General features: G+C 49.7%; 2 protein-coding genes across 3 annotated transcripts; both read left to right on the top strand.

The window, feature by feature from the left end:
* Positions 1–24,407: 24,407 nt before the first annotated feature.
* Positions 24,408–69,077, top strand: LOC121432656 (guanine nucleotide-binding protein G(I)/G(S)/G(O) subunit gamma-4-like). Of its 2 annotated transcripts, none has more exons than XM_041630770.1 (4): positions 24,408–24,544; positions 42,846–42,953; positions 44,633–44,740; positions 66,369–69,077. In XM_041630770.1, exons 3-4 carry the CDS (start codon positions 44,642–44,644, stop codon positions 66,495–66,497), a joined length of 228 nt encoding a protein of 75 aa, XP_041486704.1. In that variant the 5' UTR covers positions 24,408–24,544; positions 42,846–42,953; positions 44,633–44,641; the 3' UTR covers positions 66,498–69,077. The 2 variants fall into 2 exon arrangements, with proteins under 2 accessions (XP_041486704.1, XP_041486703.1); XM_041630769.1 differs by lacking the exon at positions 24,408–24,544 and adding an exon at positions 24,752–25,114.
* On the top strand, positions 30,263–31,125 carry LOC121432655 (ferritin heavy chain-like). The gene has a single exon (XM_041630768.1). The coding sequence runs from the start codon at positions 30,426–30,428 to the stop codon at positions 30,972–30,974; it is 549 nt and encodes a 182-aa protein (XP_041486702.1). The 5' UTR covers positions 30,263–30,425; the 3' UTR covers positions 30,975–31,125.
* Positions 69,078–71,061: the final 1,984 nt, after the last annotated feature.

Here is a 71,061-nt window from a genome sequence, read left to right as displayed (position 1 = left end):
CACGCAGACCACCCCCCCTCGTGCAGGCCACGCCCCCACACGCAGACCCCGCCCCCACACGAAGAACACGCCCCCTCGCGCAGGCCCTGCCCACTCACGCTTGCCCCTCCACTCATGCAGACCACGCCCCCTAACGCAGGCCCCGCCCCTCACGCAGACCATGCCCCCTCACGCAAACCACGCCCCCTCACGCAGGCCCCGCCCCGTGGGAATCATGGGAGATGTAGTACTTGTGTGGAGCAGCCAGCCAGCAGGTGGAAACTTCGGGGATATATGGCCCCACCCCCTCACGCAGGCCACTCCCCCTCACGCAGACCAAGCACCCTCACATAGGCCACGCCCCCACACGCAGACCACGCCCCCTCACGCAGTCCCCTCCCCTCACGCAGACCAAGTCCCCTCAGGCAGTCTCCGTCCCTAACGCAGACCACGCCCCCTCACGCAGACCATGCCCCCTCACGCAGACCACGCCCCCTCACGCAGGCCCTGCCCACTCATGCAGGCCCTGCCCCCTCACGCAGGCCTCGACCCCTCACGCAGGCCCCTCCCCTCATGCAGACCACTACTTCTCACGCAGTACCCGCCCCTCACGCAGACCACGCCCCCTCACGCAAACAACTCCCCCTCACGCAGGCCCCGCCCCGTGGTAATCATGGGACATGTAGTACTAGTGTGGAGTGGCCAGCCAGCAGGTCGAAACTTCAGGGATATATGGCCCCACCCAATCACGCAGGCCACTCCCCCTCACGCAGACCAAGCACCCTCACGTAGGCCACGCCCCCTCACGCAGACCACGCCCCCTCACGCAGGCCCCGCTCCCACACGCAGGCCACGCCCCCTCAGGCATGCCCGGCCCCAAGGCAGACCACGCTCCTCTCGCACACCAAGCACCCTCACGTAGGCCACGCCCCCACACGCAGACCACGCCCCCTCGCCCAGGCCCTGCCCACTCCCGCCGGCCCCGCCCCCTCATGCAGGCCCCTCTGCTCATGCAGACCACGTCCCCTCACGCAGACCACGCCCCCTCACGAAGACCACGCCCCCTCACGCAGGCCCCGCCCCCTCAAGCAGGCCCCTTCCCTTGGGAATCATGGGAGATATAGTAGTTGTGTGAAGCAGCAGGCTGGCAGGTAGAAACTTCGGGGATATATGGACCCACCCCCTCACGCAGGCCACGCCCCCTCACGCAGACCATGCACCCTCACGCAGGCCACGCCCCCACACGCAGACCACGCCCCCTCGCGCAGGCCCTACACACTCACGCAGGCCCCTCCCCTCAAGCAAACCATGCCCACTCACGCCGGCGCCGCCCCTCACGTAGACCACGCCCCCTCATGCAGGCCACGCCCCCACACACAGTCCACGCCCCCTCATGAAGGCCACGCCCCCACACGCAGACCACCCCCCCTCGTGCAGGCCACGCCCCCACACGCAGCACAGGCACCCTCGCGTAGGCCCTGCCCACTCACGCAGACCCCGCCCCCTCACGCAGGCCCTTCCTCTCATGCAGGCCACTCCCCCTCACGCAGACCACGCCCCCTCACGCAGGCCCCACACCTCACGCAGACCACGCCCCCTCACGCAGGCCCCGCCCCTCACGCAGACCAATCCCCCTCGTGCAGGCCCTGCTCACTCACGCAGGCCCCGCCCCCTCATGCAGGCCCCTGCCCTCACGCAGACCACGCCCCCTCACGCAGGCCCCGCCCCTCACGCAGACCATGCCCCCTCCCTCAGACCACGCCCCGCACGCAGGCACCGCCCCTAACGCAGACCAAGCCCCCTCACGCAGACCACACCCCCTCACGCAGGCCCCGCCCCGGGGGAATCATGTGAGATGTAGTACTTGTGTGGAGTGGCCGCCCGGCAGGCCGAAACTTCGGGGATATATGGCCCCGCCCCCTCACGCAGGACACTCCCCCTCACACAGACCATGCTCCCTCACGCAGACCACGCCCGCACACGCAGACCACGCCCCCTCGCGCAGTCCCTGCCCACTCACGCAAGCCCAGACCCTCATGCAGGCCCCTCCCCTCATGCAGGCCACGAACCCACATGCAGACCACGACCCCTTGCGCAGGCACTGGCCACTCACGCAGGCCCCGCCCCCACACGCAGGACACGCCCCCTCACGCAGGCCCGTCCCCACACCAGACCACGCCCTCTCACGCAGGCCACGCCCCCACACCAGACCACGCCCCCTCACGCAGGCCCCGCCCCCACACGCAGGCCCCACCCCCTCACGCATGCCCCTCCCCTCACGCATACCACGCCCACTCACGCAGGCCCCGCCACTCACGCAGACAACGCCCCCTCAAGCAGGCCACGCCCCCACACGCAGACCACCCCCACTTGTGCAGGCCAGGGCACCACACGCAGACCACGCCCCCACACGCAGACCACGCCCCCTCACGCAGGCCCCGCCCCCACATGCAGGCCACGCCCCCTCACGCAGGCCACGCCCCCACACCAGACCACGCCCCCTAATGCAGGCCTCGCCGCCACACGCAGGCCCCGCCCCCTCACGCATGCCCTGCCACTCACGCAGGCCTCGACCCCTCACGCAGGCCCCTCCCCTCATGCAGACCACTACTTCTCACGCAGTCCCCGCCCCTCACGCAGACCACGCCCCCTCACGCAAACAACTCCCCCTCACGCAGGCCCCGCCCCGTGGTAATCATTTGACATGTAGTAGTAGTGTGGAGTGGCCAGCCAGCTGGTCGAGGGGGCGTGGTATGCATGAGGGGGCGGGGTCTGCGTGTTGGGGCGGGCCCTGCGTGAGTGGCGAGGCCCTGGCCACTCATGCAGGGACCGCCCCAACACGCAGACCACGCCCCCTCATGTAGGCCCCGCCCCTCACGCATACCACGCCCCCACACGCAGACCATGACCCCTCACACAGACCACGCCCCCTCACGCAGGCCCCGCCCCTCACGCAGACCATGCCCCCTCACGCAGGCCACACCCCGGGGGAATCATGGGAGATGTAGTAGTGGTGTGGAGCGGCCGGCCAGCAGGGGGAAACTTGGGGGATATAGGGCCCCGCCCTCTCAGCAGACCACGCCCCCTCACGCAGGCCCCGCCCCTCACGCAGACCACGCACCCTCACGCAGGCCACTCCCCCAGACGCAGACCACGCCCCCTCATGCAGGCCACGCCCCCAAACGCAGACCACCGGCCCTCGTACCGGCCACGCCCCCACACGCAGTCCACGCCCCCTCACGCAGGCCACGCCGCCACACGCAGACCACGCCCCCTCACGCAAACAACTCCCCCTCACGCAGGCCCCGCCCCGTGGTAATCATGGGACATGTAGTACTAGTGTGGAGTGGCCAGCCAGCCGGTCGAAACTTCAGGGATATATGGCCCCACCCAATCACGCAGGCCACTCCCCCTCACGCAGACCAAGCACCCTCACGTAGGCCACGCCCCCTCACGCAGACCACGCCCCCTCACGCAGACCACGCCCCCTCACGCAGGCCCCGCTCCCACACGCAGGCCACGCCCCCTCAGGCAGGCCCGGCCCCAACGCAGACCACGCTCCTCAAGCAGGCCAGGCCCCCACACCAGACCATGCCCCCTAACGCAGGCCACGCCCCCTCACGCAGACCAAGCACACACACGCAGGCCCAGCCCCTCACACAGACACCGTCCCCTCACGCAGGCCACGCCGCCACACCCAGACCACGCCCCCTCTTGCAGGCCATGCTGCCACACGCAGACCACACCCCCTCTTGCATGCCACGCCCCCACACACAGAACACGCCCCCACACGCAGACCACCCCCCCTCGTGCAGGCCACGGCCCCACACGCAGACCACGCCCCCACACGCAGACCACGCCCCCTCACTCAGGCCCCGCCCCCTCACGCAGGCCCCTCCCCGGGGGAATCATTGGAGATGTAGTATTTGTGTGGAGCATCCGGCCGGCAGTCCAAAACTTCGGGGATATATGGCCCCGCCCCCGCACGCAGGCCACACACCCACACGCAGACCACGCCCCCTCACGCAGGCACCGCCCAGGGGGAACCCTGGGAGATGTTGTAGTTGTGTGGAGCGGCCGGCTGGCAGGCCAAAACGTCTGGGATATATGGGCCCGCCCCCTCACGCAGGCCACTCCCCCTCATGCATACCACGCCCCCACACGCAGGCCACGCACCCACACGCAGACCACGCCCACTCGCGCAGGCCCTGGCCACTCACGCAGGCCCGGAACCATCACGCAGACAACGCCCCCTCTCGCAGGCCCCGCCCCTCACGCAGACATGCACTCTCACGCAGACCACGCCGCGTAACGCAGACCACGCCCTCTTACGCAGACCACGCCCCGGGGGAATCATGGGAGATGTAGTAGTTGTGTGGAGAGGCTGGCCAGCAGGGGGAAACTTTGGGGATATAGGGCCCGGCCACCTCAGCAGACCACGCCCCTCACGCAGACCATGCCCCTCACGCAGGCCACTCCCCCACACGCAGACCACGCCCCAACACGCAGACCACGCCACCTCATGCAGGCCCCGCCCCTCACGCATGCCACGCCCCCACACCAGGCCACGCCCCCTCATGCAGGCCACGCCCAGACACGCAGGCCCCGCCCCCTCACACATGCCCCTCCCCTCACGCAGACCACGCCCACTCACACAGGCCCGGCCCCTCACGCAGGCCACGCCCCCACACGCAGACCACGCCCCCTCACGCAGGCCAGGCCCCCACACGCAGACCACCCCCACTCGTGCCGGTCACGCCCCCACACGCAGTCCACGCCCCCTCGCGCAGGCCCTGCCCACTCACACAGGCCTCGCCCCCTCACGCAGGCCCTTCCCCTCACGCAGGCCACTCCCCCTCACGCAGACCACGCCCCCACACGCAGGCCACGCGCCCTCACGCAGGAGCTGCCCATTCACGCAGGCCCCGCCCCCTCACGCAGGCCCCTCCCCTCACGCAGACCACGACTCCTCATGCAGGCCCCACCCCTCACACAGACCACGCCCCCACACGCAGGCCACGCACCCACACGCAGACCACGCCCCCTCGCGCAGGCCCTCGCCACTCACGCAGGGCCCGCCCCAACACGCAGACCCCGCCCCCTCATGCAGGCCCCGCCCCTCACGCATACCACGCCCCCTCGCGCAGGCCCTGGCCACTCATGCAGGGACCGCCCCAACACGCAGACCACGCCCCCTCATGTAGGCCCCGCCCCTCACGCATACCACGCCCCCACACGCAGACCATGACCCCTCACACAGACCACGCCCCCTCACGCAGGCCACGCCCCTCACGCAGACCACGCCCCTCACGCAGGCCACGCCCCGGGGGAATCATGGGAGATGTAGTAGTGGTGTGGAGTGGCCGGCCAGCAGGGGGAAACTTGGGGGATATAGTGCCCCGCCCTCTCAGCAGACCACGCCCCCTCACGCAGGCCCCGCCCCTCACGCAGACCACGCACCCTCACGCAGGCCACTCCCCCAGACGCAGACCACGCCCCCTCATGCAGGCCACGCCCCCAAACGCAGACCACCGGCCCTCGTACCGGCCACGCCCCCACACGCAGTCCACGCCCCCTCACGCAGGCCACGCCGCCACACGCAGACCATGCCAACTCGCGCAGGCCACGCCCACTCACGCAGGCCCCGCCCCCTCACGCTGGACCCTACCCTCACGCAGACCACGCCCACTCACGCAGGCCCCGCCCCTCACGCAGACCACGCCCCCTCAAGCAGACCACTCCCCCTCACGTAGACCACGCCGCCACACGCAGACCACGCCCCCTGATGCAGGCCATGCCCCCACACACAGACCATGGCCTCACGCAGGCCACGCCCCCACACGCAGACCACGGCCACTCACGCTGGACCCTACCCTCACGCAGACCACGCCCCTCACGCAGACCACGCCCCCTCAAGCAGACCACGCAACCTCACGCAGGCCCTGCCCTTCACGCAGACCACGCCCACTCATGCAGACCACGCCCTCTCACGCAGACCACGCCCCCTCACGCTGGACCCTACCCTCACGCAGACCACGGCCACTCACGCAGGCCCCGCCCCTCACGCAGACCGCGCCCCCTCAAGCAGACCACGCCCCCTCACGCAGGCCCTGCCCTTCACGCAGACCACGCCCCCTCATGCAGACCACGCCCTCTCACGCAGGCCCCGCCCCCTCACGCTGGACCCTACCCTCACGCAGACCACGCCCCCTCAAGCAGACCACGGCCTCACGCAGGCCCCTCCCCTCACGCAGAACACGCCCCTCACGCAGGCCCCGCCTTCACGCAGGCCACGCCCCCACATGCAGACCACGCCCCCTCTTGCAGGCCCTGCCCACTCACGCAGGCCCTGCCCCCTCACGCAGGCCCCGGCCCTCACGCAGGTCACGCCCCCACACGCAGACCACGCCCACTCTTGCAGGCCCTGCCCAGTCACACAGGCCCCGCGCCTCACGCAGACCACGCCCCCTCACGCAAGCCACGCCCCCTAACGCAGGCCACGGCCCCACACGCAGACCACGCCACCTCGCACAGGCCCTGCCCCCTCACGCAGGCCCCTCCCCGGGGGAATCATTGGAGATGTAGTAACTGTGTGGAGCAGCCGGTCGGCTGGCCGAAACTTCGTGGATATGTGGCCCCGCCCCATCACGCAGGCCACTCCCTCTCATGCAAACTACGCCTCCTCACGCAGGCCCCTCCCCTCACGCAGACCACGCCCCCTCACGCAGGCCCCGCACCTCACGCAGACCACGCCCCGTCACGCAGGCCCCGCCCCGGGGAGTCATGGGAGATGTAGTAGTTGTGTGGAGCAGCTTGTAGGCAGGCCAAAACTTTGGGGATATATGGCCCCGCCCCCTCACGCATGCCACACCCCCTCACGCAGACCACGCCCCCTCACGCAGGCCCCGCACCCACGCAGACCACGCCCCCTCACGCAGGCCACGCCCCCACACCCAGACCATGCCCCCTCGCACAGGCCCTGCATACTCACGCAGGCCCCTCCCCTCACGCAGACCACGCCCTCACGCAGCCCACGCCCCCTCGTGCAGACCCTGCCCACTCATGCAGGCCCCGCCCCTCACGCTGACCACGCCCCCTCAAGCAGGCTCCTCAAGTCCAGAATAGAAAATGCGAAGGCCCTGAGGTGGAAGGAGGTGGGGCATGCTGGAGGCAGGACAAGGAGGCTGGAGAGGCTGCAGGTAGGAGCAGAGGAGGTACTCGGGTGGGAGGGCAGTCAGCGTCCAATGGTGGAGAGGCTGCAGGTAGGAGCAGAGGAGGTCCTCGGGTGGGAGGGCAGTCAGGATCCAGTGGTGGAGAGGCTGCAGGTAGGAGTACGGGAGGACTTCGGGTGAGAGAAGTTAGGTCCAAGATAGAACACATTCGATAGCTTGAGTCATGCCGCTTACAGGTGATGTGGAGACGCTATTAGCAGAAACATTCAAAGCTCACTGTGACAGTTATGGGTGATTGGAGATTATGCCTAGAAGAAAATTGGGAATAGCTGTGTTCTAGCAAGATGACTTTTTTTTGTGGCTAAGCATGGCATCAGAATAAACCAGTATATTTCCCTGGCCTTGGGGATCATGTTCTTGTTTTGGCAATGCTCAGGTGAGGTTTGAAAGTGTTTTCATGTTCTGTAACTCAATGACCCAGCCCGTTAGCAAGCCAAGGATTAGCCAGTAATTACATTATTCCCTCCACAAACACACACCTTGGATGTTAAGGGTGCAACTGGATGTCAACCCTTCTTTTTCTGATTTGGTACATCCTGCTTTCTTTAGTAGGAGGGGACCTGTGGGTGGGTTTCTCAGCAGATGAATTTAGAATTTAGTCCAAGTCTGCAGCCATGTGCTGCTGACAAACACGGTTTCTATTTGTAGGGCTTCCCTGGAGTAAGCTCCTGTGCTAGTTTTGGACTTTCTTCAGACTCAGTCCATGATACTGTCTTGACTGCAAAGTTCTCTGGCTTCCTTGCATGGACATTTCAAGGGTAAAATCACACGTGGCTCATTTATGGTGAATTATCACTTCTTTCTACTGGGCATGTGTATACATGTAGTATGTGTATATGTATATGTTTGCACATGTATAGGCACATTTGCTCATGGCACATATGTATGTACATGCATGTCAAGGTCCAAAGGTGACATTGAGTATCTTCTGTTATGTTCCTCTTTATTTACTTAGCAGGGCTTCTCACTTTATCTAGAACTCACCAATCCCAGCTACTCTATTTAGTTTGCATGCCCTGGGGATCAGGTCTCTGCCTCTGGAGTGCTGGAATCACAGGTCGCGACCTGCCAGGCTTTTATGTGGGTTTGGGGGATCAGAACTGGGGTCCTCATGCTTTTTTAGTACGGGTTTTAGCCTCTGAATTGTCTCCCAGCTCTGGTCCTCATTATTTTGAGTTACTTTAGGGATTTAACTCTTATTTTTTCTGGATTAGCATTGTCTAATAGAATATAACATGAGCTGCAGAGTAATTGTTTAGTCAGTTTAAAAAGTAAAAACAAGGAAAAACAGTCCTCTCACTTTTGAAATCTAGTCTATCCAAACTATTATAATTACAGAATGTAATCCTGTAACTGTCCTGGAACTAGCTCTTGTAGACCAGGCTGACCTCGAACTCACAGAGATCCGCCTGCCTCTGCCTTCAGAGTGCTGGGATTAAAGGCGTGCGCCACCACCGCCCTTCCGGGCATAGGTGTTTAGAACTGAGACTTCATCTTGATGGATTTATCCTGTGAAGAATATGAAATGATCTTCTTCACTTATTTTGAATAATTTTAGTTGGAAGTCTATTTTGTTAGATTTTAGGATAGCTACACCAACTTGTTTCTTGGTCCATTTGCTTGGAAAATCTTTTCCCAATCCTTTACTCTGAGGTAATGTCTGTCTTGGAGGTTGAGGTGTGTATCTTTTATTATTATCATTATTTTAAAGAAAACAAACTATTTTTTTTTCATAATACATACCAATCTAAGTTCCCACTTTTTTCCCTCTTCCCATTCTCTCCACATACTCTCCTACCCCACCTCAATCCAATCCTCAGAGAGGGTAAGGCACATTGCTTGGGGGAAGGTCACTTATTATATAAAGGCTAAGCAGCAAGGTATCATCCAAAGAGAATAGGTTCCCCAAAAGCCAGTACCTCAAGTAGGGATAAATCCTGGTGTCACTGCCAGTGGGCCCTCAGTCTGCCCCAGCCATGCAACTGTCAACCACATTGAGAGGGACTAGTTTAGTCCTATGCTTGTTCCTTCCTACATCTTTCATCTCCTCTCTTTCTACTGCATAAGTCTGAATCTATGATGCTTAAAGTTTGCCCTATAAATCTGTCCCTGTATCTGTGTATAACTCTGTGTGACTATCCCTGACAAAGGGTTTTGTTCTGTCTTTATTGAACAGCACAGAAGGTATCACATGGGGAAAGAGTGAGAGATACTTTACAGAAATCTTTAGCAGAGTTTTACAAGGGATCAGGTATAGAGTCCAGTTAACCTCAACTGACCCAGATAACAGACAGTATCCCTGCCTTGAGCTCTCCTTGTTAGCTAGCCTCCCCGGGTCTGTGGATTGTAGTGAAGTTATCCTTTCCTTTACAGCTAAATTCACTTATGAGTGAGTCCCTACCATGTTTGTCTTTCTGGGTCTGGGTTACCTCACTCAGGATGATTTTTTTTCCAGTTCTAACCATTTGCCTACAAATTTCATGATGTAATTTTTTTAACAGTTTACTAATACTTCATTGTGTCAATGTACCACATTTTCTTTATCCATTCCTTGGTCATCTGGGTTGTTTCCAGTTTCTGGCTATTACAAATAAAGCTGCTATGAACATAGTTAAGGAAGTGTCCTTGTGGTATGATGGAGCATCCTTAGGGTATATGCCCAAGAGTGATATAGCAGGATCTTGAGGTATATTGATTCCAATTTTCTGAGAAACTGGATATCTATCCATTTTATAAGATTGCTTTCAACCTCTATTTTTCTGCTTTCAGCAAATGATTATTAGAACATTCTTGGAAAAGTGCACAATTTAGGGTTACAGTTATGCATTCATTAGTTTAGGTTATAAAAGTTGATTACATGGGAAATCCACAGCAAGTAAAGTTGATTGTTAAATTATTCTCTTAAAGGCAGGTAAACTGTATGAGTATACAGTAGAATAGCAATTTTAAGTCTTTTTTGGTGTTTTTGAGACAGGGTCTCCCTGTGTAGCTGTGACTGTTCAGGAACTTACTGTATAGAGCAAGCTGTTCTTGAACTTGCCAAGACTTACCTGCCTCTGCTTCCCAAGTGCTGGGATAAAGACATGCACCACTATGTCCTTGATATAGGATTCCCCTCTGTATACTGTGAATATGTTTTATTACCATTGGTTAATAAAGAATCTGCTTTGGCCTATGGCAGGTCAAAATAAAGCTAGGTGGGAAATCCTAACAGAAATACATAGAGAGAGTAGGTGGAGTCAAAGAGATGCCAAAAGACACCAAAGGAGGCAGATGCTGGAACCTTACTGGTAGACCACAACCTCATGGCAACAGAATAATAGAAATGGGTTAATTTAAGAGTTAGTTAATAAGAATCCTGAGCTAATAGGCCAAACAGTGTTGTAATTTAATATAGTTTCTGTGTGATTATTCAGGTCTTGGTGGCCGGGAAACCAAAAAGTAGTCTCCGTTTATATGTCCTGACCCAGTGTTAAGTCTTAGGTGACCTCAAGGTGTATTATTTACTCTGGTTGTGAGGCTCAGCAAAAGTTCTAATCTTGTAGAATGTAAGAAATATTTTCTTAATAATGAATCACCACAGCTTTTGACTCTAATGGCATGAGATTATCCTGCTTATTAGTAGAAACATAGGATTATAGTTCAGAAAAAAGAGTTTATGCTTTCAGTAAAGATCAGAATGCAGTTTTAAAAGTTTAATATGAGTTATATTTAGGGAACATGCAAATTGTAGAGTGAAATAATCTTTTAGCTTGTATACATTCAGTTTTTTAAATTATACTTTTTTTCTCTTTCTGCTCATACGCTTCTTTTCCTTCTTCCCTTATCACCCTCATGTTATTGGAAACAAGGTTTTGCTTTGTTATCCTCGATGGGTTCGAACTCATTCTATAGAACTGTTAATCCTCCTGCCTCAGCTTCCTGGGTACTAAGAGTATAGGTATGTAACATCACATCCAACTTTTCTTTTTAAAGATACTATATAAAAAGCACCATAAATATAATGCACTTACCTAAAATCTAATAAAATATATATAACACTTCTGCTTATAATTCTATAAAACATTATTATAAGAACCTAAAGGATATATAATTAAGTAGAAAATGATTAAATTTTCCTGTGTTCAAAGAATCAGCACTGTAAAGGTACATATTTTCTCCAGATTGACCTATACCTTCCAATATAATCCTAATCAAAATCTCTAGCTTTTCAACTAACTCTGTTATGGAGATTTAGTTCATATATTATAATCTTTATTTGATATGCAAAATCCAGTTGTGGTTAGGACACTCAGAAATATGTGCACCATCACGATAGCCAATTTTAGAATACCCTCATTATCTCAAAAGGAAACCTGTAATCTAGCCATCCTCTTCCACCCTCCTCCTAGCCCTAATCTACCACTAATCTACTTTTTGTGGCTGCTGTTTTTTCCCTATAATCCATGAAATATCCTTTTTTTTTATTGAGAAAAGGAGAAAAAAAAACAAGTTTCCACCTCCTCCCAGCCTCCCATTTCCCTCCCCCTCCTCCCCCACTACGCCCCCTCCTCCCACCCTTCTCCCCCTCCCCCCACTCCTTTCCCCCTCCCTCTCCAGTCCAAAGAGCAGTTAGGGTTTTCTGCCCTGTGGTAAGACCTAGGACCTCCCACCTCCGTCCATATCTAGGAAGGTGAACATCCAAACTGGCTGGGCTCCCACAAAGCCATCACATTACGTAGGATCAAACCCCCGTGCCATTGTCCATTGCATCTCATCAGCCCTCATAGTTCGCCATGTTCAGAGAGTCCAGTTTTATCCCATGCTTTTTCAGTCACAGTCCAGCTGGTCTTGGTGAGCTCTCAATAGATCAGCTCCACTGTCTCAGTGGGTGGGTGCATCCCTCGTGGTCCCGACTTCTTTGCTCATGTTCTCCCTCCTTCTGCTCCTCATTGGGACTTTGGGAGCTCAGTCCAGTGCTCCGGTGTGGGTCTCTGTCTCTATCTCCATCCATCACCAGATGAAGGTTCTATGATGATATGCAAGATATTCGTCAGTATTGCTCAAGGATAGGGTCATTTCAGGTTCCCTATTCTCAACTGCCCAAGGAACTAACTGGGGACCTCAGCTTGGGCACCTGGGAGCCCCTCTAGGGTCAGGTCTCTTGCCAACCCTAAAGTGGTTCCCTTAACTAAGAATTGTGGTTCCGTGCTCCCCTGTCCAACCTTCCTTTATCCCAATCCTCCTGCTTTCCCAAGGCCCGACCTCTTTCCCTTCTAACTTTTCTCTCCCCATCTCCCCTTACCCCCAACCCACCCCACCCCAAGATCCCAATTTTCTCCCCGGCAATTTTGTCTACTTCCCTTAGCCAAGAGGATAACTATATGTTTTTCCTTGGGTTCCCCTTCTTACTTAGCTTCTTTAGATTCACCTATTGTAGACTCCGTGACCCTTATTTATGGCTAGAAACCAATTATGAGTAAGTACATCCCATGTTCATCTTTTTGGGTCTGGGATACCTCACTCAGGATAGTGTTTTCTATTTCCATCCATTTGCATGCAAAATTCGAGAAGTCATTGTTTTTTACCGCTGAGTAGTACTCTAATGTGTAGATATTCCATACTTTCTTCATCCATTATTCCATTGAAGGGCATCTAGGTTGTTTCCAGGTTCTGGCTATTACAAATAATACTGCTATGAACATAGTTGAACAAATGCTTTTGTCATATGATAGGGCATTTCTTGGGTATATTCCCAAGAGTGGTATTGCTGGGTCCAGGGGTAGGTTGATCCCGAATTTCCTAAGAAACCGAAACACTGACTTCCATAGTGGTTGCACAAGATTGCATTCCCACCAGCAATGGATGAGGGTACCCCTTCCTCCACAACCTCTCCAGCAAAGGTTATCGTTGGTGTTTTTGACTTTAGCCATTCTCACAGGTGTAAGATGATATCTCAAAGTTGTTTTGATTTGCATTTCCCTGATTGCTAAGGAAGTTGAGCATGACCTTAAGTGTCTTTTGGCCATTTGAACTTCTTCTGTTGAGAATTCTCTGTTCAGATCAGTGCCCCATTTTTTAATTGGGTTAATTAGCATTTTAAAGTCTAGTTTCTTGAGTTCTCTATATATTTTGGAGATCAGACCTTTGTCTGTTGCGGGGTTGGTGAAGATCTTCTCCCAGTCAGTAGGTTGCCTTTGTGTCTTAGTGACAGTGTCCTTTGCTTTACAGAAGCTTCTCAGTTTTAGGAGGTCCCATTTATTCAATGTTGCTCTTAATGTCTGTGCTTCTGGGGTTATACATAGGAAGCGATCTCCTGTGCCCATCTGTTGTAGGGTATTTCCCACTTTCTCTTCTATCCTTTTCAGTGTGTTCGGGCTGATATTGAGGTCTTTAATCCATTTGGACTTGAGTTTTGTGCACGGTGAAAGATGTGGGTCTATTTTCATTCTTCTACAGGTTGACATCCAGTTGTGCCAGAACCATTTGTTGAAGATGCTTTCTTTCTTCCATTGTATACTTTTAGCTCCTTTATCAAAAATGAGGTGTTCATAGGTTTGTGGGTTAAAATCCGGGTCTTCTATATGATTCCATTGGTCGACTTCTCTGTTTTTATGCCAGTACCACACTGTTTTCATTACTGTAGCTCTGTAATAGAGTTTGAAGTCAGGGATGGTAATGCCTCCAGAAGATCCTTTATTGTATAGGATTGTTTTGGCTATCCTGGGTTTTTTGTTTTTCCATATAAAGTTGATTATTGTCCTCTCCAGATCTGTGAAGAATTTTGATGGGATCTTGATGGGGATTGCATTGAATCTATAAATTGCCTTAGGAAGAATTGCCATTTTTACTATGTTGATCCTCCCAATCCAAGAGCAAGGTAGATCCATCCATTTTTTGGTATCCTCTTCAATTTCTTTCTTCAATGCCTTAAAGTTCTTGTCAAATAGATCTTTCACTTCCTTGGTTAGATTTACCCCAAGATATTTAATGCTGTTTGTGGCTATCGTGAATGGTGAAGCTTCTCTGATTTCCCTCTCTGCTTCCCTATCCTTTGTGTATAAGAGGGTGACTGATTTTTTGGAGTTGATCTTGTATCCTGCCACATTACTAAAGCTGTTTATCAGCTGTAAAAGTTCTTTGGTGGAGTTTTGGGGGTCGCTTAAGTACACTATCATATCATCTGCGAATAACGAAAGTTTAACTTCTTCCTTTCCAATTCGAATCCCCTTGATCTCATTATGTTGTCTTATTGCTATTGCTAGAACTTCAAGTACTATATTGAAGAGGTATGGAGAGAGTGGACATCCTTGTCGTGTTCCTGAGTTAAGCGGGATGGCTTTGAGTTTCTCTCCGTTTAATTTGATGTTAGCTGTCGGCTTGCTGTATATAGCTTTTATTATATTTAGGTATGACCCTTGTATCCCTAATCTCTCCAAGACTTTTATCATAAAGGGATGTTGAATTTTGTCGAATGCTTTTTCAGCATCTAATGAGATGATCATATGGTTATTTTCCTTCAGTTTATTTATATGCTGGATTACATTGATAGATTTTCGTATGTTGAACCAGCCCTGCATCTGAGGAATGAAGCCTACTTGATCATAATGGATAATTTTCCTAATGTGTTCTTGGATTCGGTTTGCCAGTATTTTGTTGAGGATTTTTGCGTCGATGTTCATGAGTGAGATTGGCCTGTAATTCTCTTTCCTGGTTGAGTCTTTGTGTGGTTTTGGTATCAGAGTAACTGTAGCTTCATAAAAGGAATTAGGTAATGACCCTTCTGTTTCTATATTGTGGAATACATTAAGGAGTATGGGTATTAGCTCTTCTTGGAAGTTCTGGTAGAATTCCGCATTGAAACCATCTGGTCCTGGGCTTTTTTTGGTAGGGAGGTTTTTGATAACAGCTTCTAATTCTTCGCGACCAACAGGTCTGTTTAGATTGTTCACCTGGTCCTGGTGGTAACTTTGGTATATGGTATTTATCTAAAAAAGTGTCCATTTCTTTTACATTTTCCAGTTTTGTGTTATACAGGCTTTTGTAATATGATCTGAGGATTCTCTGAATTTCCTCTATGTCTGTGGTTATGTCCCCCTTTTCATTTCTGATCTTATTAATTTGCGTATTCTCTCTCTGCCGTTTGATTAGTTTGGATAGGGGTTTATCAATCTTGTTGATTTTCTCCAGGAACCAGCTTTTTGTTTCATTGATTCTTTGGATTGTTTTCTGTGTTTCTATTTTGTTGATTTCAGCCCTCATTTTGATTATTTCCAATCTTCTACTCCTCCTAGGTGAGTCTGCTTCTTTTTTTTCTAGAGCTTTCAGGTGGGCTGTTAAGTCTTCAATATGTGCTTTCTCTGTTTTCTCTAAGTGGGCACTTAGTGCGATGAACTTTCCTCTTAGCACTGCTTTCATAGTGTCCCATAAGTTCGAGTATGTTGTTTCTTTATTTTCATTGAATTCAAGGAAGACTTTAATTTCTTTCTTTATTTCTTCCTTAATCCAGGTATGGTTCAGAAGTTGACTGTTCAGTTTCCATGAGTTTGTAGGCTTTTTGGGGGTAGCATTGTTGTTGAATTCTAACTTTAATCCATGGTGATCTGATAAGACACAGGTGGTTACTAATATTTTTTTGTAACTGTGTAAGTTCGCTTTGTTACCGAGTATGTGGTCAATTTTCGAGAAGGTTCCATGAGCTGCAGAGAAGAAGGTATATTCTTTCCTCTTCGGGTGGAATAATCTATAGATGTCTGTTAAGTCCATTTGCTTCATTACCTCCATTAATTCTCTAATTTCTCTGTTAGGTTTCTGTTTGATTGACCTGTCCATTGGTGAGAGAGGAGTGTTGAAGTCTCCTACTATTAGTGTGTGTGGTTTGATGGCTGCCTTGAGTTTTAGTAATGTTTCTTTTACATACGTGGGCGCTTTTATATTCGGGGCATAGATATTCAGGATTGAGACTTCATCCTGATGAATTGTTCCTGTTATGAGTATAAAATGTCCCTCTCCATGTCTTCTGATTGATTTAAGTTTGAAGTCAACTTTGTTAGAAATTAGTATGGCCACACCTGCTTGTTTCTTAGGACCATTTGCTTGAAAAGCCTTTTCCCAGCCCTTTACTCTGAGTAGGTGCCTGTCTTTGTGGTTGAGGTGTGTTTCTTGTAGACAGCAGAATGTTGGATCCTGTTTTCGTATCCAATCCCTTAGCCTGTGCCTTTTTATAGGTGAGTTGAGCCCATTGACATTAAGTGATATTAATGACCAGTGGTTGTTAACTCCAGTCACTTTTTTAGTAGTAGGGTTTGTGTGTTTCCCTTCTTTGAGTTGTGCTGGTGAAAGGTCTCTAGATGACTGAGTTATTGTGGGCATTGTTGGACTCCTTGGTTAGTGATTTTCCTTCTATAATTTTCTGTAAGGCTGGATTTGTGGCTACGTATTGTTTGAGTTTGTTTTTATCCTGGAAAATTTTGTTTTCTCCATTTATAGTGAACGAAAGCTTGGCTGGATATAGTAGTCTGGGCTTGCATCCATGATCTCTTAGTTTTTGCAGTACATCTATCCAGGACCTTCTGGCTTTCATGGTTTCCATAGAGAAGTCAGGTGTAAGTCTGATAGGTTTACCTTTATAAGTAACTTGGCCTTTTTCCTTTGCGGCTCTTAATATTCTTTCTTTATTCTGTGTATTTTGTGTTTTGATTATTATATGGCGAGGGGATTTTTTTTTTTTTTGATCCAGCCTATTTGGTGTTCTGTATGCTTCTTGAACCTTCATAGGTACCTCTTTCTTCAGGTTGGGAAAGTTTTCTTCTATAATTTTATTAAGTATATTTTCTGTACCGTTGAGCTGCACTTCTTCTCCTTCTTCTACTCCAATTATTCTTAGGTTTGGTCTTTTTATTGTGTCCCAAATTTCCTGAATGTTTTGTGATGAGAATTTGTTGGTTTTGCTGTTTTCTTTGATCAGTGTGTTTATTTTTTCTATGGTATCTTCAGTGTCTGATATTCTCTCTTCTATCTCTTGTAATCTGTTGTTAGTACTTGTTTCTGTCATTCCTGTTCGTTTACCCAGATTTTCCATCTCCATTCTTCCCTCGGTTTGTGCTTTCTTCATTGCTTCCATTTCATTCTTCATGTCTTGAACCGCTTCCCTAACCTGTTTGATTGCTTTTTCTTGTTTCTCTTGGTTTTCTTGCGTGTCTTTGAGCGATTTATTCATTTCCTCTACCTTTTTGTTTGTAATCTCTAATTGTTTATGGCAGTTTTTCACCTCCCGTTTAAGGTCCTCTATTATTTTCATATAGTTCACTTTTGAGTCGATTTCTTCTATTTCTTCAGGAGTAGGGTGTACAATTCTTCTTATTTCGGGATCCCTGGTTTCTGGTGGTGTCATGTTGCCTTTCAGATTGTTGGAGGAATTCTTGTATTGGCGCCTTCCCATTTCTTCCTTCAAATGGAGCCAGGAGAGGCCTGGTCTCTTGGTCCAGACTTTGCTGTGATTGACTCTCAGGGTATATCTCTTCAGTGTAGAAGCAGGAACCGTTCCCGTCCAGATGGGATTCCTCCGCAACCGTCCTGATGGGATTCCTCAGCAACTAAACAGGGCCGCTGGTAGCCCAATGATCCAGGGCCAACAGGATGAATGGAGCAAGTGGGGGGGTGGTATCCAGGAGCGCGCAGGAAGCCTGGTGCCGGAGCTGAAGGTGCCCGACTCCCTTACAGGGGACCCTGAGGCCTGCCCGGCTGGCAGGCACTCACCGCTCTGGGTGGGTCGCCTTAGTTTAGGAGCTTAAGACTGTAGTTGAGCACTGGTCCTAGCATACAGCAGGGCAGGGTTGGGGAGGGGTGCTGGGGGTACTGGGTCGTGCGAAAGAAAGACAGCCCTGCAGAAGGAGCTGGGGGAGGGGGTTTGTGCTCTCTTCCGGGACAGTCCGCCCCTGGGTAGCACACACTCACCAGTCCTGATGGGATTCCTCAGCAACTAAACAGGGCCGCTGGTAGCCCAATGATCCAGGGCCAACAGGATGAATGGAGCAAGTGGGGGGGGTGGTATCCAGGAGCGCGCAGGAAGCCTGGTGCCGGAGCTGAAGGTGCCCGACTCCCTTACAGGGGACCCTGAGGCCTGCCCGGCTGGCAGGCACTCACCGCTCTGGGAAATATCCTTTAATGTATTATTAAAATGTCTAAAATCATCCAAGTCATAACAGCAGTAATAGTTTTTCAAGTAATGTTTTGTCAGGGTTTAGCATTAAATATTCTAAATGAATTTGAAATGGTAACTTATAGTTGTTTAAATTATTTTATTTTGTGTGTATGGATGTTTTACCTACATGCATGTCTGTGCACCCACAGAGGCCAGAGAGGGCATCAGATCAGCTGTCACTATAGTGACAGATGGTTGTGAGCAGCTATATGGGGCTGGGTATCGAACCCGGGTATTCTGGAAGAGTAGCTAGTGCTTCTAACTACTGAGCCATCTCTCCAGCTTCATAGTTTTGTTTGTATTTAACTGACAACCAAAGGTGCTGAGCACCTTTTCTTATATGCTCATTGACCATATGCATACTTTTTTAGTGATTCTTTTCAAGTTATATCTTTTTGTTGTTGTTTGGGACTTTTTTTTTTTTTTGAGACAGGGATTCTCTGTGTAACACTGGCTGTCCTGGAACTCACTCTGTAGACCAGGATGGCCTTGAACTCAGAGATTCACCTACCTCTGCCTCCGGAGTGCTGGTATTAAAGATGTGTACCACCATTGCCCATTATATGTTATTTTTAAGGCTAAACTCTTATCAAATTATGCTGTATATAAGTCTGTTGGTCCCTTTGTGAAACAGTGTTTAATATGTAGCTAAATGACTAAAAATACTTGAGCTTTAATTGCAATAATGTTTTTCCTATGCAATAATTTTTTATCCTTTCTTTCTCCCTAGTCACTCTTTGGAATATTTATAACATTGACAGTAGGGAAGTAGATGTTGTCTTTGGAGTGCAGACAAATAGCCATTTTAAAAATAGAGTTTATCTATATTTGGTTATTTTGGTTAGTGGAGAATGATGATTTGAGTCTTTAAGGGAAATTAATTGAACAAAACACTCTCTTTAAAGATGGAATCAAAATAGACACAAAAATGCATATTACAGAGTGGACTGTAGCTTTTATATGAAGTAGGGGCATTTCTTGAGTATTTGGGGGATGTGGTGATTTATGTCCTTCTTCATCCACTGTGGACCCTTTTTGTTTTACCAATATCTAATATAAAGAATTATGAGAAGCTGGGTAGTGGTGGCGCACGCCTTTAATCCCAACACTTGGGAGGCAGAGGCAGGCGGATCTCTGTGAGTTCGAGACCAGCCTGGTCTACAAGAGCTAGTTTCAGGACAGGCTCCAAAACCACAGAGAAACCCTGTCTCGAAAAACCAAAAAAAAAGAATTATGAGGACTCTATTGAGAGAGAATTAACAAAGTAAGTGTGCATATGTAAAATATGTAGTTGGATACATTTTAACAAGTATTTATATCTTCATGCAACCACCATCCCACTCAGTGTTTCATCATGCCCTTTGCAGATGGTCTCTGTCAGTTGCCCACGAACTGATGTGTTGATTACTGGCATCTAGGTATAATTCTGATTTTCTAGAACTTTGCATCAGTGATCACATAGTTTTCCCTCTTGTGACTCTGAGATTGTTGTATCTGTTCTGTGCATCAGTCAGCCAGTCATGTTTGTTATTAGTCTGCACTTAAGCTGGGTCTTAGTCCAGCTTCACGGATGACCTAGTGTGGGAGGGAACACAGAGTTCAACAGGAATCAGGGTCAGTAGTTCTCTGTCCAAGAGTCCACAGCCCATTGAGTCTTCCCAGAAGCCAAGAAGCAGATGCCCTTACTAAAACACAGGCTATGTGCCCTCAGGCACCCCAAGACTGATCACTAAATTCATTTAAAGTCTGGCCATAAGGCCTCAATGTAGGCTTGAAAGTAACTAAGAGTCACCAATAGGCCAAAGCCTGTCAGCAAGGGATGCAAATAAGCCCTTGTGTAGAAACTGCCACAGCTCACACACACACACTCACACTCACACTCACACTGCAAGGGTGGGAAAGGGCACTTCGAGAGGCCATAGAGCAATTGAACACACATTACAGTGGTAGGAATAGGATACTTCCGTATTAATTTTTGGCCAATGAAACCTAAAACCCTAAATAGTACAGGCCATTGCCACTGCTGTTGACTGCCCACCAAGCCTGGATGGTAAGGCCATACTGTTGAAGACACTACCTGCTATGCAGGATGTAAAAAAGAAACCAAGCTGGGGCTGAGTTGGAAGCTTTCTCCCTACTGACTAATTTGCATAGCGCCTTTCAGATTGCCTTACGAATATTTATTTTTATGCCCATAAATTACAGGGGTTGTCATCTTTGGTCAGAGAAACCTCTTACAGTGGGCAGGGATGACCGCAGAGTCTTGTGACTGGCCCAAGTCCTAAGAATAAGTGACTTTTGGGTGCTTGGCCCTAAGTGAGGCAGCTATATTGTGTGTAAGTCTCAGAACATTGCGGAAGGGGATGAACATGATGTAGGAACTGGAGGAGAGGGTGGGGTGTCGGGAATGCTGCTCTCTGGGTCTGTCATGTCTTTTGTGTTTTTGAACTCTAAGCCATTGTGATTACCCTCGGGAGATCTGCACAAGAGGGGCCCGTTAACTTCCTGTCATGGGTAAGGAGAAGCACACAGGCACCTCCCTACCGTTGGATTTTTAGAGAGCTAATGGTTACTAGAAGAAAGTGATTCACACGCCACCTCTTCCCTGAGGATTTATAGGCAGATAATGGTCGCTTGGCGTGGGCTGGTCACAAAGCCCCACTGCCCTAGCAGTTAACAGGCTCCCAGCCTCCCTTAGGTGTGTTAACCTTAGGTTAGGTGTGTTGACCTTAACAGTTTCTGTGGAAGGGTCTCGCCAGAGAATTTATACAGTTAATGGTTGCTCTGAGGAGAGGCTCACAAGGTCATGCCCCTTCCTGATGACACTTAAGAGTTGGAGATTCTTCCTTCAGTGATACCCATGCTTCTGTAAGTAACCCTAATTAGACACATTGCTTCACCAAGCTACACTTGAATGAACTCATTTGTTTCTGTCTCTGAGTTCCTATCTGAGGTGAGATGTTTGTTCCTGTCTTCTCAGGAAAGTTCACACAATGGTGGCTTTTTAAGAAGCCCCATCTGTTCTCCTTGGTTCCCCTATAAATTTCTACAACGAGGCATCTCTCATTCCTTAATTTTAGTGTTTGTTCTATATTTCAACTTTTCCTGTCCTTAAATGAACTCAGTCCCAAGATCAGCCTCTCATTTTAGATAGCAGAGTGTCTTCTGTCCCTTCTTGTGGCAGGCCTGATTGAGAATAGAGCTGCAGATATGATATACATATAATCCAGCTGTTCTTGCCTCATGGGCCTTACAGGCTGGTGAGAAACCACTGGAAGTGCAGCAGGTAGCACTCAGCTTGTGGGCAAGTTACAATGCATGGTAAGTGCTGGGGAGGGGGAACTGAGGTGCTCTGAGAACGGCAGGAACACTTTAGAAAGCCTCCTGCCACTGAGCTACATTCCCAGCCCTTGTTTTGTAAGGGAGGGTTTGTGTCCACCAGGCTAGCCTGACACTCACAGTCCTCTGAGCTCTGGGATAACATGCATGCATCACTATGCCGAGGCAGAAAGCCTCTCTAAAGACAGAAAGTGATGTTACCACCTAACGGATGGATAGACATCTGTGTGAAGACAGGCATCGAAGTGTTTCACCTTGGCAAGAATGCCAGCAGCAGGTCCAGGCCAGGCATGTGGGATGAGCATCCACCCATCTTCCAGCCTTTGCAGTGGGAAGGGCTGCAGAGCAGCAGGTGCCTGCAGTGACAGAAGGCACAGGGGTGCAACTGCTGTTCCTCTGCCTGCATCTGTGCTGCTTCGCAGCTTTTCAATCTGGTTTAGCGTTTTTCTGTCCCCGGGAAGTCAGCAGCAGCGCTTTATCAGTGCAAGCTTGCAACCCGCGTCCTCCCTCTGCCTGCCTGTTTGGATATCTCAGGGTGCAGAAAGGGGAGGCCCACTGGAGCCCTTTCCCGGCTCTCTAGTTCCCACTATTTTGGATAACTTGCTAATGCCCCAAATTGACAAAGAAGAGGAGCTACCATGTTGGGAAAGGTAAGTAGAGACTAAAGAATACCATATTTTTACTTTCTATTGGGTTATCTACCTCAGGATCCCCCCTTTCATTGCTGATTACCCTTTAACTGACCAGTGGGGTTTGGCCCCCACATAGGTGACAAAATTATTCAATTTGCTCCCAAATGTATCTCATATTTTGGACAGCTTTGCCATTTTTTTCTGAGAACTCCACAAATCAGAGCAACACTTTATACATTGCGAGATCCAGCGGGCAGCTCTGGTTGCTGAAATGCAATACACACTCAAATGCAGTGTGCATTACAAGACACGGGCAAAAAGCACTATCCTGCTGCTGTTGGAGGGAAACTCCGAGACGCCGGTGCACCCTCTGAAGGCTGGGGTTGGCTCGGCCCTCCTCCCGCAGCCCTGAGAGCTTTTCCTCTCAGGAGCAGAGCCCACGAGAGATGAGTTTTTCAGAGATGAGCCTGTGGCAAGTTTGGCTCATCCTTCATGTGAAATAAGCTGGCCTCACCCCAGCCTCTGTTGGCTGATCACAAGAAGCGTTTTCCGACTCAAATTTTGATCTCTTTCAAACTGTTTTCAAAAACCTAAAAATCCAATTCAAAGTTTTTAAAAATAGTGTTTTCTAAGATTTTAGTAAAATCTACTCTATAGTTTTTATAATGAGTGAATAACTTAAGTTTCTTCTGTTGCCGGGGTTTAAAAAGTAAAAGCAAACACTGACTAAGCCACTGGCAGGGTTGAGAATGGCAGAGTTGAACACAACCATCCTCTCGGAGGTCAGCACGGCTACATTTAGATCTACAGAAAAATTCGAATTTGGATCTCTTTTTGAAACTAAAAGTTCACTTGTTGCCTGCTGTACCAGAAGCAGCTGTACAAAGAAGTGTGAGTCTGCTACTGCTATAGCCTGTGCACACAACATTTTACAGTTAGTATTCTGTTCTTTCTGTCCTTGATCATGCTATACTTAGGGTGTTTTATGTCCCCCAGAGGCCCACGTGTTACAGGTTTGGTCCTCCAGAATGGCTGCTTCTGGAAGGGGATGAGATCTTTGTTAGAGTGGTCCAAAGGAAGTAAACTTGCCCTCCAGAGCCCTAGAGGCTGAACATTGGTCTGTATGTGTGTAAGACAAAATAGGGCCTGAGAGACTGGGGTGTTCCAGCAACTGTCCAGTCAACCAGAGAGTTTATCTATTGACAGCCCTTACAACTGAACAGCTGGCACCAAAAGCCTTAGAATGCTCATAAAAGGAAACCTAAGCTCAGCTTTGATGCAGCGAGTTTGGGGGAAGAGTGTGCTACTCAGCCAAGGATTGCAGGAGAGACGCTGGATCAGAGAGTGCAATAGTGAACACGTTTTGTGCTGCTGGAATTTCCAACTGCAGTATCTCTGGTCTTTCTCACTCGAACAGCCTCTGTGCTGTGAGCATTGCTGGCTAAATCGTTGCGTCATAGTTTAATTCTGGGAACCCAGGGGGACTCCTCAGAGCTATAAAGACAATTGGAGTGATTTTCTGCCCCAGCCGGCCTTTCTGGCCTCTTGGGGCAGCTCCACGTCGCCAAGGTGCACCTTTGCCCAGCCTACAGTGAGAAACGTGAGCTAGATCTGTGAAAATCTGAGGTACCCTGTCCAGTGTCACTCCAGGAAATGGTCGCTGAAGGTGGATAGGAGGAAGATTTTCAAGAAATCTCCCTGTCAAAGGTGTTTACAGACAGAAGTAACACGGCCTCCTTCTCTTCGCATCTTAGAAACTCTGCTCGAAATGTTTTCCGGGCTTCTGTCTTCAGAGGGCTTTGTGTCATTTTATGAGAGTTGGAAAAGGGACGTGACTGAAGTCGCTTCTCCCTCAAGGAAGAGGAGTGTGGTAATTCATCGGTTTACAATGAGAATCACAAGACACAATTCCATTAGGGCGAGGCCTGGCCAGCCACGACCGGACCGTCTCACCGCTGGGAGCCGCCAGGATTCCCCGCGGCAGCCAGCAGCGCCCTGCTGTCCATTTGCACTCCAGTGGCTGGCTGGGAGGCAGCTGCTCTGCCCAGCCCCGTCGCGTGGCGGTCTTGCCCACGTTGCTTAGCGACGTCGGCTTAAGGACGGTGCGCATTTCCAGGTGTTAGGCTTCTGCGCTCGCAGCGCCCACCTTCCTCGGCGTGAGGCTCCCTAAGTGTCCCCAGGTGAAGTATCCTGAGCTGGCCGTCCCCACTCTACACGCGGGTATCTGCCCCGGAGCCGTGAACTCTTCCGGATGCGCGCGCCCCGGGAGGGCGGGTCTCGGGGGGGGGGGGGGGGGGGGGGGGGGGGGAGGCGAGGGGCGAGGGGGCGCGGAACCCGGCGCGGGAGCCCCAGTGACGCACCAGTGACGTCGGCGGCGGCGGGCGGGATTTCCCGGCCCCTCCCGGCGCGGGAGGAGACCTGCTGCGGAGTGGGTGCGCGAGAGTGGGTGCGGCCAGTGTGGCGCAGCAGGCTAAGGTTGGGGGTCACCGCCTTGCACCCCCTGGGCCCGCTGCACAGACCGGGAGCCCCGCGAGCGGGTGGCTTTGCTGTGACTTGGGTGCCGCGCCGCGCCCCCTTCCTCCCCAGACGCGCACAATCTTCTGTGGCCCGGGGACCCCGCGGGCGGCCACGCGGGGCGCGTTTGCACCTAGCCCGGGGCGCGCGATGCCACTTGGCCTGGCGCCCCCCCTCGAGCGCCGCGCCGGGGACTCAGCCCGCGTCTGAGCGGCACAGGCTGCGTGCTAGCTGCGGTAAGTGGCGTCCGAGCCCCTGGGAGGGCGCGGCGCCTCGTCGGAGAACCTCGGCCCAGGCCCCTCCAGCTCTGTGCGAGCCGGGCCGAAATCCAAAGTCTCGGAACTAGAGAGACATTTTGGCTCCTGGGTCTTCCCTGGAGGTGCCGCGACACGCGACACAAAGACCTGTGGTTCTATGTGGCGGGGGCCGAAAGGTGCACCACCGCGGGGTGTCACAGCCGAATCCCCGGGGTCGCGGCGGGCCGAGCCTCCTAGAGGACCCTCCTGCATCCTCAGGGCGTAGAGTAATTGCTGTCCTCTGGACAAGGGACGTCCCCAGTGCAGAGGACCATATGGGATAGATGGCGTTACCACTCATCATTTTGTTTGGAGCAGTGTTTTTGGCGGGGGTTCGCAGAAGCCCTCTGCTTTCCTGACGCCAGGACACCTACCTCGGGTAGAGGGGGAGCACCTGGGTGATTCGGGCCAGTTTGTGCCCCCTCCCCCCCGATGGCGACTGTCCCCGAAGCTGGTGCTGAAACGCGCTGCTGAGCTGGCGGGGCCATAGCCTTAGGAGAGCAAGCTTTGCTTTAATTTTTAGTCTCCTGGGAAATAATGAGGCGAGATGCCAGTTATGGCTGCAAAAGACGCCTTCATTTAGACGAGTCTGCTTCTTGTCGTGTATTTTGAGCTAAGATGAGAGGCTACCTCCAAATGTGCAAAGTTTGATCGAGTGATAGATAAATCCTGTCTGGTCCCACAGTTCCCGGGGCTGTAAAAGGCTGGCAGCAGGCTGGCTAGTCTCAACCAGAACAAGCCTGCGAGGCTGTGTCGGGGTGCCAGTGAAAAGGCGTCACTCCTGCCTCCACAGCGAGGTGTGATGGCCCCCACGGCTGCGGCAAGGCACTCGGGCTGTGTGCAAGCTAGCTAGGTCTTCATTCCTGGAGCACTCCGGCCTTTTTCCTCGTGTTGGCTTGCGAGGAGGAAGGCAGCTGCTTCCTCCTGTGGTTCTGTCACCTGGGAGAGACCACTGTGGGAGGCCACTGGAGCTTTCAGTCCTGAGACACAAAGCAGGCTGCTTGTAAACTGAACTTGGGGTTGGTGGATTTCTCAGGCCTGCTGAGGGGCCTTACTGAGAGTTCAGGGCCTACTGGGGTGCACTGGCAGCCAAGGGACCCTGAGGCTGACCATGCAAACCCTCCCGCCCCAATCCTTATGAAGCCTAGGGAGGAAGCAATGGAGACTCTTGCACAGGAAACTGCTCTGGGAAGGAAGGGCCATCCCCACCAAACCATGCCTGTTTGGCCAGCTGCCTTCACCTTTTTCATGGTGATCTGTAAGGGAGCTTTCCCCTGTTCGTTTCATAGTGTTTAAAGAATGGCCGTCCCCAGAGCTCCCAAATCTCAAATTCTCTTCAACATCGTGGAGCATCAGCTGGGCACAGGGCCCTTGCCTTTGTCCTGTCTCAGGAGCACAGGACACCTGGGACCGAGTGGCTGTGTGAGCATCCACCCACCCACAGCACACTCACACTGTGCGCGCCCGCACCTGCGGGGAAGACAGCCAAGCGGTTGGCCAAAGTCTGCGTCTGCTCACTGCCATATCCCACGGTCTCCTCCTTAGTGTGTCTCACTTTATTCTGTTTGACAGGGGGAGGGTGTTGTATATTAGAAGTTGCTTTGGGGACAGATTTGAAGCAATGTCTGATTTTTTTTTTAAATCTACATTCTGCTATCCAATCTTGCTGATTTCTTCTTTTTTTTCTTTCCAGCAAATTCTATCATTGAGACTTTTAGTATTCAGATCACAGTTATTCATTCAGTTTCCTTAAACCAAAAACTGAAACTTCTAACACTGGATAGTGAATACATTTCCACTGAAAGTCAGAGAAACCATGTAAGAGCCAAGTAAGGAGACAGGGGAACAAGCAGAGGACCCTGCTACGAGAAGGCTTTAAATGGCTGCCTAAGAAACTAAGAATAAGAATCCAGAGGGGAAAACACAAAGGAGACTTCCACACGGGGAACGGGACAGAGGCAAGAAAACCTGCTGAACGATTGATTCATGCAGGGAAATCAGAACACTTGTAAAGAGATCGGTGCTCCGAGCTGTGGAGCCGCGGTGGCAGCCACTGCTGCCGTCCCTGGCAGAGGAGCCTGTGCGGAAGTGGTGCTGCTTGCCTCGCTGCCCCCAGTAGTGAGGACACAGAAGTAGAAATGGGGACACTGTGTATCCTGTGGCCTTGAGGTCTTGGAATGTCTACAGGCAGATCTACAAAGGCTGAGCCTCTTGGGGGCAGATAGGGTGGCCGGAGTCCTGATGAGCTGGCCCCAGGGCTGGGAGGCAGTGCTTACGGGTCGTGGGCTGCATACGTGATGAGGGTGGCCTCAGTTGATCCTCCTGTGGCGATGAGAGGGTTGGGGTTTTGCAAAGCATCCTGATAATTGGGAAGTGTCCCAGCAGTGCGCTTGTGGGTGGTGGGGACTTCAGCAAGGGAGAGATGTGTGTGGAGATGAAATGAACGCAACTGAGGCGAGCTCATGTCCTTTCTCCTCAGAGTTCTTCTTAAGGGGCTGGGTCAGCTCTCCTTTGGAGATGTACACTGAAGAGGGCCCTAGCGATAGGAGAAACGCTTTCATTGTCACTTGAAGTCTGAGGGACTTCTTCTCCCCAACACATGGGCATTCAGTGCCCATGAGCTTTTAACTGTCCCTGACGGCTTTTGTGCTTCTCTCCTTCCCTCTGGGACCTCCTGGTATTATGTCTGAGGCACAGCTTCAAGGCCTTTTCTTCAGCCCCTCCAGGCTGTCCAAATAGGATGTCCAAACAGGAGAATCAGGCTTAGAAAACTGGAAGGATGACGGATCCGCAAAGGACACAGAGCTGGGGTTGACAGTGACCCAGCTGTTACCAGAAGCTCCGGGAAGGCTAGGACAGAATTCACAGAGGAGGGATGTGCTGTGTGGGGTCTGTCTTTACAAGGGTCAGGCTCTTGGAGGCAGACGCAATGTGGACACGGGCTTCGCCAGTCCCTTTATAGTACCACAGCATGGACCACTCTACATGAGGCTCATGCCCCTAAAGTGACCGGTACACCCCTAAGAAAGAGTTGTGTATCTCCGGTGCCCACTACTGTTGGGGGCTTCTGGTAGCCAGGACCCTCACACACTGGCCACCTGGGCCTTGCGTATTGCTTTCTTATTTGTGGACAGTTGGACATGCCCAGTCTTTGTGTCCACTACAGGGTCTCTCTGACCCAATTGAGAAGCTGTTTGTCATGCCTTGGCCTGCCTGCGGGTCATTGGTGGCTGAGAGCTTCCAGCATGCCCTGTCTGTGGCCCATAACCTGTGGCATGCGAAGGGAAAATAAGTTGGTACCATTCAGTTCTGTTCCACTGTCTTAGGGAAGTTCTCTCCCCTCTGTACCCAGCTCACTGGCCTCTCAGCCATTGGGTGTGTATCCACTGCTATACCCATAGCATCTGTCTAAAGGGGCAGCCTGCAGCCAAGCAATAGAGCCAAGTCCCGTAAGCATGTTTGGTGCCCCTTGAGGGCAAGAACGTTGCTCAGTAGAGAGTGACCAGCCCTCTGACCCTCCGGGCCGTGGTGGAGGCGGACCATGGCTGAGAAGGGTGCCGGTGAGCTGTGGGTGCGGCACCCCATCCCTTAACTGACCCCAAGAGAAGAAACAAAGAAAAAATGACGTCCTCTGAACTCTTCCAGGGGCAGGGGAAGGCGTAGGTTTGTGAACATACTTCCTCTTCAGTTGAGTTTTACCTGAAGCGGGGATACTGGCATCTTCTGGAGGCCTCCCTCCCACCACGACCTCCCCTGTACCAATGCCGCATGTCACTCCTTGCTCCCCTTCCTATCTAGTGTCTTTTGTGTCTCTTTTAGGCCAGTCCTTTCTGTATACACTCAATGTACACCCCAGCGAGCGTGCGCAGTCTCCACTCTGCTATGCCGGGTTCCTAGGGGTCACCGTTCTCCTGCCCTGGGGAGTACAACCGTGGCTGCTGATGCTCTTAGATCTGTCCCCCCCGCCCCCCGTTCCTCATTCTGTGCAGCTCACTTGGGATTTCTTGCTGTGTTTTCTCAGCCCAGGAGATACCGCAGGGAACAGACCGTGGGCAGAAGGAAGCACAGAGCTCCTGCCCTCTGGATATGCACTTCAGAGGGGGTTGTTCTCAAACAGTGGGGGCAGAGATCTCACAAAGGAAAGGATTTATCAGAGAAAACCCAGATCCTTCGAGCAGAAGTGTGTTTTTATCAAATCAAAATCATAATACACTTCAAAGAAAGAGTAGAGCAGGCCACCCCAGGCGAGTGGAGGCCGACCCTGACGGGTGGAAGCTGCCCACTGGGTCCTGGTGTTGTAGACTTTTAGAGAGGTCTGTGTGCATTTGCGTACTCCCAAACCGTGGAGGAGTGACGATTTTGTAGGCTATTTCTTCCCATGATCTTCTTGAAAAGCCCATCAGGGGAGTCAGGGGTGTAAAGGAGTTCTGGCTGTGATGTTTGTCACTGTTATCACTGGGGTTGATTTGGCTGATCTGGCTGGCTAGGTGGGTGTCCCTACCTCCCTCCTGAAGCTATACACTTAGTAGGTGAAGAGGACAGCCTTTCCCAGTGTAGGAGGATGATCTTCCGCCATAGAGGAGGACTGTCCCTGGTCAAAGGTAGCTGCACTCCCCTGGTAGAACCTCCAGACAAGCTCTCAAAGGTGTGAAAACCGCTGTGCAAATGATTGTGTAATGAAGCTAAGGTCTCTTGTTAGTATACACGTGGGAACTGGGAAAGTGTCCTGCTGTCTTCGTTTCTGACACGCAGAGGAGAATATCTTCAGCCTCCGGGATGTTGAACCATAGGCAGGTGCTCTGACCATAATGGGACACAGCTGGCTACTAAGACACAGCTGCTGGTGTCCTTGGTTTCCTTACACCTAACTCCCTGTTTATGTAGTCTTCTCACCACCAATCAGAAGCAAGAAACTCAAAAGTCAGGGCTGGAGAGATGACTCAGCAGTTAAGAGCACTGGCTGCTCTTCCAGAGGACCCGGGTTCAATTCTTAGCACCCACGTGGCAGCTCACAACTGTCTATAACTCCATTTCTAGGGGATCCAACAGACCTGCCAGCAGGCTAAACACCAATGCATATAAAAATAAAAATAAATCAGACGTTCTCGCCGGAGTCGCCGCGGTTTCCTGCTTCAACAGTGCTTGAACGGAACCCGGCGCTCGACCCCTCCGACCCCAGCCGGCTGCTCCAAGCCAGAACCCTCTGCAAACTCGTCGCTCCGCCGCTCCAGCGTCGCCAGCCGCCGCCGCCATGACCACCGCGTCTCCCTCGCAAGTGCGCCAGAACTACCACCAGGACTCGGAGGCTGCCATCAACCGCCAGATCAACCTGGAACTGTATGCCTCCTACGTCTACCTGTCTATGTCTTGCTACTTCGACCGGGATGATGTGGCTCTGAGGAACTTTGCCAAATACTTTCTCCATCAATCTCATGAGGAGAGGGAACACGCTGAGAAACTGATGAAGCTGCAGAACGAACGAGGTGGCCGAATCTTCCTGCAGGATATCAAGAAACCAGACCGTGATGACTGGGAGAACGGGCTGAATGCAATGGAGTGTGCACTGCACCTGGAAAAGAGTGTGAATCAGTCACTACTGGAACTGCACAAACTGGCTGCTGACAAAAATGACCCCCACTTGTGTGACTTCATTGAGACACATTACCTGAGTGAGCAGGTGAAATCCATCAAGGAACTGGGTAACCACGTGACCAACTTGCGCAAGATGGGAGCCCCCGAAGCTGGCATGGCAGAATATCTGTTTGACAAGCACACCCTGGGCCATAGTAACGACAGCTAAGCTGACTTCCCCAGAGCCACAGTGACTTCACTGGTCACTGAGGCAGTGCGTGCATGTCGGTCTGCCTTTATCTTTTCTATGAGTCGCACCGAAACATCCGCTTAAGTTCTTTCATTTGTACCATTTCTTTAAATAAAGAATTTTGGTACCCCCCCAAAAAAAAATAAAAAAAAATAAAAATAAATCACTTTAAAAAAAAGAAACGCAAAAGTCATTTAAACAATAAATGAGCTTTTTGGGATATAATAGTGCATACAAGAAAAATGGAACAAAGGATGGGTTGCCAGCGAGGGTATGGTGGGCTGGAGAAGAGACCAGGTTCTTGTGGGAGAGAGCTCTTTCTTACTCTGAAATAGACCTCTTCATGCCGTGGGGAACCCATGGAAGCTCTGCTGTGTTGGTTTTCCCTCTGTGATAAATCCTGCCATGAGCGAAAGGGTGGGTTTACTTGGCTCTGAATTTCAGAGGTTTCAGTCCATGGCTGAAACCCCATTTCCCCAAGCCTGTGGTGTCTGGGGGTGTTTCCGGAGGCAGTTACACTGTGGGGGCTCCAGTGCAATAATGTTCCATCATGGGTTAAGTAAGAGCGTTACTGGGGGCAGGGCTACTTGGAGTATGTCACTTAGGGCCTCTGTCTCACCCTGGCCCTCTCCTGTGTCACCTCTCTCTGCCTCCTGCCCACTTATGATGGAATAGAGCCCTGGGAAACTGAGCTAGAAGAAATAATTCCTCTCCTTAAGATGTTCTGTCAGGGATGGGGTCACTGAAACGATATACTAACAGATCTTGGTAGAAAGAAGGAAAGCTACCTGCCTGGGTGCCCAGCGCAGCAATATCTTCACATCCGTCATCTGGAAAGGTGGAGTGTTACCCTTTCAGGAGGACACTCAACAACAGGGCCCTGGCATAGCGGTCAGACGCTGTCATCTGGGAGGGGATGGAATTTGTCCCTGCTCGCCTCTGGCCCAGCCTAACCCCGTCTGCTGCACCTGTACTCAGGGGCAGATCACCATGAGCCAATCTGCGTTGTTTTCTGATCTGCGCTGGGCTGTCAGCACCTTGAAGACGTAGCCGGGTTGGCTTGCACGTCTTCTTTCCTGGAAAATATCTAGGCCATTTCCAGACTTGTTTCGTGTGTCCCATTTATTCTCCACTTCTGCTAAAATATTCTCTCCCATGCATAGAGTACTTGAGCGACATAAATGAGTCTTGTCTGCAAAGCAAACCGCCGTAACGTGTGTAACAGGTGACTCATAGCGGGGCGTCGGTGGGTGGCAGCCATCCGCGTGGGTGGCAGCTGTCCGCGCCCGTGCCTCCTCGCTCTCATCTTGAGGCAGTTGCCTTTGAGGAGTCGCTTGGTGTGCTGCATCCTTTGAATACAGAATGAAAACTGTACTCCTGGGTCTTTTCTTTCAGGATCAAGCTGTTAGCTTGATCTCCGGTCTCGAAAGAAGGAGGGAGTCACGTGACAGCCTCTGCCAGACCATGTGTTTGCCAGTTTGTGTCGTTGGTTTTGTCCCCACGGATAGCATTTTGTTTGATTATCATCATCTTGGGGCAAGAGAACAACAAGGAAAATGCAGAAAGATGGAAGCTTGGTGGAGTCACACAAGTAATTGAAAATAGAAGGAGATTCTGTAGCAAGTATGGCTCCTCGTGTACTTTCCCATCTGTAAAATACCTTTTCCAAGTGTTCGAGCTGAATCTCTAGACCGAGCAACCCATTTATTCTGTCTGCCTAGCACAGCCTCCGAGTCATTCTGCAGTCACAGTGGGCAGGGTGAGCCCCAGGAGGCATACATGTAGACTGAACCTTATGTCCACCTTGCCTGTCTTACCCGTGACATGCATCAGCTTGTGCAGCGTGTCCGTGCTGAATATGGTACCTACCTGTTAGTTACTTAGTAACCATCTCGATTACCAAATTGTGAAAGTATTTGTGGTTCATAGGTGTATATGCATAGGAAAACCCATAGATTATAGGATTGATGGTTCCATTCATTCACCGGGTTGGGTGGGCAGTCTGGAAATGTACTTCCTGCAGATGAGGAGGATGACTGGATTTGGGCAGTGACAGACTTGGGAGTCAAGTAGTAACAGACCATAAGCAATTCAGGCCAGGTCTCCTCTGGCAGGAGAGGTGCAGGGAGGAGACCTGAATAAGATGTGTGCCGATGCAAGATGAGCTACATTGGATTGGCTCGTGCGGAAAGTGCTCGTTAGTAGGGTTAGTTGTCGGTTTCTGGTTGGTTAAACCTAAGTCTCCTCTTGCTGTGGATGTTGAGTTGCATTTGCTTAGGTGGGAACCCTAGGTGCAGGAACTACCAGAGCTGGGGCTGCTGTGGGTGTTTGCTTTGCATGCACCAGGCCTGAGAAGACGGGGGATCCTGAAATGAGAGACGCTGAGTGAAAGAAGCCAGTCTGACAAAGCTACAGACTGCGATCTCAGATAGAGGACATTTCAGGAAAGATAAAACTATGGGGGCAGGAAAACTGTCAACACCTGGGGCCAACACGATACCTCAGTGGGTAGCGGTGTTTACTGCTAAGCCTGAGTTCTGTCCCCAGAAGCCATGTAAGGGTGAAAGGAGGGGACCGACTTCACAGTTGTCCTCTGACCTCCCCGTGTGCTATGACACACGCATGCCAATTACTCACATTGCACACACAGTAATAAATAAATAACTTTTTAAGATTAATAATTGCCAGGGGAAGGGACTGGTGAATAGACAGTGTGCAGAGAATGTCTAAGGCCAAGAGTCTATTCTGTAGGATGCCATCCAGGTGGATAGGTTACACATCTGCAGAGACAGGCCTACAGAACACTCACGCCAAGAGAGAGCCCTGCTGTAACCTTGTCCGTGTTGGTTGTCTGTCAGAGACGCCCTGCCCTGGTGCGGATGCGGATTGTGGGGGAGAGTGTGTGAGCTCAAGGGCGTTTAGGAACTCTGTGTTTTCTGTTTTTGTGTGCATCCGAAACTGCTATAAAACTAAGTGGAACATGGTGATATATTTACTAATTAATATATTATATTAATGCCAGCTCTTGGGAAATGAAGGCAAGAGGATGAATTCAAGGCCAGCCTTGACTACATAGTGAGTTTGGTGCCAACCTGACTGACATGGCATATTCCTCCACAAAAAAAAAAAAAAAAAAAAAAAAAAAAAAAACCCCGAGGAGGAGGAGGCTGTTGTGGGTGTGGCTCAGTTGCGAGAGTGCTTGCCTAGCACACCAAGCCCTGGGTTCAACCCCTGTCCGACACAGACCAGACATGGGGTGGTACATGCACTTAGGAGGTAGAAATGAGAGGATCAGAAGTTCAAGGTCTTCCTTGGCCACAGTGTGAGGTTGAGGCCAGACTGGAATCTGTGATATTCCTCTCTAAAAAGAAAAGAAAAATAAGCCCCTGTTTTTAAAATGCTCGGGAAGGAGCAAAAGAAGTTCAGGAAGGTGAGAAAGAAGAGCCTTGTCTCAGGGCAAGGAGAGAGTGCAGGGGAGGGAAGCCATTCGCGGGTCCTCATGTAGGTGACGAGGTCTGTGTCCAAAGGACAAGCTTCCTCAGTCCCTCTCTAAAACCCAGGAATACCATCTGGTAGTGCCACCTCCACAGCCTGGCGGCCGCCTGCTCCAGCCAATCCCTCTCACGCTGAGTCCTCAGCAGACTCTCTTCTCCATAGCTCCCCTTGGAGGCCGGGGTACAGATCCCCTAAGAGCAGCACCCCACAAGCAGGATGTTTCTGCCTCTCAGGGGTCTGTCCTCAGTGGCATTGTAGACCGAGGTGTTTTGGAAGCTGACAGAGCCAGCAGCAGTGTGGTGCGGATGGCAGGCAAAGCAGGGGCTGTGGGTGCAGAGAGCTCACTGGAGGCAAGTGAGACAGCAAGTAAATTCATGCAGGGTAAAGTCCTCAAACTTTGGAACAAAGTCAACCTATTAAGAGGAAAAGATGGATTCTTCATTAGTGTGAACGAACGTTAATGGTTTGCCCTGAGAATATTGATAGGAATTCATCCTTCTTGAATAATACCAGGAACTGGACTATGACAGCATTGTTCTTTCTGCAATTAAAATGGCGTAGCAAACTCAAAACTTATCATTTTTCTCCAAATGTCACTTCCCATTGTAAAAATACCTTTTCTGTGGACATGGTGTCATGTGAAACAGAACTTGAATCATCTCAAGTACGAGGCTATCATTCCTGGTCCGCCTAGCAGAAGCCTTCAGGCTTGTTTCAGCCGTGTGTGAATCCCAAAGACCTAGGGATCGCCACCCCCCTCTCCAGCATCCAGGAGTCTCTGCAGTCTTGTGATTACTGTTTTCAAATGTTCTGCCTCTTTGCTGTAGACTCAGATATAGAGTAGAAACAATCATCCACCCTTCAGTCTTCACCTTGGAGAGTCGGGGATGCAGCAGAAGTTAGGACTTGAGGACTTACTCCTTGCTCAGCTGCTGGCTGGTAGGGAGACAGAGAAAGTGAGTGTGTTGTAGCCAATGGAGGTGGGAGTGGTCAGGAACGACGTCCTGGAGGTCCCGAAGGTCACGGGAGTTGAGTTGGTGTGAATTAGACAAGAATGGGAAGGCATCAACAGAGTGAGTTACAGAGTGTCTAGGATGGAGCCAGCGCACAGCAGCCCCTCCATGCCCGGATGCAACTAACACTCTAGAAAAACAGAAAGGGCAGTGATCTGAGGGCTCCTAAAGGCTCAGGAAGGTGCGTGGATGGTGGAAGAGGCACATTACAAGAAAAGCCACGCAGCTGGAGCTGAGTCTCCTGTCTTTTTATCCCAGCTCTCATGGCATTGCCCCAAGTTAGCTGCGGGGAGAGCTGAAGTGTAGGAAGCTAGTGTGTGGTTCTGTGAGAGAACCCGTCTGTCTGGGTGGAGGACTGGGCCGTCTGCAGTTCCTCCCTTCTCCTGTCCTTGCTCTGTTTTAGAACGGGGGTGAGGTGTAGCTCTACAATAAACTCTGTCTTTCCCACCAAGGAGACAGGAAAGGAGCTGCTGTGAAGTCAGATGTGTGGGAGAATCCAGCTGAGGGGAAGGTGGGAGAAGAGGGTCATCAAATTCTTTCTATTAACCACAGAATTACAGCCTCATCTCTGCGTGTATTTAGGACAGGCCCAAAGATGCAGAAGCCTTGAGAACCACAGTAAGATTGATATTGCCACTAAAATCTCAGCGGATTCCTGAATGTCATGTGCGTGGAATTGCAAAGTTAAAAACTAACCTCGCTAACCTACTAGAGCAAACACTTCTACATATTCTGAGAGTCGAAGAGCATATCACACAGGAAATTAGAAAATACTTGGACTTCATATTAATTTATATAGGGCTCGGCTAAAGATGCGGTTACAGGTAAATTTATACCATTCGCAACTTATTCTTGTAAAGAAGGAAGGCCTTGAATCATTGGCGGCTCTCGTGTAATAAATTCAAAGATAGATAAAAAAGAGTAAATTAAGTCCAAAGCTAGCGGAAAAAGGAAACAATAAAAAAGGGGGGAGGAACTGAAAGTTAGGACACAACAACAATACTAAAAAGAAAAAAAGAAAAGAAATCAAAGCAAATTCTTTGAAAACATCTCTAGCATTTACCCTCTAGGCAGACTCAAAGAAGACACACACTACCAATATCAGGCATGAAAAGGGAGACATCACTATGGATCCCGTGAATATTAGCAGGATATTAACAGGCACACGTTAGAAAGACCTTGATGAGTTCAGTCCCTGAAACCAACTCCCACATGTTGTGACCCCCACATAAAAATGTAGTATTCATGTACCACCCCTGGACTTTTTGTTGTTGTTTTTTTGGTTTTTTCAAGACATAGGATTTCTCTGTGTAGCTTTGGAGCTGGTCCTGGAACTTACTCTGTAGACCAGGCTGGCCTCGAACTCACAGAGATCCACTTGCCTCTGTCTCCCAAGTGCTGGGATTAAAGGCGTGCGCCACCACAGCTTGGCCCCAATCTTTTTTTAAAAAAGAATTATATATTCATAAATTCAGTGACGTTGATGAAATGTCTGAACTCCATGGAAAATACTCAAGGTTCATACAAAAAAAGAAGTAGGAAAACTGAATGGTCCTAATTCTACTAAAAAATGTGAATTGTGAGTCAAAGACCTTTTAACGAAGAAAATTATAACAACACATGTATCTGTGGGAAAATCTGACCAGGTATTTAAGGAGGAAGTTATGCTAATTATATCCAAACTTGGTGAGATAATTTGAAGATAAGGGCAAATCGCTTTAGAAGGCAGGATTATTTTAATGCCAAAGCCTGATGAAAATGTTGCATGAAAATAGTAGTTCAATATCTGACGTGAGCTGGTAGGACAGCCTTGAAATCCCATCACTTAGGACAAAGAGGCAGGAAGATCAAGAGTTCAAGGCCATCCTCAGCTACATAGTGAATTTTAGACCAGCCTGGGCTACATGGAATCCCATTCTCAGTTTCTGAGGTACCAGTCTATGATCAGTTGGCCCTGGTTTGGCAGAGCAAAGCTACTCACCTGGTATCCAGGGAGAGAGAAAATAAGAGGAAGAGACCAGGGTCTCAGTCTCCTTCAAGAGCACACTGATTTCCACCTTCTAAAAGTGACCGTGAAAGGCCAGGAATGGGGTATACACAGTTGGGGAGCTCCAGTAATTCAGTGTGCCTGAAGCAGGGTGAGATGGGGAAGGCCAGAGAAGGAGCTGTAGAAGGAAGGAGAGAGGGGCCAGGAGTAGATGATGCTGTCTGAGAGCCCTGCCTCGCCAGCCTCCTCCCTCTGCTACCCTGCCTTGTTTCCAGGGTCATCCCAACTGACAAACACAAAGGAGCAAAAGATGGGCAAACAGTGGATGAAAACATCACAGACTGATTGTTTACATATCTAGAGGTCAGAAGTCCAAAACATGTCTCCAAGAGTTGGAGCCAGGGTCCAGCAAGACCATGATGTTACCTTGAGGGGCTCACAGGGAAGTCTTGGACCTTTCTTTTCCTAGCTTGTGGAGGCTGAACACTTTCAAACTTGGTCCTGTGTCCCCTTCAAGGCCATGGGCGTAACATTTTCAAGTCTGTCTCTGACTCCCACCTAGTCCCATGTCTCCCTCTTCCGCTTAGAAAGACCCTGTGATCGCATGAGGTCCTGTGGATAATCCATGACAGCCTTAATATGACAAATCTTAATATCAGCTGGTCAGCAGCACTAATCCCATCTGCTACTTTTAATTCCTCGGTGTCTTGTAACACAGCATGTTCACAGAGTCTGAGGATTAGGACATTGGGGGAAAGCCATTATTCTACTACCATACCCTGGAAACCAGATAAGATATTACATGTCAGCTGTGTTACCAGGCAACCTACTTACAGTAGAAATGGGTCCTGGTTGGTAAATAACATTCGGCCCCGGAGCAGCTGGGAATGAACCTCAAACACTTTGGACTTCTCTTTCCTGTGTTTGTTTGGCATCTGGGTGAGACTAGCTATTTTTGGATTGGGAGATACCCCAATGTAAATTGAATGACTGAAACCCAAGCTATAAAATATATCAGAGTCATATATATCTCTGTCATAGCATTTAGTTTGCACAGTGGTTCCTGCTGGAGTAGCTGAGAAACCACATCCTGTAAGGAGGTTGGGGGGACAGGTTGCCTGGGTGGGGTGACACCTATTTCCCTGTTGTTTCCTTCAGGGGTGAGGATATTCAGGTGACTCTCGGGATGACTGAGGAAGAGTAACTTTAGGCACGTGACCCTAAAATACCCCCTTTAGATGTCCTTGAGAACAGATAAAGCTAATGCTCCAGGAGTGGAGAGGAACTCAAGGTCTCCCCCCGCCCCAGCTGAGAGGCTTTGACAGTTGCTGGCCTCTGGGGCAGGGAGAGTCAGATTTCTTTAAGGATGTGGTCCCTGGTAGGTCGACCACACTCGGATAGATGGTCCAATGCCCAGGATGATATGGGCGACATAAACTGGACTTGGTGCGCTATTAAAAAAAAAAGAGAGGCATGAAGTTGGGAGGAAGTGAGTGTTGGGAGGTGGATCTGCGAGGAATTGAGGGAGGACTGGAGGTGAAGAGCATCAGAGTGCATTGTATACACGTATGAAATTAAAAAGTAAGCGCATTTTCAAAAGCAATGTGGAAATTAAACAAATATGGTAAGAGATAATTCTGTTCAAACTAGTTGATAGATAGAAGGTTATTTGGTTTCCTGTTCTTTTTACTTTGCTACTTTTGAAACACATCATGCTAAAGAGTAAGAAAATAAATCCTTAGGTGTTGAAAACTGCTCATTCTGTCCTCCCCCCCCCCCCCTCATTGAGACGAGGCATTACTAAGTAGCCAGCTAGCCTCAAACTCCCATCCTCCTGCCCCGCAGCCTCCCCAGTGTGTTCCCCCACTCTGGGCTGCTGGCGGCTCTACCCTTCCCCTCTGCAATAGCTACAATCTCAGGTGACTTCGTGGCTCACTCACTTCCTTTTCAGTCATGTGTCACAGGTAGTGCGACATCCCTCATTGGCTACTCTAAGATACTTACTCAATGTGTGACATCCTTGTGGCTCTCAAATCCAGTTTGTCCAAAAGCTGTGTTGGAAGAACCTTCAGTGCAGACACTCCTCTGCTTGGGATGGGCCGGGTGCTAACTGTGGCTAAGAGGAAAATGTGCTTAGCATCCACCCCTAAGACGTTGCTCAGCGGCGTGGCACAGAACGTTACTGCCTGTGACCCTTCGGTGTGCCTGTGCTCACTGCTGCTGCCCCTGCTGAGGTGGTTTGTCTGGGCATCTTACCTAGGGTCTTGAACATGCCAGACAAGGACTGTCCCTCTGAGCTACACCCCCAGCCCACATTCATGTCTTATTGTTTATCACTGGCTAGATAAAGGGTTTCAATTCAGAAGTCATTTGTATAGTAGTGTTTCAGACTATAGGAATCCAGGACTCAGTACGTGAGATCTCTGGATGCAGAGAAAACCTTTGCCCCACATCTGTCCACAAGGACTTCCTGTGACTGGTCTGCTACAAAACCTCATGGGGAAGGTGGCCTTTTCCTTATGTGGCTGCTTGGAGCTCCTTACCATAGAATTCAACGGGAGTTTGAGTCTGTGCAGGCAGAAGCATCTTCTTTTCTGTCATGTCAGTCCCGTGGTGAGGAGCCAGGCTGACAGAAAGGCTAAACCTGTGAGAAACCTCAGCAAGGCAGCTCCTTCCTTCCAGTCATCCCCATTGTTTCCCGGGGCCTGTGGTTCTCAGGCTGTCAGCACCCCGTCACCTGGAAAGATTGTTAAGCTGCTTCCTACTCCGAGATTACCTAACCTGTTCAATAGGTCAGAGCTGAGTATGGGAATTTGCGTTTTTAATTAAGTAAAGATGTGTTTTGGTTCACGGTTTTGGAGCTTTCAGCCCAGTGGTCAGGAAAGCACGGCAAAGCAACTGGATTCATGGCTGTGAGAACATGGCAGACACTGTGCACACGGTGGACCAGAATGCTGAGCATCTATCTGCTTTGGCGCCATACCTCAAGAGTTGCTGTTACTGGCCCGGGGAATGGCTACTATGCATTTGTTCTACCCAGGCACTAGAGACACAGAAAACAATCAAACAAGGCCTCTGGGGCTGGTGAGATGGCTCAGCGGTTAAGATCACTAGATGCTTGTCCAAAGGACCCAGGTTCCATTCCCAACATCCACATATAATCTCACAACTATCTGGAACTCCAGTTCCAGGTGGATCTGATATCCTCTTCCGGCCTCCATGGGCACCAGGCAGCCTTGACTTTGGCTGCTCCTGTGCACTGATGGCCAAGTGGTGATATCCAGTGATCTCACAAGACAGGACAGCACCTTGTTTAGAAATCAACATGTTTCCTCCCCTTGAGGCTGGATAGGCAGCTTTTGAAAACATTGTAGCAAAATGTAACGCCATTGAAAAGCCAGAGATAAAAGGGGGCCAAATCCATTCACTACCAAACACTTGTCACACAAACATTTAAGAAACGGTGATGATGAGGGTTGGAGAGCCACCTCAGCGGTTAAGAGGCTGAAGAGCACTCCTTGCTGTTGTAGATGGCCTGAGCTTGGTTCCCAGCACCTACGGAGCAGCTCAAAACCATTTGTAACTCCAGTTCCAAGGGACCCCACACCCTCTTCTGGTCTTCTCCAAGTCCTGCACACACAAAGTGCACATAAACTCATGCAGACATACCCATATACACATAAACATAATAAGAATACTTAAAAGGGAATGGGAGGACACAAGGACAGTGGTCTTTTTTAATTTCTAATTTTATCTTTTATTTCCAGGAGCTCACATTATGGGTTTTAATTATTTTTATTGAGCAATACATTTTTCTCCACTCCCCTCCTTCCTCCCCCTCCCCTTTACCCTCTCCCGTGTCCTAGCGCTAATTTACCCAGGAGATCTTGAAGGACAGTGTCTCAAAGCCTCCCTGGGACCTGGGCACACCAATGGGATGGTGGGTGAAACACTTTCCACTGTTGGACGGAAGGTGGGGTGCAAATGCCAAGTGAACGGGCAGCGATTATTCTAGATGCTTTTCTGAAGGATCGCTGTCTCTCAAAGGGTGGCCAGAATCCATCTAAATAACTGGAAAGGTGCCCCAAAAGCCCATGGTGCTGTGACAGTGATGTCCCCAAGGGCAATGACATCTGCACTATCTCAGTGTCTTCTGGGAAGTGCCTTCGCCTCAGACTCACTCAACCACCGTCTCTGTACCACACTGTCACAGCGTCTGTGTTGAAGAGAAAGCTAATCTTTTTTGTTGGTATGCGTTACATGGAGACACCCACAGCATATGTAGGGTTCAGCGTGGTCTATGGCTTTAGGTATCCGCTGTGCACATGTGTCCATGTGCGCGCACACCCGTTCCCCTCAGTCTTGTTTTTGTCTGTTTTGTTTTCACACAGGCTCCCCGCCCCCACTCTCTCTCTTGATGATCTGTTACGTGCAATCCTCAGCCTCTCAACATGCAATCCTTCTGCCTCAGCCTCTCAAGTACTGAGATAACAGTCATGTTATCTCAAGACTAGTCATGAGCATGACTAGCTCACATTTAAAAAAAAAAAGATTTTCCTTTCTTTACGTGTATGAGTGTTTGCCTGCACATATTAATGTGCACCGTGTGCATGCCTGGTGCCTGCAGAGGCCAGAAGAGGACACCAGATCCCCTGGGACTGGACTTACGGAATGTTGTGAGCAGTTGCGGGTGCTGGGAACCAAATCCAAGTCCTCTGCCACAGCAGCCAGTGCTCTCGACCTCTGGATTTCACATCTCTTTAGAAAAGAAAATGAAATATGTGGAGAAGCCACAATAAGATCTGTTTATCTCGCCCGGTGGTGGTGGTGCACGCCTTTAATCCCAGCACTTGGGAGGCAGAGGCAGAGGCAGAGGCAGGCGGATCTCTGTGAGTTCGAAGGCAGCCTGGTCTACAAAAGCTAGTTCCAGGACAAGCTCCAAAGCTAAAACCCTGTCTCGAAAAACCAGAAATAAATAAATAAATAAATAAATAAATAAACAAATAAATAAATGATCTATTTAGCTCTACAATTAATAGCTGTCAGTTGTTATCATTTCAAAATAGAAAATTCCCACAAGTTCTTTTCTCTTAGCATACTAGATTGGCAAGAGAAAGGGGCAGGGCAGCTGGGCACATGGGTTGTCTGGCAAGGCTCAGGGTGGACGCGCCTTTAGTTGTGTCCCAGTGTGTTCTATGTCCTCCTGAGTTCCTCTTCACCCTTCAGCTCACTGTCATCCCCCAGGGCTGGTATGAGAGTAGCTGGGATAACAGGCACAGCCACTGAGCTTGGGCAGGACAACTGAGGGAGCCCATGAAGACCCTGGGGACAACGTACATCTGTTTGTGTTTTCAGGGGAGCCTCACGGCAGGACCCTGAATCGGCCTCTCTTCTGACAGCCGACTGCTACTGCCACCAGTGTCCCCTACCTGGACCTGTCCCTGTCCCTGTACCACTCAGCAGGTAAGAATGGTTCTCTACAGAACAGAAAGATGACGCTCAGGGAGCAGGGTCCCCATGGCAGCAGACGCACCTCACGCCATCGCTGTCAGTCTTAGACCTCCTCTTCCCCTGGGGACACTGTTAGCTGAGGCAGATGGAGGTGTGATGACCCCACCCACCTTGTCCTGAGTCAGGTTATAGCCACAGCCCTGGGATGAAACGGCCTCATCCTGGCAGCAGGTTGGCACTTGCTGAGTTGGGAGCCAACGGTGCAGCCTGCCGAGGTCCCTAGATGACATGTCAATATAAATGTGCCTGGGTGCCCAGGGAAACGGACCTCAAGACCCCAGGATGGCCCTGAACAATTGGCTCATTTTTTCCTTGTGCCTTACCTTCTTGGAGGCCAAACACCCAGTCAGGGTCCCCTGGAGGCACATGGATGTCTGACTTTGTCACCACCCTGTAGTGGGATCCTGTCCTCTCAGTGTGTTTGCCATGACTTCCTTCATCAGCTGGGATGACGCACAGTGCCCTCAATAGGAGAAGGGGGAGGGGGGCTCCTCAGACTGCATCCAAGCCCGAGCCACTCCCTCCCAAGGCTGAAAGCAATTCTGCCCAGCTGTCTGTGGTCTCCGAGGAGCCAGAGCAGATAGGAGTGGAAGGTGAGCTGAAGAGGAACTCCATCTGCCTCCGTGTTGGGATGGATTTCTCAGTGATGCAGCTGCTTTGAGGTCACCAGTGATCTAGAAAGCAACCCCTTGCTTGTGCTTTGTAAACAAGTCCAATAAACTATTTGGTTCGCCAAGCTGGACTGTAGTGGGAGAGGAAACACACTCCCCGGGAAAAGCTTATGTCCCACCCCATCCCCTTTGTCTCTGTTCCATTTCTTCATGAATACTAACTTGGGTCTTATAGAAGCAGCTAGTGGGCTCAGAAAAGTAGAGGTGTCAGTCAAGTGGAGTCTAAAAGATGAGTCAGGGACAGCTCCAAAACCTCCCTCTTGGCCTGCCTTTCCAAGTTCTTCTGTCTCTAGTTCCGGTTGCCTAAAGCCGCTTCCTTCCTCACTTCCAACCATCCCAAGAGGCTTTCCCACCACTGTGTCAGCCCCTCCCTGCCCTCTCCCAGGCTAGGCAAGGAACCCCCCTGCCAAGGCTGACTAGGCTGGCTAAGAGGTCCCTGAAACTCGAACTGCTCGTTACGTGTGGCTCTCCTTTTTGCTGGGAGATTTCCAAGCGAGATATGAACCCACACCTTCTGAACTCTGCTCTGAGCAGCTGGCCTAGCCAATACCAAGAAAGCCTTGTCTAAAAAAATGTCCTGCGTAGTGCTGAGGGCCCAGGGGTAATGGGCTCTCAGCGATCCCAGCCTTGGCCTCTGCCTCAGTCAGAGCCTAGGGAGCCATGTCCTTTACACTTGTGTTTACCTGACTTCAGCCACGTACTATGATCCTTAGTCTCCCTCAGGCAGTTTCTCCTTGCATGGGTGACCAAGAATCCTCCTCAGGGGACTGTAATGTCTTGTCTTGGCCCTGTGGTCTAATGTGTGTCAGGACCGGGAGAATTTCTTCTTCTTTCTCAAAGAACAAATCTGGCTGAGAAGGGGTCGAGGGATCTGCAGATGGTGAGACCAGGAAGAGAGGGAAGGGGCCGCCTTTCTCTGGGCCCATAGCACTCCAACCCTCTCCCCATGGTCACTTGCAGGAGCCCAGCATGAAGGAAGGCATGTCTAACAACAGACCGCCAGCATCTCCCAGGCCAGGAAAGCCGTTGGAGCAGCTGAAGATGGAGGCCGGCATGGACAGGGTGAAGGTAAACTCACCCAGCACGTTTCTTAGGCTCGGTCCCCCAACAGGGCAACAGTCTCAGTGGGGGGAAGAGGGTGTTTGTTCCAGAGCTCTGAGCCTGCCAAGATGCAGTCCACGGTGTGTGTGTGTGTGTCCAGAAGGAAGGGCCAAAACTCGACTGTATTTCCAGCCAGTATTGCCATACAGTGAGGGTGGAAGAGAGGGGCGGACTGTGAGGTTGATCATGTCGTGTCTCCCCGGTGCTGTGACAGGGGATAGCCGGCAGCAGGACTTTGGACAGGCACAGCTAGGGCTGAATCACTGAATCAAACATGTGTGTATTAAATATTCCCTGGGGAGGTGAAGGGAAGTCCTGCCACCTCTCGCCATGGGTCTTTTTTCCACTGGTGCACATAGAGGTGACGGTTGTGGCTCTGAACTGCAGCCAGCTCAGGACTGAGATAAGGTTAGGATGCCCCTCCCCAGGAGTCCACCAAACCCAAGTGGCTTGCTCAAGCATCTGGTGTATGAGTTTCTGTTCTCCTGGTGTGACAGCATACCTGAGGAAAGAAAATCAAGGGTTTGCTTTTTTTTTTTCCCCTAGCTCATGGCTCGAGGGCACATCTCAAAGGGAAGATATGCGGTGAGAGTGGCTGCAGCTGGGGTGGGGGATGAAGGAGTCGGTCATAGAGCATCCAGTTGGGAAGGAGAGGGCTAAGTGCTCATGCTCAGCCTATTTCCTCCTCTTTACCTGGCCCAGGATCCCAGCCTGTGGGCTAGTACAGCAGATCTCCTCAGTTAAACCTCCCTGGAAACGCCCCACGGCCACACTCTGGTGTGTCTCCCAGATGATCCCAAACCCAGTCTCAATGACATCAGCTGTCGTCACTTGGGGATACAAATTTCCTAAAATCTTCAAGGCTTGCCTTCCCTGAAGCATTTATCTGAGTGTTCTTTATCAATAAAAACCAGGAGTCAGATATCAGTCTTATATCAGGGTAAGAACAGGAATGACCAGGGAAGGACCGAGAAACCATCAGCAATCTTCTCTCTCTCTCTCTCTCTCTCTCTCTCTCTCTCTCTCTCTCCTTGGTCCAAAAAGAATCTCCCTAATCTCCCTAAACCTTACTTTACTCTGCCCTGTCTCTCTATCTGTCCTTGGTCCTCCAGAACCTATGTCTAATTTTGGTCAGTTAGTAGCTAGCTCAGCCCTCTGATTCAAAGCAATTATTTTTTCTTTTGATTTTTTTTTTTTTGAGACAGGGTTTCTCTATGTAACAGTCTTGACTGTACTGAAACTCTCTTTGTAGACCAGGCTGGCCTTGAACTCACTGAGGTTAGCAGGCCTCTAGTGCTGGGATTAAAGGCGTGCGCCACCACCGCCCAGTTAAAAGCGCGTCATCGGTCTTGGGAGTGTTAGTGAGACCGACTATCCCACAACACTTCCCGCTCTAGAGCATGGCTCCGCAGCCCAGGCTCCCCTTTGCAAGCAGAGAGACTCTTTCCCCTGCAGCTCACGGCGTGAGTTATCCCAGGGGACTGCACAGAACTGGACGTACGTGAGATGCAGATGGGACAAGGAGAGGGTGGGCCTGTGCACGTTGGTATAAACGGACCTGTCATTTGGGCACCAGCATCCCACATGTGCCGACACCAGCTGTGCTATCATTTGGGTCTCAGGTCCCGCAAAGGCCCCATGTTAAAGGTCTGTACTGCTACTGTGTGACGTTAGAAGTTTTAGGAGGTTTAAAGAGGCCTGCTGGGAGATTTCAGGCCACAGGGGGTTGCAGAACTTTGGCCTAGGCTTTTTTAAAATTTTATTATTTTATTTGTGTGGGTGCTGTGTGTGTATATGTGTGTATGTGTATGACGTGTGTGGGTAGCATGCCACAGCACGTGTGTGTGTGTGTGTGTGTGTGTGTGTGTGTGTGTGTGTGGTGTGTGTGAAGTCAGAGGACAACTCTGCAGTCACTTCTCTCCTACCTTTTACATGGATTCTGAGGCTCTAACCCAGGACGAGGCTTTCACGGGCCATTGGTCTCTTCTCTTTGTGGTTGGTTTACTTTAATTCTTTCAGACATGGTTTCACTGTGTAGCCTACACTGGCTTTGAATTCATTCTATAGCTCAGGTTGACCTTGAACTCACTCGTGCTTCGTCTCTTCTCTCCTGGGCCATGGCCACGAGGTGAAGGGCTCTGCTCTGCCAGGTGCTGCCACCATGATGTGCTGTACCCCCAAATTGTGAGTTGTTTGTCTCAGGTATTTGTCATAGTAGCAGAAGCTGCCAACCATAAGCAACCAATCAAATGTCAGCCCTTGGAATGCAGGCCAGAGAAGGGGGTGAGGTTAGCACCCAGGGAACAATTGGAAGCTGGGGTTCCAGAAATTGAATAGGACATCAGAGGCATCCTGCAGACAAGCGGTGCCCAGCTTTGCAAAGACAGGAACGCCTGCCAGGGGAGGACACTGTGAGGACATAGCTGAGCAAGGCTCTGCACAGCGGGGCTGCGGCTTCAGCGTGAGCAAATGTCTCTACTAGAGTGAGGAGAGACATGAGCAGGGATTTGGAAAAGCCACCTGCCAAGCTGCTGGAGAAAGGGTGCTGTGGGTACAAGCACAAGATCACAGAGCCGCAATGAATGGCAGGTGTTTGCAGTGAATGGCCTGTGCCTCACATCTGGACGGACTGGAAGGCAGCTGCAGCCGTGACTGGGCAGAGGTCTGTGGCTGTGGGAGAGGTGAACACATCAGGAAAGCAAACAGTATGGGAAGGAAGTGTGGAACACCAGGCCAAGAGAGGCAAGAAGCCAGTCGTGCACCAAGCCAAGCACCAAGCCAGGGCTTGGGGACAGTGAGCACAGGTTAGGGCCATATATGATTGCCAGACCAGGGAAAGACAGGTTCTGTGACAACAGATCATTTCCAGCCGCAGACAGAGTCCCAGAGACTTGTGTGTTCCCATAGATGGCGAGTTCTTGGAGTCTTTGAGCACACTACAGACTCTAACGGGAGGAGAGTCACAGGTCATGCTGGAGGCATTGGGAAGGCAGTGTTGTGTTGTTGCAGGGCCCTGAGGAGGAAGTAGCTAATTCTAGCTCTGGTGACGTCAGCACATGGAGTGGGCAAGAAACGAGCCTGTGTGGTTCAGAAGCAGAGTGCAGAGTTCTCGGGGAAAAAAATAGTCCTGTGTTGTCTGAGGAGAGAGGCGCCCAAATATGAAGTCCCGTGTAGCCCAGGCTGGCCTCAAGTTGGGTATGTAAAGAAGGATGAGTTCAATCACGTGATGCTCTTGCCACTATCTCCCAAATGCGAGGGTGATAGGCATGTATCATCTTACACAGGTTAGTTGTGCTAAAATACACAGAATGCTCAATTTCCCATTAAACCATTTTTAGATAAATTATCATTTTCAGGATCAGGAATATTTGTAGTATCCTAAGATACCACCACCCTCCATCTCTAAGAACTTCATCTCCACCTAGAAACACCGTCCTGCTGTCTCTGGGACTGTAGCTGTAGTAGGAACCTTGTCTAAGTGGAAACCCAGACTGGCTATCGTGCTGTGTGTAGTTGATTCACTTAGCACATCATCCTCGGAGTTCACCTGTGTTGTACAGTGCGCCAGAACTTCATTCTTTTTAATGTCTGAATAATGTTCCATGATGTATATCCAATATACAGACACATGCAGAAACACACACAGAGAAAAAGGCAAACACACACACAGTGTCTGACCCAATAGCAAATTTCTTTATGAAAAGGCACACATGTCTGCTCACTGAATATTTCTGCAGTCTGCCTCTTACTCCTTGCTATCCTCAGGCCAGGCCACATCATCTCCGGGTCAGCCAGAGGCTATCATGGGTAGCCTGCCGCTGGCCCCATGCTCAGGTCTGTATGCCTCTTGCTCTCTCGGTGGCTTGAGAAGCCCAGCAAGTTGAGTTTAAGATGAATATGGCAGAGTGACTGGCTTTCAGTACATAGGATTAAGAATTATTTCTGGAACTGATTTTGTGAATCAAGCTTATAATTCTCTCTAATAAGTCAAGAAGAAGTCAAACTCTTAATGAAATCAGTGTCTTACAGCGATACATTAAAAGTCATATTTTTGGAACTACCCTGTTATGGCTATGATTTCAGACTCCATGGGTTAAGGGCTCAGGCCAACAAGGCTATTTCCCTTGTGGATATAAGTTACAAGCTCCAGGTGCCCTGTCTACCTGCATTCTGTCAGGCTTGCCTGCAAAGTCAAGGGTTCCTGAGGACACCCTTCCCCAGGCTCTGTCACTCATAAAATTATCTATGGACTCAGGAAATGTCTTTCTTATATATACCAGTTTATTATTAAAATGATAATTCAGGAACCTTCTGACGAGATGCCCAGGTCGAGGAGTTGTGGGTCATGGTGCTCAGCTTCCAGGACTTCAATAAGAGTGACACCTCTTGCTCATAAATGTGTTGCCTGCCTCCAGGGTCTCCAAGTTCAGCATGTTATAGTGGTTTCATTATATAGCCACGGTTGTTAATGCATTGGCCTCTCAGACTCCAGCCCTTCCTCCATCCCTCGAAGTCAGAGGCAGGGCTTGGAACTCTACCTCCAGTCATAGCTGTTGTTCTGGTGACATGCCCCCTTCCTGAAGCTGTGCAGGCAGCATCTCCAGCCACCAGCCCCCTCATTAGCATACCATGGAGGCGCTTCTCACTCAAGGGAATCCTAGAGTTTAGGAACTGTGCCAGGGACAGGGAACAACAGCCCCATGCTCAATCTTTGTCAACGGCTGACTGCTCTTGTGACCTAAAACTCTGCAGTGTGAAGTACCAGTTCCTCAGCATTGCATGCCTGGCCACTGTTCCCCTAACCCATCATTACATTTAGGAATTACCAGTTCTCCGAGTCCTCCCTCCCAGGTGTCTGGGCACCTGTCTTCATCAGCAGCCTCTGGGATGCCACCTGAAGAACGTGCTCCCTACCCAGAGGACACCTGTTGCCTTTGTGTTCAGAAGGTTCAGCATGCCATCTGTCTGGCCCACCACAGAGACAAAAGTTTACCCCCAGATGGGGCTCAGCCGAAAAGCCAGGACTGCCCTCCATGGAGAAGATACGCTGATGAGAAAGTGCCGGGTACCTTCAGAGAGTGTGTATTAAACAGCATGTCTAACCATGGGTTGCCAGCACCTCAGGCAAAGGCTGCATGAAGGGGCAGCTGGCAGCCAGCTGCACAGAAGGCAGCCGGCACTGCTGCAGTAGACAGGGCTAGAGGCTCAGGAGACTCTGAACTATCCTCAAGCGTGTAGATCTGAATTGGAAGTTCCTTTAAGAGTCAGAGAGAAACAAAATGGACTTATGTAAACATTCTGCCAGAACAAGGAGGGACCAGACTATAGCACAAAGAAGGCCAACAACACTCCTCTGAGGGGCCTTTTTCTAGAGAACCAAAGGAAATTTTAAGGGCCTCATACTCTCAAGGAAAGTAAAGCAAACAAATCTGGAGAGGGAGCTCAAAGGAGAGCAAGAACATGAGCTGAAATGTGGCGGGAAAGCTACGTAAAGTCGGGCACGGAGGCACAGCTGTGTAGAGGCTGAGACAAGACCGCAAGTTCAAAGCCAGCCTGGGCTATGTAGAAGTTTAAGGACAGTCTTCACTATATGAGACTGTCGCAAAAAAATAAGAGGGAGGCTGGGAGTTCAATGGCTGAGTACTTGCCAGTTTAAAGCTCTGAGTTCAAGCCTTGCTACTGAATTAATTTAAAAAAAAAAAAAGCAAAAATCCTAAGGAAAGATTAAGGAGAGAACGCCGTTAGAAGGAACAATGATGATGATGATGCCCTGTAGAAAACCAAGTTAATGGCAAAGAGGTTAGGATGAAAGTCACAGAAAAAGGAAATGCTAAAGTATCAATTTGGAGATCACAAAGTCAAGACCGACCATGTTCCACATCGCATGGAGATGTTCCTGGCAGAGAGAACTTGAAAGAGTAAAGATTCCTCAGGGCAAGGTGTGAAAAGTTCCCCTTAAGTAGAGGAAGAGCCTGCCCCTCCCAGCACCTCGCCACGTCCAACTGACAGTTAGAAATGACAGACGCTAAGACACAAGCATCTGGGAGGTTCCCTGATGGCTCAGAAGTAGAGAAACCTTCCTAATACCACCTAGAGAGAATAAAAACAAGTGAGGAATGGTGGCACATGGGTAACCTTAGAATTTAGGAAGTGGCAGGAGGACCAAGAGTTCAAGGGCAGTGTAGGCTCCATTAAGACCCTGTCTCAAAACAAGAATACAAATAAAAACCAAGAAGCAGTGAAAGCAGCTTTTAGATGATAAAGAAGAAAACCCTAGTGGGTCACGGGCAGAAGTGACCTCTTGGCACAATGGGCCTAATTTTGATCACAGTCTTCATACACGGCATAAGGTGCTGGAGTGTTCACAGTAGCTCATGGGTCTCAGCTCATGTAATGGTTTAAATAAAATGAGGGGCCCGTGGCAGAAATGCTGCAGGGTCCCGAGACCACGGCGGGTCACAAAGGCAGCCAGTCCCAGGCAAGGAGCCCCCGAGTGGCCCACAGGCCATGAGGGCCAGCAGGTCCTAGGCAGGGAGCTGTGTGGCAGGTGAAAGACCAAGAAGGAGCAGCCAGTCCCACGAGGAGCCATCTGTGTGGGTGAGAGACAGGCAGATAGGCACTACCATGCAGAGTGAGGTTGGATATTTATTTAGTGGGTTATGGAAGGGAAAGGCCAGAGAAAGAGAGAGGGGGGAAAGGTAGAACTCAGGCTGGAAGCTGAAGATCAGATCAGCTTGCCTGGATAGGGAGGGAGTGGGCGTGGCTTGTCTCTTAGAGGGACAGGAGAGACTGTTATATCGCTCACAGACAAGAAAGCTGAGCTCCAGAAGTACCAAGAGAGCTGAAAGACACAAGCCTGGAACCCAAGTTCTGTACCTGAGCACATGGAACAAGGCCTTGGGTTGGGTGCTCTCCTGAAGCTCTGGTGGCAACCCACAGAGAAATCGCATCTGCAAGGGCATCTCTGCCCCTTGTCACATCCAAGGTTAAGCATACGTCTTAAACCTACTACAAACACAGCCTGTTTTTCCTTAGAATCATCATTTCATGATGTAACTGAATTTCACTACAAGGGATCCAGGCATGCTTAATTTTGTGGCTAAAGGAATTTGAGAGAGGCCATGGAGATGTTGACTAGAGAGCCTGAACCTGAGCTCCTGCTTCTGAGAAGTAGGTCCCCACTGCTCCACAGAAGGTTCGCACAAAGGAATGTCCTCTGCAGAGCTGAGGACTCACTGCCCCGCCTGGGGCTGCTGTCGTGCCCTGGACCATGGCTCCCCATGCCTTCCTCCTTGGATCACTAGTCAGAGCATGGAACATGTGTGTCTGACAGAATGAAGAATGCATGCTTGTGCCCAAGTTGCGAGGTATTCTGGGAAAGAGAGAACATTTTCAGACCCTATTTAGAGAAGACATATGCTTTCCATACTGGAGCTCATCACAAAATAATTCCTTTAATGCGAGAAAGGGTTCATTGTTAGAGGAACAGAAGGTGTAGCAACTGCCCAGTGTGGCTAGTTTCCTAATTCTTAGGAGTGAAACAGTAGATACAACTGTTTGGGTTGTTGCTTCACCCCAGCCCCTTTCCACCCAAACAACAACTTCAGTTCTGATGTTTATTAACATATTTAAGCGTAATAAAGCTATAAAAATACGTACTTCAGAATTACTGGTGGATGAGAAATAATACACAAACTATAAAACAACAAAGAGTACATAAAGCCGGGCGATGGTGGTGCACGCCTTTAATTCCAGCACTTGGGAGGCAGAGGCAGGCGGATCCCTATGAGTTCGAGACCAGCCTGATCTACAAGAGCTAGTTCCAGGACAGGCTCCAAAACCACAGAGAAACCCTGTCTTGAAAAACCAAAAAAAAAAAAAAAAAAAAAAAAAGAGTACATAAAATTTGAGAAACAAAAGCAAAGATAGTAGAAGAAATTCCAAATAGGTATGTGTGTGTAAACATTCCAATATAGGTTCTGTGATGGCCCTTCTAGGTTGTCAACTTGACTATCTAAAATGAACTACAATCCGGAAATGGAGGGCACCCTTGAGAGAGATTTTCTGCTTGGTTTGAAATGGGTGAATCCACTTCTAGCCCAGACCTTTGAGATAGGAATTCACACCTCTGGTCTGGATCTTGAGGCAGGGGAAGACACACCTTAAATCTGGGCCACACCTTCTGCTGGAAGCCTGTATAAGGGCACGGAAGGAGAAAGGTTTGCTCTTTGCCTGCTTGCCCTCGCCTTGCCAGCACATCCATTCCTTCCCTGGCATTGAGTCTACTCCTTCAGGACTCCAGCACACACAGAAGACCAGCTGAGACACCCAGCCTTTGTGGGACTGAGGAACTAGTAGATTCTTGGACTTTCTGCCCACAGCTACACATTGTTGGATCAGTTGGACTGCAGCCTGTAGGAATTCCAATAAACTCTGTGTGTGTGTGTGTGTGTGTGTGTGTGTGTGTGTGTAGTGGGGAAGGGAGGGAGATTTATTTCATATGTTCTGTGACTCTAGAGAACCCTAACTAATACAGTTTCTGATTTAATTTTTAAAGAACAACATATTTTGTACCCCAGAAGTGACAGAGATGTTTGTTTGTTTTGTTTTGTTTTGTTTTGTTTTTTGAGACAGGCTTTCTCTGTGTAACAGCTCTGGCTGTCCTGGAACTTGCTCTGTAGATCTCTTGAACTCAAAGAGATCCATCTACCTCTGCCTCCAGCATGCTGGGATTATAAGCATGTGCCACCAGTGGCTAGCTGGGATATTTTTTTTTAATGAGAAAATTATACCAGCTATGTACAATATCTAGGTGAAGAAAATAAACATAAAATTAAATATCTGGATAAACGGAGAGATATCCCATGTTCATTAATGGGAAGACAGCATTGTTAAGGTATCTTCCGGTCCTGGCCTGTAGATTTAGTGTAATCTCAGGCAAAATCCACAGAAGTTATTTTGTGAATATTTACAGGCTGGTTCTAAAGTTTATATGGAAAAATAAAAGACTCAGAGTAGCCAATAAAATAGGTGGAGGAGGAAGAGATGGAGGAGGAGGAGGACTGAGGCCATCTGGTACCTTCTACGGCAATAGTAACCGAGACAGTGGGATGTGGGAGAAAGTCTAGACACATAGATCTAGACCAGAACGTAGAAATGAATACAGCCCAACAGATCATTTACAAAGAGCAAAGATGGTCTTTTCAACAAGAACTATCTAGTAGCTCACGCGCACACACACACACATGCATACACGTGTACACACACACATGCACTCACACACGCATACACACACATACACACACGCATACACGCACACACATGCATGCACACACGCATGCACACACACATGGATCTAGAAACAGACATTAACTCAAGACGAGTCACAGGCAGAAACATGAAGACACAGCTGTAAACCTAGGGTGATGTAGGGGGACGTCTGGTTGGCCTTGGATTTGACTGTTTCCACAGAACTAGCATAACCAAGACAGTCTGGTAAGCCATGCTTCGTTAGTTCTTGAAGCTTCTCAAAACACCCCAGACAAGCTGCACTAAAAGACAATATGTGCAGTCTACATATCTGACAAAAGACATATCCAAAATATACAACAAACTCTTAAAATCCAGTCATTTAAAGCAACCACATTTTTAAATGGGCAGAACTCAGGCAGGGTGCTGCCCGCCTAAACCCTCACATTTGGGAACTGAAGCAGAAGGGTAGGAGACCAAGATCATCATCAGATACATAGTGAATTCAGGGCTATCCCGGGACACATGGAACTGTCTCTAAAAAGCAAATCAAGAAAAAGGCCAAGACATCTGAATGGGTGTCTCACCAAAGATGATGCCAAAATGATAAATAGTGGAATGAGGAGCTAGCTCAGTAAAGTGCTTGCAGATAAGCCAGGGCCCAAGTTCACTCCCAGAAAACAAACAAACCCAAAGGGCTATGCATGTTAGTGTGCACCTGTTATCCCAGCACATGCACAAATATGGTAAGCAAACATGTGAAAACATGTCCAATGTGATATGTCTTTTAAGAATTGCATATTATAACCATGAGATGCTATTACACACCATTAGAATGGCTAAATCAAAGGAAGGAGCTGACAAAATCAAATGCTGGTAAGAATATGGAATAATGAATTGTCGTCCCTTGCTAGTGAGAATGCAAAATGACACAGCAACTTACTTTTCCTTAATGTACTTTAGCCATATGATCCAATGATATGAAAACTGCATAAAACAAAACCTGAGTAAACACAGGATAGATAATGTGTTAGCTGAACTTCCTGTAATAACATACTTCTTTCTGTTTGGTTGATCCACAAGGACTAGACTATTACTCAATTTGCCTATCCCTACTGACATTTTCTCATGTTTTGTTTCTTAAAGAAGAATAAATAAAATTCTTTTTCCAGAAGGACCCCAGGGAGGCTTCTCCACAGGCATCAGTCCTGTAAAGCAGTAGCCATGGAGACTGTGCCCTTAACAGCAGCAGGAGTGGGAATACAACACTGTCTCCTGAACGTGAGCGTTCCAGCTTGGGTGTGAATGGCCCCCATAGGCTGTGTCTTGGGTGCTTGGTCATCAGATGGCGATCCTGTTTTGGAAGCCTAAGGCAGGACCTCTCTGGGGGAGTAGGTCCCTGGAGATATGCCTGTGCCCTTTGGTTCTTGTCCACCACAAGAGGAAGAAGCCTGTCCATCAAGTGTCCCTACCATCATCGTGTTCTGCCCACGCACATGGAGCCAAGTGACTATGGACTGAGCCCTCTGACTGTAAGCCAAAATCAGTTTCTTCTTTAGGTTGTTTATGCCAGGCATTCTGTCACCACAGGTAACTAAACCTGTGAACGTGGCTTTGAGAATATCTGTATGTGGACGATTCCTATTTACTTTTAAAAATACTTAAGGAAAGGGTATAAAAGAAGATCTGAATGACAGAATGCCTTGTTCTAGAACAGGCAGTCAGTGTTGGAAAATATTATCAACTAAAACATAGATTCAGTTTAGCAGAAATTCTATTTTGAATTTAAACCTCAAATTATCCAAAGTTCTGTTAGATGAAAGATGTGAGACTGCCTAGGAAGTTTTGTTTTTTCTTTTTTTTTTCTTTCTTTCTTTCTTTTTCTTTTCTTTTCTTTTTTTTTTTTTTTTTGTAATTTGTTTGAGAAGGAAACCGCTCAGATATTTCCTACCTCTAGAAGCGGTAAAAGTCAGAATGCATAACCATGCCCAGCTTCCTTCAGCAATGGACAGATCACTGGAACAGAGTAAGAAGTCTCAAAGGCAGACCCAGCATGTGCCCAGAGTTCCATGGTGCAGACGGCATCTTAGACGAGTGGGAGCAAGTTCTTAGACTGGGAAGAGTGCTGTTGACAAAGCTGCTGGCTCTCAGGGCAGTAAACAAAGGTGCCCGTTCACTGACTTATCCAAATAAATGGCAGAGGAGTTGGAGCCCTCTGCCCAGGCTGTCAGAGAACAGGATGGGTGGCTTAAACAACAAATTCTTTTAAAGGTTTATTTCACTTACGTATGTATGTGTGTGCATGTGTGTGTTCACGTGCATATGGCAGACACCCGTGGGAATACATGTCTCTATGTGTGCACAGAGGCCACAGGAGTCTGAGATTTTCCTTTGTTGCTCTCCACCTTGGCGTCAGGGTCTCCCCTTGAACCTAGGACTTGTGTTTTCTTAGCTAGACTGGAAGCCAGCAAGCCCCAGCAATCCTCCTGCCTCTACCCTGCTCAGTGCTGTGGCTACCACAGTTTGCAAGGATGCCTGGCCTATGTGGTTACTGTGATCCTGGGTCCCAGATCCTGTTCTCATGATTTCAAAACAGGCACTCTCAGCACTGAGCCAGCTCTCCAGTGTCTTAACATCTCTTACCATTTTCTCCTTTCTCTAGTTATAAGTGCAAGATCCAGGTTCCAGTAAGGTGTGGTATGGAGTGTGTGTGTGTGTGTGTGTGTGTGTGTGTGTGTGTGTGTATACGTGTGTTAAGAGAGCTTCTGAATGGTAGATGGGCACCTGACCATGGCCTCCTGTGACTTTTCTCTTATGCTTGAAAAGTGAGACAGAGAAATCCTTCTGTCATTTCTTCTGAAGTAAGGACACAGCCCTGCGAGATGAGAGCCCCTCCCTGATAAGCACATTTAGCCCCAATCACCTCCCCCAGAGCTCTGCCTCTACATGTGGTTCATACTTCTGCATTTGAATTGAGGGGAGGTGTCTATAACGTAAATCAATCCTTTACAGATTGGCCAGCTATGGTGGAGAAGGATCTCTGTGAGTTTGAGCCTAGCCTGGTCTACATAGCAAGTTCTAGGTCAGACAAGCATAAGTAGTGAGACTCTGTCTCAAAACAAAAAAGATTTAGACAGTCATAGTCACTTTTTATGTGTGTGTGTATTTGCCTGAATGTGTATATGTGAATCATATGTGTACAGGTACCCACAAAGCCAGAAGAGGGCATCAGATCCCCTGAGCTGGAGTTACAGGCAGTTGTGAACTACTGACATGGATACTGGGAACTAAACCAGGGTCCTCTCTAAGAGCAGACAGTGCTCTTAACCACTGAGTCATCTCTCCAGCCTCAGATCGAATATCTACTCTGGGTGTGGTATACACCTCTAATCCCAGCAATTAGGAGGCTGAAACAGGAGGATCGCCACAAATCCATTGACAACCTATCTCAGAAAGCAAAGATTTAAATTTAACAAATGAACCATACAAGCACTTGGAAAATGGGAGTCAATGTTTGTAGCGTGGGAGTTTGAGAAAGTTCTGTCTAGTGATAACACGAAATCTGTTATGCCCATGTCATGAGCCCCCCAGATGCTACCAGGAGTCCAAGTTCACATGCAAAAACAGAGTCTTTATTGCAAGCTTGAGCTAGGTGCTCTCCATCCATTCCAACACAGTGGTTGGATTGGGGAGAGGACTGAATTCAGCTATGACAGGGTTTGTAAGGACTAAAGGATGGGGGGCTGGGGTACGGAAATTCTAGATTCAGATGGGGGCTGAACTCCTGACTGAGCAGGAGTGGGGTAACAGAAGTCTTGTCAAGCAGGGATTGGTACTGGCGTTGCTGTAAGGAGATTAACAATTTATATACAAGTTAGGTAAGCTATTCTCAATGTTCTAGAGTGTCTAGCACTTGTTCGTCTCAATTCTGATTGGTCTCCCGCAGGGCACAGTCTGTTGCTTTTCCTGGCTATTGTAAGGGTGCGGTGTAGTCCCAGTACAGTTAGTCTGCATCCCATCATGGTTGCACTAATGTTAAGTGAGGCATTTTCAACCCACAGCTCGTCAGTGCAGTGGGGTGAGCGGCTCTTTGGCTGTCTGGAGTAGAAATGGACAGTTTCCCTGAAAGGCAGATCGAGGTGTTTACCAGCATGTTCGTCATGCATGCTCTAGAGCCTGGAACTATCACTTTTAGGAATTTGCGCTAGGAACACAGTGGGCAGCAAGCAGATCCCTGGAGTATGTCTAAGGTGCTAAAAACTGAAGATAACTGTCGCTCAGTAGGCACCAGATGTCCTATATCACCACTGTAGATAATGACTTGACTCTGTGGGACACGAGAGGAAGTGAGCTCTCCTGAGCGTGTGGAACCATGGTGTGACCACAGATGGGGGGATGTCCAGAGTGGCCTGCAGTGTTTAGTCACTTCTATCTTCAGGAAGCAGTGGGAAGGGACCAGAGTCAAATGCATCCTTCAACACACACCCGCCCCATAACAACATTTACTTTCTAAACCAGACTCTGCTGCTTCCCAATACGCTATTCGAATTCCGATGCTGTAAGTGGATTGAACTACTTGATAATACACCCACAGGTACAGCCAGAGTTGTGCCTCAGTGCCTGCTCTCCTGGTATTGCTCAGTCCAATCAGGTTGATCATCAATATTAACCATCACACATTCTGAGCACAGTAAAATTATTTCAATAGCGCGCTTCTTTCCCAGAATCCCCTCCTTCACGAAGGTGACACCGTGTCCCTGGGGGCGGGGGTTCCTTCTAGACATGAAGGTCTTTGGAAGGAGTATGCTGCCACCAGGACAGCAGTAACCGCGCAGCTCAGTAAGTAGAAGGAATCCTCTTTCCACACGAAGTCTCATCGCCAGCCAAGCCTCCCGCTCCAACCTGGCAGCTGGCTCGTGAGCAATCATTTGCATGTGTGCGCGCCGTAGGCTCTGCGTCATCTTCTGTGTTATCACAGGTGCTGACGGCCTAACAGGAAACATGGCCACATTTTCATGTACGTGGTCTACATAAAAATTGACAGTATATTCAAAATTCGAGCCTCAGTTGGGCTAGAATTGTGCCCGCTGGTTTCTTCGGGGTGGACAAGCTACCTGGTACAGATCTTTTCCGAGCAAACACCGTGAGATCAAGCTTGTGACTTCTCCACACTTGTGTCTGAGCCTGAGTTTTTCATGACTCCTCTTTAGCAAATGAGACTTCAATACTTCTTACCCTTGCTGTCCCAGCTCCCTCCTAAGAACTGTGCCTGACACCAGGTGGGACTCTTTAGAGAGAGCAAATGTGTTTTATGCCCCCCTCCCAGCTTCTAAATTCAAACCAGAAAAAACTGTCTGGTAAGACCTAGGTAAGGATGGTCAGTGATTCTAGAATAAAGATCAGATCAGAAGAGACCAGCCTTAAGGAAACCAAAGAGCAGGGCAGGCCATGCGCTGTCCTTCCAGACAGTGACTGCCTGGGTACAGGACTCATAGCAGCCCCAGGGTCTCATCTGCTGTGCAGTAGGAGCTGCTGCCACTTGCAGAAGGGAAAACTGGATGGCCTGTGTGGTGTGTGTTCTGCCAACGGGACAAGACCTGACAGTGCCCACAGAGGCTGTCAGGGCTGTGTAGCATGTGCCGTGTCCAATCAAGAAGACAGGGAGTGCCAGTGTCCACGGAGGCTGTCAGGGATGTGTAGCATGTGCGTGTCCAATCAAGAAGACAGGGAGTGCCAGTGTCCACGGAGGCTGTCAGGGCTGTGTGGTGTGTGCCATGTCCAGTCAGGAGGACAGAGAGTGTCCGTGCCCACTGAGACTAAATCAGGGGCTCATTGCTTTCTCCTAGGGAAAATGAAGCTCCTAGCTACCAGGGCAGGTCCTTGCTGCACTCATCCTTGGCCTTGGTGGCTTGCCTTGCCATGTAAATTCTCGCCTGAGAAAGTGTGAAATGCTTGGATTGTGGCTTTTGGTTGTTTTGTCTTGTTTCCTTTTAGGCAAATCCTTGTCCTTGCCCATCTGACCTCAGCCTCCTGAGAATTGGAGTTACGGGCATGCATCGCCCCAACTAGTGTTTTGGGTTACAGCTTTCTTTGTAGAAAACTAAGAAATCATGAAGACTGAGAGTTTTCCAGTCAGATGGGACATCTGTCCACCTGTTTGAAGGGTTTGGTTAAAGTCAAGATCCAGGGTACATGTGGGTCAATTGTAGGCAACACAAGCCGGGGCTTGTTGGTCTGTGGTGGCTGTGGAAAAACAGTGCTCACTGAGGTGAACTTGGTGCTATTAACCTAGCCCTCACATTTATGCTTCCCAGAGTGCAACCAGCTTTTGATATGGAGGGAAAGCAGTTGTGGTGATGACAATGGCTATCCTTTACCCCTTCCAGATGCTCTGTAGGGGCAAGAGATCCTCCCTCCCTCCGGACAGGATCCCTTGTGCAGCAGAACTCACCTCCCCATATGGACCATTCCCCAGTAGCTAGGGATTTCCTTCACAGCTCTGGGAGCTGCGGAAAGCCATGCTGTGCAGCGCTTAGAGACTGTCCTCGGGGGCTGGTGTGTTGGGCTCAACTATGTCCGAGTTTGGAAAGAAGAAAAGCACAGGAATTCGCTCAGGATTCAGAGGCAAGATACGTACGTGTGATATCCCGAGGATCCCTGTGGGACTAAGGGCATGCAGTAGCCTCTGTTGGAGTGTGCACGGGGTCTGATCTTAGAGTAGATACCATTGCTACATGCTGGTTATGCCTGACTGCACTCTTAACCCTGTCACGGCTTTGTTTTCTGGGGGTGGAGGGAAGAACAGACAAAGCCCACCAAGATGCTCTCCATCGATTCTATGTTGTTCAGTAGACCAGGACTGCTGAGAAGTAGGTGCCCTCTTGGCTTCGGATGCACAGGAAAAGTGCAGTGGGTGTCACAGCGAGAGTAGTAATTATGTCATCTGTCTTGTCATGGAATGTGACTGTAGTAATTGCAACATTTTCTCCCGTCATTGAAGCCGGTAATTATAGTGCAACCAACAGCATTATGCGCTAACTTGGGCTGTTTTAATCACCTCTTTTACTCTGAAATGCAATGGGAAAATTCCACTGTTGCTCCCAGGCTCCCCATTTCTCTGAGCATCTGCTGTCTTAGAACCCTAACAGCTGGGTGCTGAGGTGGGAGGCAGGGATGCTCAGGGCAGCTCAGCCCAGTGATCTCGATGGCTCAGTAAGAAAGCATCAGCAAGAAGGCAGTTGTCAGTTTTTCTCCCACGATAAAATTTTATCTTTGAGATTATCTGCTTTGTTTCAGAAGCAGCAGATGTTTTGGCATCTGGCACTGTCTGCCACCCATATCTTGCAGGAAGGGAAACCTTAAGCCACAAAAATCAATCTAATTAAGAAAAACCTCCTTTGGCCCTGGCTGGCGGCAGTTAGGCCGATTAAGGCTGGGATGGAGCACTGTGGGCCAGGGTATTACTGTCTTCATGGCTATGACAAAAACACCTGATGAACCAACATAGGGAAGAGCTCATGGTTTGCAGACCCAGCCCATCAGGATGGAAAGGCACGGCAGGAGCATGAAGCAGCTGGTCATATCACATTAGCAGTTGGGAAGCAGAGAGAGACCAAGGCTCCTGTTCTCTTTTCTGTTCAGTCTAGGACCCCAGTTTGTGGGAGAGAACCACTCGGTCTGGCTCACCCCACCTCAGTCAAACCTCTCTGGAAACACCCTCATAGACACACCTCTGGGTGTGTTTCCTCTGTGATTCTAAATTATAACCCCCACAGCCATGATGGTATCTTTCGTGTGTAATGTTCCACGCCTGAAAACCGTCTTTACTGTGTTTATCGTCTCTGAACACAGTGTAGTGAGCACTGGCAGATATTCAAGTTGCTTTGCTTATACTGACATAAATAGACTTTGGACGGACACTGTTGTGTGAACTGAGGGGGCCTTGTTGAGGTAGAAATTCCCTTGATCAAAATAATTGACACTGCATTAGACGTGCCTAGGCTAAGTAGGTCATTCTTTACAGTGTAATTGTTTGAGCAAAAGGTAAGTCCAGTAAAGAATTCGGAATTAGCAGTGCATAGTCAGAAGATGAAATAAGATGATTTGTTGGGAGTGTAGAATAACTAGGGTAACCACGTGTGAACCACCCTTTCCTCCTGGGATCCTTAGACCGCCATCCCTGACCTCGGGCTTTTTGTTTGAGTCCATGCTCTGCAGCTGTAACAGAATTCCATGGTTGGAAAATAGAAGATGGGGGAGAAGGAAGGAGAAAGAAAGGAAAGGAAGGAAAGACTGGAAGGGAAGCAGGGAGGGAGGACAAAGGAAGGAGGACGGAGGGAAGGAAGGTGTTTTCTAGCTATGGAGCTAGAAGTCTAAGAGTAAGGAACTGTGCTACGCAGGGTCCCTGAGCTGTGTCATAACATGGTGGGGAGGCAAGGCAGGAGAAAATGCAGGCTAACCTCTCCTCCCTGTCAGGAGCTCAGTCCTGCAGTAACATTGGAGCCTGTTGGGAGGGGGGGTCACGTGATCCATTTGTGAGCACCCTAAACTTTTCAAGTGTTGAAACTCACTTTCAAAGTGCAACAACCATGTGTGAGTAATTCTGAGTCCATCAACCATGTGTCAGTCATTCTGAGTCCAACAACCATGTGTCAGTCATTCTGAGTCCAACAACCATGTGTCAGTCATTCTGAGTCCAACAACCATGTGTCAGTCATTCTGAGTCCAACAACCATGTGTCAGTCATTCTGAGTCCAACAACCATGTGTCAGTCATTCTGAGTCCAACAACCATGTGTCAGTCATTCTGAGTCCAACAACCATGTGTCAGTCATTCTGAGTCCAACAACCATGTGTCAGCAGTTGTGAGTCCAGCTAGAAAACTGGCATAGTGCAGAGCCAACCCAGGTCCACACTCTTGTGCTCATACACCAAGTGCCTCTCCCTGCACTGAGTCTACTTCTGCAGATTCTGTTGGGCCATTCAGGTGTGCAAATGGGCTCCATCTAGAAGTGCAGTTATGGCTGAATAGATGCAGCTACAGTCTGGAAAAAAAAACAGCTGAAAAAGAGGCAACCTAATAGCCAGGTGGTGGTAGGCGCATGCCTTTCTTCCCAGCACCAGGGAGGAAAAGGCATCTCTATGAGTTCGAGGCCAGCCCGGTCTGCAAAGTGTGTTCCAGGATAGCCAAGGCTACACAGAGAAACCCTGTCTCCAAAAATACCACCAAAAAAAAAAAAGGCGATCTAAGAACAACATTTTCTCTTAAGAGGAACAAGATGGCATCAAGTATAGCCTCACCTTTGTGACAGGACTGCGAAAACTTCTGGATAGAACCAGATAGAACCTGCTGAGAGCTGGGCGGAAGAGACGCCCAGCATAATTGCCAGGTGTCACAGACACGGGGGTTAGAGAGGAGCTTGGATCTTGAAGTTCTTCCTCCAGGCGCACACATACACACACACACAACACACACACAGTGTGTGCTGCTGGTTTCTTTTTGTTGTTGTTTTATTTTTTTGTTTTTGTTTTTGTTTGTTTGTTCGAGACAGGGTTTTTCTGAACCTTTGGAGCCTGCCCTGGAACTAGCTCTTGTAGACCAGGCTGGCCTCGAACTCACAGAGATCCGCCTGACTCTGCCTCCCGAGTGCTAGGATTAAAGGCGTGCGCCACCACCGCCCAGCGCTGCTGGTTTCATATAAAGGTAAAGTGGTCAAGGGGCAGGAAAGCTGCCCTGGTTGCCCTGGTTACTCACAAGCCAGCTGTAGGTCAGCAGCAGGATTGTGCACAAAGGTAACTGCCCACTGCCAGTCCTCTGCCTCCACAGCTGTGACTCTGCTTCAACAGATGTCTGTGGTGGCTTTGTTATTTCTGAGTCTTCTTGCTTGGCTCTAGTGTCTTGGTTTACCCCTGGCATCTTCTCAATTAGCTTAGCAAGGTAGACAGATGAGATAAAAGGTACGATAACAGGGTCATCTTGGGGGACGGCGGAATGACCAAAGGGGCCAATTTGAACTCTTGCCTCCTGGGTTTGTTGGATCTGCATCCCTGACCTCGGGCTTTTTGTCCTGCTTCTACTCCAAAACTTGTATGTGATCTTGGGCAAGGAACTCACCTTCTCTGACCTCCGGATTAGTGACATCAAGGGGTGTTTTATGACTAAGCTTGTTTTACCTGTAGTCTGTGGTTCTGCCTTTAATAGCATAGTTGGCTTTTTTAAATCCTAACTAACTGCACATTCGAGATGGGAATTTCCCAGGGGAAGGCCAAGTTTGCATCTTTAGCCATGACAAGGGATGGGAGTATGAGCCACAGAGACGACTCTGATGGACGCACAGATCAGGAGTCACACAGTGAGGGACATAGCTGTGGCACAGAAAGAGAGGACCTGAGTGCACATGCCTGCTCTAAAGTTCAAAGTAAATGCCGATTTCTTCCTGTTAGTCATACTCACCTCTACCAGGATGAAAAGCTGTCTCTGTCCGACTACAGCCACCAGTGAGGGAAGGCAGTTCGTCTACCCAACCGTCCCTCTGGCAACCCCTGGGATCCCCACCTCTGTCCTTCACTGCAGGAGACTCCTGGAGGAGTCCACTTGGGCCTGTTGGACCTGGCCATCATGCCCTCTCATCAGCTGACCGGTTTTCCTTTTCCCATTAACTGTTTTTCTTAATGCCGGCAAAATACCTAACAAAGCCCCGAGGAAGGCAGGGTTTATTTCCAGGAAGAAAGAGTGATACAAACAGATTCTTTCTCATTCCACACTCCCAGCAAACATAGCATTTATCAGGATTGGACTGGACTCACCCACTCAATGTATAGTTATTTTCTTTGAGAGAAAACAAAACAAAAAAAAATCAACTTGTGTTTGCGGGCATTACCTGTAGGAATCGGGATACCACAGACACAGACAGGTCTGGGCTGAAAAATCAACAAAAAAAAAAATTCTAAAGATCGAAGGTGGAAAAACTCCAAAGCAGGTTTTGTGGCTGGCTAGGAAGGGGGCCTTAGGATATTCTCCCCTCACTTCTTGTGATGGCCAATCTCAGTTTATCAGTGTGACTACATCTGGAATCAACTAAGACCCAAACAGTGAGGAATTTTCTTGAGTAGATCTTTTGAGGTGGGAAGACCCCATCCCAAGTCTGGATCATTCGAGGTCAGAGTACCCACCCTAAATCTGGGCCACACCTGCTGGCGGCAGACCACATTAAAAGACACAGCATCACCCTCTCTGTGAGCACCCGGCTCCTTATCTGGACTCAAACTGGGGAAGTTTGTGATACAGTTTCCACTTGTTGATCAAGAAAAGTCTGGAAGGAAAACAGAAGAGAGGGCTCCTGGTCAGTAGCAGCCTGTCTGTAGGGAGCAGCTGCCTGTCACTAGAAGAGGTGACCTTGAGCTAGTGAGAGGACTCAGCAAGTGAAGAGGAGTCCCATGAAAGCCTGAGGACCTGATTTTGTTCCCTGGAGCCCAGGTGAAAATGAGAGGGTGGAACTGACTCCACAAAGACATTGTTCTCAGACTTCTGCATGTGTGCACCCTCTCCCTTCCCCGTGTGCACACATTAGTATATAAGTACATTATGTACTAATATAATAATATTATATAATAATAAATGCATTTTGTATGATGAGAGCTTATAAAGCAGAGCTTAATAGCGGGGCTGTGGAAGGGGACAGAGTATCCTTCCCTGTTTGTCCATGAGAGTAGATTGTAGAAAAACCAATACTAAGAAGTACAATCAGCCTGCCTGGGCTAGGAATAGCTTCTATGTTGTTCTTACAGAAATGGCTTTGCAGGGGCTGGAGAGATGGCTCAGAGGTTAAGAGCATTGCCTGCTCTTCCAAAGGTCCTGAGTTCAATTCCCAGCAACCACATGGTGGCTCACAGCTATCTGTAATCAGGTCTGGTGCCCTCTTCTGGCCTATAGGCATACACACAGATAGAATATTGTATACATAATAAATAAATAAATAAATATTAAAATAAAAAGAAATGGCTTTGCAGAGTCTCTGGGAGTTTGCCCTGCTCTGTTTTCTCTGCTCACTTGTCGAAGGTGGGATCGAGTCCATGCTGGGCAAGAGCACTACTTCTGAGCCACTGAGCTACCCCCTCAGCATGTCATCAGCTCTCTGGACCATGACCTTGCACTGTAGGGCAGCCAGTCCTTACGTTTTCTTCCAAACCCACCACCTCGCTTCTACCCAAACCCTCCGGCCCCTGGCGTTGTTTGATCTTGCGCACCATTCGGCCTGACTCTGGCCATGGCCTCTCTTCCTGTGGACCTCAGCCTGGACCCCCTCTGTGAACGCCTTTAACCAAGCACCTGTGCTGTGTCCCCACAGGTCTCCCAAGCAGCCTTGGACCTCCTGGCCTACTGTGAAGCCCACGTGCGGGAGGAACCCCTCATCATCCCAGTGCCTGCCTTGGAAAACCCCTTCCGGGAGAAGAAGTTCTTCTGCACCATTCTTTAATGCCCGTGGTGACGAAGATGCAGCAGGCTCTTTCCTGCAGTAAAAAGTCCCGTGTAGAGACGTGCACGCTCCCGTGTAGAGACGTGCACGCTCCCGTGTAGAGGCATGCCACCCACACGCACCCCATCTCTGTCCAACCACTTGTCATCTGGGCTCATCTCCCATGTAGAGGCATGCCCCCCACACGGACCCCATCTCTGTCCGACCAATCGTCATCTGGGCTCATCTCGGTTTACCATATTTTCCTCATGATACCGTTTCTTCTTCTTTTTTATTTCATTTTTGTTATTTCCATCCACAGAGAAGAAAACAGTCATTTTTATAGCCAATAACAAATGTGCCATGTAAAAGTGTGGATTTAAGGGTCTACAATTTTTAAATATTCATTCCCAACTGTAGATATATCCAGCTAATAAATTTCAGTGTAACTCATTGAAACCAAAACCATGCCCAAGTGTCTCCCACGCACTGTGATTCAGTATCAAACGAGAGCATACCGGCCAGCCACACGTAAGGGTGAGGTCTCTTTCTCCTCTGGCATCTCTGTCAGGGGCCATGGGTCAGGCCCTGTCTATGGCTAATGTCTCCACCTGCTTCTCACCGAACATTCCAGAGCTGATGTTTCTGAAAAATGCATTTGTGGTATAGACACCAAGGCAGCCTTGACTGTAGATACTCACAGGACAGCCCCACTGGCCACCGCCTCAGTCCAAATGCCACTCCTCCTGTTTGGTGTCTCTAGTAAGGCGAGGAGTGCGGTTCCGGGCCCTCTGGAGTCTCAGCAGAGTCCTCCCTGCCCTGAGATAGTGGATCAGAGTGAGTCAGAGTGAGTCGCGTTGCCGCTCACCGATCTGAGACAGGACGGCTGCTAACATCGCTGGTCTAACCATAAACATTACAGGGTGGGTCTGGCTTAGAGACTTAGTATCCGGGGGACAGAGAAATGACGCTTGCTCAAGGCTGCAGACAGAGTGTCGGCAAACCACAACTTCCATATGTGGGTAGCTCATCCCTAAAGCTCTTCCTGAATCCCTGAAGTGTGGCCGCCTGTTGCGGGTGTACATCACCATAACCAATACCTAACTAACTACACGCCAGGAAGGAAGCAAACACATTTGCCCACCAACTGGCTGTCCCCTCGCTCCCACCTTTGCTGGGAGAAGTCTCACCAACCTTGGTTCTGGTCATGTGTGATAGATGATAGGTGGGTTCTCCAAGACCAGATAGCAGTAAACCCTGGGGTTTCCCAGCACAAGGTTGTGGGCCCCACCTAGAGTACCCCCCTGCCCTCCTGATAAAGGCACGGCTGCTGAGGTGTAGTGAGGACGTTTGCTTTGTAGATATTTGGAAATTGCCGCTCCTCTGGCTCTCGGAGAGCCTTGCTGTGCTGCTGGGCAAGCCGTTGTGTGCCAAGCTGTGCCAACCAGCAAACTGCAGACAATGTTATCACCCCTCTTGATCTTCTGCCAGGGCAGAAACTACGTAAGGCTCTGATTATCCTTGAAAACCAAGATATGCTAGATGACAGCCTGTAATGTTGGGAAGAGTATGTGACTTCATAGATACCATGCTTCTGATGAGGAGGAATGTAAAATGTCATTTTATTATATTATCATGGGTTTGTGCCTTGCTACCCTCTCTTGCAGCTTTTGTGGAAACCATTCTAAGTTTTGCTACTGTACATGAGATAAGAGGCTAAGATTCCGTGAGGTTTGGTTGGGCTATAACAAGATCTCTATGGCCCATGTTGGCATCATTAACCTGACAGAGTACGTCATGATCCGCAAAAGCCCAGGAAGTGGGACAGCACCAAGGGTGGCAAAATAGATCGGAAGAAGAGTGTGCTTTAGTCTCCTGCCAAACTGTCTCTGTTCTACTGTCCCCCGTTTCCAGCCATCTTTCTTACGTCCTCCTGTGGATGGTGTGTCCACTAGTAACTGTCCCGGGAAGACACTCCCGTGGCACACCTGGGATCCATTGAGCCTTCTCACCCCCAACTTCTCTCTACTTATCCCCAGACTTGTTAATTGCCAGAGTCTTTGAGATCCATCCAGTAAACTCATTATTCCATGAAATTTCCTCATTTGGATGCAAATGTTGTGTGAGCTCAACTCCACTCCTGAGTGTAATAAACTCGACAAACGTGTACATACCGTCAGAAGGAATGTGCTGGAGTATCCATGGAAGCCCTGGTCATAGTCACCCCTAAGCAGAAGGCCCCTTATGCCCGTGTTGAAGGGCTAAGCTGATGAGGGTCATTCCCATGATGGTCTCAGCTCCACCCACAGCTCACTGGCCTGGTGGAGAAACTGAGAGCAGGCAAGCCCAAGCCTACCGTTCCATTTCCACACAGCACAGGCCGGCAGGCCAACCCATGCTGATTCAAGGAGGAACAGTAGCTACTCTCAAAGGGGCAACAGAGGGGGCCACGAGAGGCTTCTGGAATGTTCTGTCTCTGTAACTAGCTGCCTGTCATCTTGATATGTCTAGGTTGTGAAAGCTCTCCCGGCTGTCTACTTTCGGGTGCTTTTCTGTACGTGTGTGATACTTCAATAAAAAGTTGGGTTTTGTGACTACCAACCAGATCCCTCTGTTGGGTTTTTATTTCTCCTTCTTTGGCTCTTTATTCAACATTTGGTTCCTCTTTACATGTCCTTAATAACATGACATTAAATAACTCCCATCATTAGCAGGACACTTTAAGGGCGTGTTTGACAACATTTTGAATACAAAATGCTCGTAATCACCAGCTGTCTGGCTGGAGAACCGGCTGTTGGCGCCGCACAGGTGCTGTGCCCTGTGATTTGTGGGCACCACGTGTCTCCCATTGAGTGGCGGAGGTGACATCCTCAGCCATTCCTCCCTGTCACCCTCAGGAACGAAGGGGCAGGATGGTCTTCAGGAAGCCCGATAATTACAGCAACCTCCAGAGCAAGAGAGCAAGGACCCTGGTCCCGTGGCGATAAGGATTGACACACAGGCAAGGAGAGCAGGTGCTGTATGCTTCTCCTTGACTCTGCTTCCATTGAGGGCTCCCCTTCCTGCCACCCTGGCATGTCTGAGCTCCGCAGGGCCTCTGCTGTTCCCAGGGAGATCAGAGAGCAGCTTCCAGCTGACCCCACCACCCCTCACAGCAATCGAAAGGTTTTGCCTTTGATGCTGAGCTCTTGCCAGTGCCTGGGGAAGCCAGGAGTTGTCAGCACCCCCACCAGCCTCTGAGAGCCTGCGCTGTGGCTGGAGAAGAACAGGGCTGTGGCAGTGGCTTGGCTAGAGTTTATTTACAATGGCACCCAAGACCAAAGGCAGCCCCACTTCCAGTCCCCTCTCCCGAGCCGAGCACCTTCTCTACCCAGAGCATCAGTGGTGGCAGATGAGCTGCTGTCAACCCAGGTTTCACATTCTTGGGTATGAGTGTGGATGGCCCAGTGACAGCTCTGCCTGTCATGCCCTGACATTTGTTAGGGTCTTTTTAATTACTGTCTCTCATTGAACCTGGAGCTCATCGTTTTGGATAAAATGTCTGGCCAGCAGCCCCAGAATCGCTCCGTCTCCCTCCCTCCCTCCCACCAAGCTGAGGTTCCAGACGTTTGCCATTGCTCCCCACTTGAGTAAAGGTGCTGGAGCCCCAAACGCTGTTCCTCAAGCTGGACTAGCGAGCATTTTCTTCACTGAGCCACCTCCTCCAGCCCCTCCATTTTTTGGTTTTTTAATCAAACTCATATGTTTGATTCTGCTTTGGTTATGTTTTGCTAGCTTGTGACATTTCCAGACTCATTTGTGGTAATTAACCATAAACCTTTGTCCTAATTCCACGGCTCCAAAGACTTCTCTGTCATGGGGCACCTCCCGTGGCCTGCTCTCTCTGCCATGGGCCTACTCTCCAGCGCTCTGTCCTACTTCCTGTAACCGTGTGCTCCTCCACGCTGCCATTACTCAAGGCTACCTCACCGGCTATGTTTCTCGTTGACACAGGATCCCTGCCCCTGATGTATCTGTCCTCTGCCCCTCTGTGCCAGGTCTGTTGATTTTATGGATCTCAGCTCAAGATCAGTGAAGACTCGCCGTCAGGTGGCCTCTCTGACCAGCTCAACCCTGATTCTAAGCTTGTCTGGCCCCACGAGTCAGTCTTACGTCTGTGCTTGTATCTCCTCGGCTCTGATGTAAATCCCCGGTGGCCAGAGGCCCTGGTGTCTCTCTCCTTTGTGTCTCCAGCACTGAGTGGGTCACCTGTCATCTGTGGCAGGACTCAGTGAGAGGGCTTGCCTAGCACGGGCTGTAGCTCTGCCCCCACAATGAGAATAGGTGTGACCATTACTCCTGGTTCAATACCAGGCTCCAAGTTTCCATTATCTTTTTGTAAAAAGATCTTTTTTTTATTTTTTTCTTCTTCTTTTTCCATATGTTTTCTTCTTGTGACTTAAGTATTGGGGGGAATTTCATACATGAGTACTGTATTCATATCATGTCTACCTCTTCTTCTTCCCCCCTCCAGCTCCTCCCACTTTCTTTCAAATCGCTTACCTTTTCTTTGTTATTGTTGCATAGATAGATGGTTGGGGGGGTA

This window comes from Microtus oregoni, unplaced genomic scaffold, assembly GCF_018167655.1.
Source record: "Microtus oregoni isolate MIOR12 unplaced genomic scaffold, Mior012 000035F_ref0000213, whole genome shotgun sequence".
Classification (NCBI taxonomy): Eukaryota; Metazoa; Chordata; class Mammalia; order Rodentia; family Cricetidae; genus Microtus; species Microtus oregoni.
Note: the sequence above shows the minus strand (reverse complement) of the source record. Positions and strands in the feature narration are given on the sequence as shown.

Excerpts from the sequence above, each read along its gene's own strand:
- LOC121432655 (XM_041630768.1), top strand. The coding sequence starts at position 30,426 with ATGACCACCGCGTCTCCCTCGCAAGTGCGCCAGAACTACCACCAGGAC.
- LOC121432656 (XM_041630770.1), top strand. The coding sequence starts at position 44,642 with ATGAAGGAAGGCATGTCTAACAACAGACCGCCAGCATCTCCCAGGCCA. Across the intron at positions 44,741-66,368 it reads CCGGCATGGACAGGGTGAAG|GTCTCCCAAGCAGCCTTGGA; the intron begins GTAAACTCACCC and ends GTGTCCCCACAG.